This window comes from Mustela nivalis, assembly GCF_964662115.1.
Source record: "Mustela nivalis genome assembly, chromosome: X".
Classification (NCBI taxonomy): Eukaryota; Metazoa; Chordata; class Mammalia; order Carnivora; family Mustelidae; genus Mustela; species Mustela nivalis.
In genome coordinates, this window is record NC_139040.1 from 72,634,189 (window position 1) to 72,706,277 (window position 72,089).

General features: G+C 37.5%; 1 protein-coding gene across 1 annotated transcript; it reads left to right on the top strand.

Annotated features, from left to right (window-relative positions):
* Window positions 1-9,217: 9,217 nt before the first annotated feature.
* On the top strand, window positions 9,218-46,800 carry EDA2R (ectodysplasin A2 receptor; the record flags this gene model as incomplete). Its single annotated transcript, XM_082715897.1, has 5 exons — window positions 9,218-9,304; window positions 40,431-40,609; window positions 41,166-41,251; window positions 43,311-43,475; window positions 46,418-46,800. 5 exons carry the CDS (start codon window positions 9,218-9,220, stop codon window positions 46,798-46,800), a joined length of 900 nt encoding a protein of 299 aa, XP_082572023.1.
* Window positions 46,801-72,089: the final 25,289 nt, after the last annotated feature.

Consider the following 72,089-nt stretch of genomic DNA (forward strand, 5'->3'; position numbering starts at 1 on the left):
GGGTAGGATAGTAACAACAATCAAAGGAAATCTCACATGTGTAGCACCAGCCAGAGTTTCCAGAGCACTCTCACATGCATTATTTCATTTTCCCCTTGAACATTATCCAGGGAAGTCTGTGTCTTTGCTCCCACTTGGAAAGACTGTTTCAACAATCATTAAAATGATATTTCCACCCTTATAATCAACCCAAATTTTGCTGGCTTAAATTTCATCCCACTTTTTAAATTAATTATATTGTTATATTCTTAGCTAAGCACTTCTTTTCTCCCCTCCCCTTAACAACTTTTTTTAGCAGTTGCCTAATAAAAAATCATTTATTTATTTTATAGCTTTTTCTCCTCAAATTGTCTTTTAAGTTACGCTTATCTTTTTAAGTTTCTGAATTTTCGTTGTTGTTGTTCTTGTGAATGTATGTGCTCACAGATGTTTGAAGGAGAAATAATTTAAGTCATATGGTTAACATTTGCTTTTGGCTGAGTGAACATGATGCAGTTCAGTTGGCTATTAATTCTAACTATACAATGATTATATACTTTTATTTTTTTTTTTTAAAGATTTTACTTATTTATTTGACAGAGAGAAATCACAAGTAGACGGAGAGGCAGGCAGAGAGAGAGAGGGAAGCAGGCTCCCTGCTGAGCAGAGAGCCCGATGCGGGACTCGATCCCAGGACCCTGAGATCATGACCTGAGCCGAAGGCAGCGGCTTAACCCACTGAGCCACCCAGGCGCCCGATTATATACTTTTAGAAAGATTTTTTTTTCTACCCCAGCATCTTTATTCTAACAGATGCATTGTCTGTTCTTCTGTATACTGGAATAAAAGACAAGGTAAATAGGTGAAGCTTCTTTAATTTTGCACAACTCCCTTCATTCTCCTCTTTTTTTTATTAATTATTTTTATTAACATATAATGTATTATTTGCCCCAGGGGTACAGGTCTGTGAATTGTCAAGCTTACACACTTCACAACAACCGTCTCCAATGTTCATAACCCAACATTCTCCTCTGTTGATAATCTTGACATTGCTGGACAAGTTGTTGCTATCATTAATAGTTGAAATTCTTTAGCCACTTTGGAAATGGAAAGAGAAGCCTGTTAAAAACTATAAGTACCACCTGTAGTATCTGAATCACATCTATGAATGCATTATCATCTACTCAAACATTAAAAGACAATTTACTTTTATTGCATGCCCACAAAATAAAATCAAAATAATGCATCCCCAATGTTGATGATCCTCTACTGCCCTGTACCAACAGTTGACACTGCAGTTCACCTCTTACTTCTTAAAACTTTGCCCTGTACTACCTTATCTGAGTTTTATTCTTTCTTCCCTGGCTACTGCTTCTTGGTTGCTGCTGGTTCTTCTTTCTCTTCTAGATTCATATCTGAACTGATATTTTTCTTTGTTCATCTAAGCCTCCACTATAATTTACCTACACCAGTGGTTCTCAACCTCTCTCAGACAGATGTTTTGATTTAATTAATTTAGGATATAGGTATTTTTTAAAAGTCCTCTTGATGATTTTGGTGTGTATCCATCTTTTATGCATTTGACTTATCTCTAAGCTCAACCTATGTTCTGCGTATTTTGATTGCCTGCTAGGTACCACCACTGACATTTCCTCTGTCCTCTCCATACTTAAAATGATTTGAAAACCCAACTATATTGACTTTTTTTCTAACAAGGAACTCTCCTTTCACACTCTTCATGCCCTAGAGGTTCTTCTAGGAACTTCTTCTCTTACTCATATTTTTCTTTTGACTCTCACATCCATGGAATTGTAAGGTTCTGTTTGCGCTTTTTATGAAGCCTGTTCCCCTTACTTTTTATAAAGTCTGCTCCCCCCATTACTTTCTATTATTGCTACCACCCATGCCCTGGCCCTTATCTCTTAAGGCTTGTGAAGTAACCCTGTCTAACCATTTTGTAAATATAATCAGATTAGCCTTCGGGAAATACCTTCTTGCCAAACAAAGATATAACTGATGGAAAATTAAATTTCAGTGATAGCCTGGGAGGACCTCAATTCCCTATTTTAGAGTTCACTGCCTTAGAAAGCATGCCAGATTCATAGATCCTAAATTCCCTGTGGTCTGGTATTGTTTCTTACTATATAAATAAATTCAGAGGAATCATTTTTTCTTTGAGACTTTTTAAAAATTTATTAATTGGTGATGATAATCTCTGGCTTACTCCTGGGGCTATTGTAAGGATCCATTGAGCTGACTAATAGGAAACCATTTAGAAATTGTGAAACTTTTCACTGAGGCAGAAGATTGTGGTCATTATTTCATAGTCCTTAACCACTTATTAATTCAACAAATATTAATTTAGTGTCTATTATGTGCCAGACACTGTTCTAAGTATATGAGATAAAGCAGTGTGATCTCATGGTACTTACATTCTGAATGGAGGAAGAACAGGCCATAACGGTGTACATAAGATATATAGGATGTTAGATGGTCATAAGTAATATTGAGAAGAATGAAATAATAAAGGGATATAGGAGATATGGAGGAAGGTATAGTTTTAAAGGAATGGCCAGAGAAGCCTCACTAGGAAGATAGTATAATAAGGAACTGAAGAAGATAAGGGTGGGGAGTCATATGGATGTTTAGAGGAAAACCTGCCTGGCTGAAGGAGCAGCAGATGTGAAGAACTTAAGTTGGGAATAGTTCTGTTAGTTTGAGCAATAGCAAAGAGGCCAGCATGGCTGGAGCTAAGAGAATAGGAGGAAGAGTAGTAGATCATAAAGTCAAAAAGGTAATGGTATAAGGGGAAATATGCACATCATCTAAGGCCTCACTGACATTCTAAGGACTTTAATAGTATTGTGTGAGGTGCAGAGCCATCAATAGGTTTTGAGATTGGAAATGACATGATCTAACATGTTTTAAAAACTAACTCTCCACTCTAAACTCCTTGTCTTCATCACCCATTTTTTTTTCTAAAAACAAAACAAACAAACAAACAAAAAGAAAACAATAGGTAGACTCCAGTTCACTTCCTCACCATGTTTCCTCTGAATGTGGGGGAGACAAAAAACAAACAAACAAAAAACCCCAACTTTTTCTGACTACACCTTATAGTCAGGCAAAACAGACAAGAACAAGAACAACAACAACAAAAAAACAACAAAAGCCCTTAAAACAGTGATTTTCAAAGTGGGCTCCACACAAAAATCATCTGATAAACTTTAAAAGTTCCAAATTGAGGCCACACCCCTGACTGGTTACATTAGAATCTCAGGAATGGGATTATCAGTACTTTTTGAAGCTCCCAAGGTACAACCTATACAAAGAACCACTAGTCGAGATCAGCCAAATTCAGTATGAATGGGGACCTTGAGTCTAGCACTGGGGAGGAACATGCTTCTGATGGGAGAGCTGGGCCTGGGATCATTCACTATACTGAGGAAAGTAAAATTAACAGATAGTGGTGCAGGAGGAAGGTAAGATACGTGGTAGTCTGGAAGCAGGTTATAAGAAAGAGAAAGCTGGGATAGGAGTGGTAAGGCCAGGAAATGAAGGGTTGAGAGCCAGCATCAAATGATAAAGCAACAATTGGATTATAGGCCAAATGTCTGGAAATAATGAAGGCACTCATTATTATAATGAGATTAGAAGTTTAATTTTCAAAAAATCAGAGTTCTCAAGGCTAGACTGAGCAACTGCTTTTATTTTTGCCAGTCTTATGCATGTGCGCCACTGAGTAGGCCCACAAGAAGGGAATGTACAGTGCGTGGACCAGCGGCTGTCTTCCTCAATCTCTTTAATACCACAACTCCTGCACTGCTCAGGCAAAGTAAATATGTTCCCTGAAGTTCTGAGTTCTTAATTTAGACCTGTCATCCTGTTCTGCCCACCCATCCTAGATACAAAGAGCATATTTCACCCCGCAAGCATGTGCAAATTGAGAAGAGCAGCAGCTGAAAGCTGCGGCCAAAGGCAGCTGCACCAGCAGCAGCCTGAGTACCTTACATCTACCAGAAACTTGGCCAACATTAATTATTAAGGGAAAAATGAGCTAATATCAGGATTATTATTAATGTCAGTCTCACTACTTCTCCTCTTCCCTGTCTACTTGCATTCTTACTCTCCTAGGTTATTGTCATTATTTATTATTTGTTATTATTATTTTGGAATCAGGACAGAGGGATGGTCAGGGAGAGTAGCCACATGACAAAGAAACAAAATAGACTAGTTATTTTGCAACTTGTCAGCAAGTGATATATTGATTGGTTAAACCCAGTCAATATACCCAAACAACACTTTGTTTGCATAAATGTGGGTGAAAAGTTGAGTGAAAAAAAAAATCACAGTTAGAGGCACATATAAGCATAATCATAGTAGCTATTTAAAATTTTAATTTTGAGGCTAACTCAGGTAGGTAAAAACTCCTGGATAATACAGGGTAGTTCATAGTATTAAAGAAAAAGCTGAAGAACCAGCTTTAAAAAAAATAAAAAATTGAGGTATAATTTGCATACCATAAAACTCACCTTTGTAAAATGTTCAATTCACTATTTCTTTAACATACTCACAAATTTGTGCAAACATCATGACTGTCTAGATCTAGACCAGTTCATCACCCCAAAGTGAAGCTCACCCATTAAACAGTCATTTCTCATTCTCTCTTTCCCCTAGTCCGTGGCAACTACTAGTCTACTTTCTGTCTCTATGAATTATCTATTCTGGAATTTCAAGTAAATGTAATCATACAATATTTGTCTTTTTTTGTTTAGCTTAGCATAGTGTTTTCACAATTAATCCATGTTGCAACACGTATCAAGTACTGCATTCATTTTTGTGGCTGAATAATGTTTCATTGTATGGTTAGAGATGGACATTAAGATTGTTTCTACATTTTGGCTACTGTGAGTAATGATACTAGGAACATTTGTGTACAAATTTTTATGTAGATATATACTTTCAATTATTTGGGGTATATACCTAAGGGTGGAATTGCTGGGTCACATGGTGACTATGCATAACATTTTGAGGAAATGCAAAAACATTTCTCAGAAGGACTGCACCATTTCGTGTTCTTTTTTACATTATATTTGCATTATATTTAAGTTTCAAATTTTTTAGAAAAAAATTATTCAGTGTTTAAGATTAAAAACTGTAAGATTTTCCTTGCAGCTGATGAGTAAAAAGAAAAAAAAAGTTAAACATGAATTACCAACTGATTAGCTAGTTAAAAATGTTTTGACTCAATGTAAAATTATAATAGATATACCAGTTACTTTATATAGGTCTAAGAGTTCTGGAGCAAAATAGGTCTAAACAAAATATATCATCTGAGAACATAGAGCTAATGGGTATTTGAAATACTAAATAAGAGAACTGATAAAGAGAGGTTGTGTCAGACCTTTGATTCTTTAAGGCTTCTAGCACTTGGTTACGACAAGCAAGAATCCAACATCCAGTTATTTCACCTTTTTATTTGTCTGAGTTAAAAAAAACTCTAACCCACTAAGCAGGAATAAAGAGACACCTTATAGATCAGCTGGAAAACAAAGCAGTTCCAATTCTCGAGCAATATATGAGAGTTCTAATTTCTGCACATCCTTGCCAACACTCCCTTATCTTCCCTGTTTTTTATTACAGTCACCCTAGTGGATGTGAAGTGGGATTTCATTGTAATTTTTATTTGCATTCCCCTAATAGCTAATGATGTTGAGCATTTTTTCATATGCTTATTGGCCATTTGTATATCTTCTTTGGGGTAATGTATATTCAGATACTTTGCCTATTTTTTAAGAAGATCTTATTTATTTATTTGAGAGATAAATAGAGAGAGATTGAGAGTTTGAGCAAGGGAAAGGAGTAGAAGGATTCTCAAGCAGATTCCATACTGAGCATAGAGCTCCACTCAGGGCTCAATTCCAAGACCCTGAGATCATGTCCTGAGCCAAAACCAAGAGCTGGATGCTCAGCTGACTGAACCACCTGGGCACCCCCACTTTGCCCATTTTTAATTGGGTTGTCTTTTTATTTCTGAGTTGTAAGACATAACTATATATTCGTGTATTTTATCAGATCTCTAGAATTTTCAGGGTTTTTCTCCCATTATATAGATTGTCTTTTTATTTTTAAGTGTCCTTTGAAGCACAAAAATTTTACATTTTGATTAAATATAATCTATTTTTTCTTTTGTTGCTTGTGCTTTTAGTGTTATATCAAAAATTTTGCCTAATCTGAGGTCACCAATATTTAAATCTATATTTTTATAAGAAACAAATGAGAAATTATTTAAAAATTTTTCTTAAAAAGAAAATTCTTACAAATAAGAGTTTTATAGTTTTGTCCCTTACATTTGGGGCTTTGGTCCATTTTGAGTTAATTTTGCATATAGTGTGAAGGGTTTAATTTGATCAATTTTCATATGACTATCCAATTGTTACAACATCTTTAAAAAACTGTTCTTTTCCCATTAAATAGCCTTAGCACTCTTTTTGATAATTAGTTGACCATAGCATAACAACTTTATTTATAATAGCCACAAACCAAAAAAAGCCCAATGTCTACCAACCCCCCCAAAAAAGTATAAATAAATTATGGCAAAGCCATATAATGAGATGCTAAACAACAATGGTAAGAAAGAAATGTTGCTGAGCACATGATGGATGAATCTCACAGAAATAACATTGAGCTAAGAAAGCCAGAAATAAGAGTATTTTTGTATTAATTCAATTTATATGAAGTTCAAGGACAGATAAAACTAATAACAGTGTTAGAAGCCAAAATATAAATTACTGGGGAGAAGGGGATGGTATTGACTAAGAATGGCCATGAGACAGCTAGTTGAAGCAATGAAAAGATTCTGTATTTTATCTGGATAGTGTTTATATGATTATATACTAATGTAAAAAAAAATTATAGACCTGTCTATTTGATTTTGGATGACTCAGCCTCATCCTCTGTGACATTTTAAAAGTATGTCAAGGTGTAGTTACGAGACACCTCAGAGTAGTCCTAATTTTCTCAAAACCTAATTGTTATCTCTCACCTTCTCTTACAATAAAAAGGCAATTACATCTGCCAGAGGACAATTGATGACCACAGAGAAGAATTTGTCATAACTTCTGAGTTTGTCTTGGATAATAATATTTAACCATTATTAAAGTTTTCTATATACCCTGACTTCAAAGCACTCCAGAGTCTATGTAATTTTGTTCTCTGTAATAAAGACAGTTTCTTAAGTTTATAATGAAAGACAATTTATTTTATATGCTTTAGATAAGCAGTTTGACCAAAAAAAAGGGGGGGGGAGACTGTTCATTCCCTGGATTCTGCTATGTGGATTTAGTAATAAGCCTAAACATAGGTCTTAAAGCCCATGTTAGAGGGATGTGTTAAGATTCATGACAAATGACATTTATTAGAGACATGAGGCTATGGAATTCAAAAAATTAGAGTGTTTTAGACACCCAGAGGCTAGCAGTAGCTGCTGTGGAGATTTCACATGCCTACGTCAGGAGCTTATCTCAAGGCCAGGGCTGCTCTTTGGCTTCTGCCAATGTTTCTGCTTTTGTGGGTAGGGGAATGATACAGGGTAGTTGTCTGGGCCAGTATACTGGCTCTGTGCCCATGACACTTAATTCCCTTTTTATAAGGCCCATGAGATCAGTGATGGTTTTGTTCCTTACTAAGAAGTGTAGGTATGGAGGGGACTATGTTTATTGAGGCTGACAACTACAGGCCTGTAATTAAAACAACACAAGTGGGAACATTTTTTAATTTGTGCAAAAATGAATTTTGTAGCCCACTCTCTTTTGAATAAAGGAATGAAGAAGAATGGTCCAATTGATGGTGGGGAAAGACACATTCAAGCAAGAATGCCAGCCAGTATGACTAAACCCAATACCACTGGGGAATTTTAAGGGGAAGAGTGGTGGCCTCTCAGAGTTCACATTCAGTCTCCTCTCTTCCAACACACATACTTGGGATTTTCAGCACTTTGAATAGCCACCTGAAGTTCACCTTGGTATGAGGTTAAGGGACAAGCAAAAGAATCTCCCTCCACCTCTGTCTTTGAACATTTCAAATTGTCTATATCGATTACTTGAGTTTACCTCATTAAAATTCATCTCTGTAGAAACCTCTCTCTCTGTGTGCTTAATTCTGTTTTGTTTCGTCTATCTTTTTAAAGACTTCACAATGGTCTAATGGGCCTTAGCTCATTTAATCCTCCCAAGATCTATATAAGGTAGGCAAGAAACATATTGTCCATTTTTTTTCAGATTAAGTAATTGTGGCCAGAAAACACAAAGTGACTCATCCAAGGGCATAGGTTGAAAGAAAAAGAATTAGGTGAGTTGAACGACCATCCCAGTTTGCCTGAAACTGTCCCAGTTTTAGCACTCAAAACCCCATATGCTGGGGAAGCCTCTTGGTTCTAAGCAAACCTGAATGATTGGTTACCCTATAGACAGGATTAAAATCTGTATCTCCCAGGTCTCAGGCCAATACTAGTAATGCTGTCTTATGCCATCTGTATTCTGAGAACTGTTATCTGAGTAGTGTTTCTCCTTCTCTACACCTTAGTGTACCAGGATATTTCTTCATGATGGGTCACCTCCCATCCCACTCTCCCTAGGACAGAAACAATGACAACTAGTAGTGGCCCTCAAAGGTATTCAAGACAGTTTTGCCAAAAGAAACCCATATTTCAGTTTTCTTATCCACAAAACAATGACAATAATCCCTATATTGCTTACCTCACATGGTTGTTGTGTGGGTCAAATAATAATGGATGTGAAAATGCTTTCTAATTTGTTAATAGCTGGTCACATGTAAGAAATTGTGGTTATTCTCTACCCACCGAGGTAGATGTTAGCTCCCTGCCTTACTCTCCTTCCGGTCAGCAAGCTGTACAGCAACTAATAGTGTGAACTTTGGGAAATATCTTGGCCTCTGTGCCTCAGTTTCCTCATACAGAGATAATAATAATCTCTCATATGGTGAGGTAAAGTATTCAATTAATTATTATTAAATGTAAAGCATTTAAAAGAATTCCTGGCACATGGTCAGAGCTATGTAAGTGTTAGCAGTTTTGGATTGGCTTTCTCACCCCCTGTAACTCAGAGCAAGAGACTATATAAAGTGGACCCATAAACCAAGTGACACATAAAGCAAGCCACCACCTTCCCTTTTCACTAGCTCCCTATTTTTTGTGTTATGTATCCACAGCCTTCCCACCATGGATTGCCAAGAAAATGAGTACTGGGACCAATGGGGACAGTGTGTCACCTGCCAACTGTGTGGACCTGGACAAGAACTCTCTAAGGTAAGTACCTCTGATCAGGACACTTACTTCTGTCATATTCTAGGACTCAGCCTCACAACTGAGTGGTTCCACTATTAAGAGAGTCATTAACCTGTGGCTAATCCAGTTTATCAGACAAGATGTGGTATATATACACAATGGAATACTATGCAGCCATCAAAAGAAATGAAATCTTGCCATTTGCGACAACATGGATGGAACTAGAGCGTATCATGCTTAGCGAAATAAGTCAAGCAGAGAAAGACAACTATCATATGATCTCCCTGATATGAGGAAGTGGTGATGCAACATGGGGGCTTAAGTGGGTACGAGAAGAATAAATGAAAGAAGATGGGATTGGGAGGGAGACAAACCATAAGTGACTCTTAATCTCACAAAACAAAATGAGGGTTGCTTGGGGGAGGGGGTTTGGGAGAAGGGGGTGGGATTATGGACATTGGGGAGGGTATGTGTTTTGGTGAGTGCTGTGAAGTGTGTAAACCTGGTGATTCACAGACCTGTACCCCCCTGGGGATAAAAATATATGTTTATAAAAAATAAAAAATTGAAAAAAAAAAAAACATGGAATCCAAAGATTATGATAATAGCAGTGACAGTGCCAACAAAAAGTCCACTTGACAGGATCAGGGTCAGGGGAGGATTCCATGAGATAATGGCATATATCAAGAGCAAATATGGAATGCAGAGGCCTAAGAAGACTGTTTAGCATTAGGGAAATCTGTCAACTAAATTAGGGCCCACCCTCTTGGGATTCAGGAGCAAGATTCAGGTCTGATCTGATACAGAGGTACCTCAGATCAGGTAGCAGAGGAAAGCCTCTCTAAGGAGGTGTATTCCAGGGACAGAATATAGCTAGTACAGAATCCCAAGGTGGGAATGAACTAGTTATATACAAGGAAAAAGAAGAAGGTTAGTGCAGCTGATGTAAAGTGAAATAGAGTGTGGTACACAATGAGGTTGTAGAAGAAGGTCTGGGCCAAACCATGTGGAGTCTTAAAATCTATGATGAGAAATTTTCATTTTTTCCCTAGCTACACCAGGTACCCTTTGAAGGGTTTTGATTAGAAAAGTGACATGATCCTATAAGTAAAATAAAATACAGTTATTTAGCCCACCTTCTTATCTCTTTATTTCTCATCTTCTTCAAGGTAGAAAAATTAGTCTATCTATCAAACTGCTGTTACCAAACTTTTAAACATGACCCATGATGAAATGTACATTTGTGTATTATAACACCACTAGAAAGCTCAGAGAAAACAAATGAGATGCAATGTTGTGTTCCTGCAAAAGCTTTATACATAAACAGATTGTACTTGTATAGCAGTCTGTACCTTGTAAAGGACTTTCATGTGCATTGTCAGTTTGGCTCTAAGTCCCACCAAGGAGGTATTAAGAACCCCATTTTATATTAGGAAACTAAGACTCAGAGGATGCATGACTTTCCCAAAGTCAAAATGGCTCAGTAAAAATAAACATGAGCCAGATAAACAAGGGTTTGAGTCTAAGCTTTGCTATGAGGGAATTAGTTTATCTCTGACTCAATTAGGATGTGCTAAGTTAAAAGTAACATAAAGCAACAGTAACTTGAATGCTAAACACATTTATTTATGTAATAAAGTCTAGAGGTCAGGAGACTGTGTTTGGTTGAGCAGATCAACAATGCTTTCAGGGACCCAGGCTCTCTTTATTCTTCATCTTCGGTATCTTGTTTTGTCTTCATGCTTGTGTCCTCTTTTGCCATAACTCAAAGCATCACATCTTCACAGCATAGTCAAATTCAGGAAGAAGGGGCAGGGACAAACTAGCTTGACTTTATTAGGGAAGAGTAGATTTCTCCTTTTATATTATAGGTGCAAATTCGATGTTGTATCTCTAAACTCCAAGAAAGGCTAGGAAATGAATACCTGGCAAGTGGTAATGGGATTACCAAGATTAACTAAGGCCAACCAAGAATCAGTTCTTGAGACTGGTTACCTTGCAAGTGAGAATGAAATCAATGTGCTATTAATAAATAAGAAAATGGGCAATAACGTTTAGATAAGCAGTTAACATCATCTGACACAGGCTTGTTTTTACAGTTACGTATATTTAGCTTTAAAATTTACTCATATGGATTGTAAACATTATTATAAATAAATCTTTACAGAAAATCAACAATATTACCTCAGGACATATTTCTAAAAGTGTTATTACTATGCAAAGTTATGTACACTGTTTAGAAATTCTTGAAATATATTAGCAGATAACACTTCTGAATTTTTTTAATTATGTCCATTACAATTATAATTATTTTCAATAGTGCATGGATTTCTTATATTCCAAAAGCCAAATCACACATGAACAATGCATGTTTCTATCATCTATTAATTTTATACATTCCTTTGTAATTTAAAATTACTAATTTATGAGAACTTTATATTATCTTACCTTTTTTTTCTATTTGATGGGGAAATTTTTTTGAGTTTATTATCTATTTGCATTTTCAATTCTGTGAACAATTTCAGATTGTTTCACTCTTCATTGTTTATTGTTTCTTCTTTTTTTATTGTGTTATATTAGGCACCATATGATACACCATTAGTTTTTTGTTATATGTAAACAAGATTCATTGTTTACATATAACACCCAGTGCTCCATGTAATATGTACCCTCCTTAATGCTCACCACCAGACTCACCCAACCCCCCATCCCTCTCCTCTCTAAAATCCTTAGTTTGTTTCTCAGAGTCCATAGTATCGTGATTCATCTCCCCCTCCAATTTCCACCCCCTTCCCTTTTCCTTTCCTTCTCCAAATGTCCTCCATGTTATTCCTTAAGTTCCACAAGTGAAACCATATGTTAATTGACTTTATCTGTTTATTACTTACGAGTTTAAGGCACATCAGTAGGCAGACAAGATGGCAGCATATGGAGTGTTTTTTAAATCTTTCATATAATATATAAGATTTTTAAAAATCAGAAATGATTACAAATATTGTCACATTTTATTAACATTTGTTGACAATCTCATCAATTCTCCCCTTAACATGTTAATTCGATTGTATATATCAATAAATTCTAAATATTGAAATATCTTATATTTTTAGGATAAGCCCATTAGGATTGTGATTTTTGGTTGCATGTCATTTTATGTTTTATTTAATAAGTTATCTATAATAAATAAATACATTTATAACACTATCAGCATCAGAATTTATGTAAGAATTATGCTAGCTGGATTCGCACATCAGATAAATTAGATTTGAAACTAACGACTGTAGTCAGAGATACAGAAGGACACTACATAATTCTTTTTTTTTTTAAGATTTTACTTATTTACTTGACACAGAGAGAGAGAGATGACAGGTAGGCAGAGAGGCACACAGAGGGAGAGGGGGAAGTAGGCTCCTCACTGTGCAGAGAGCCCAGTGCAGGGCCTGATCTCAGGACACTGAGATCATGATCTGGGCCGAAGGCAAAGACTTAACCCATTGAGTCACCCAGGCACCCCGACAATACATAATTCTTAAAGGGATTATCCACCAAGAAAATCTAACAATTTGTAAATTTGTATGCCCCCAATATGGGAGCAGCCAATTACATAGGAAAACTTTTAATGACGATAGTCATATTGATATGAATACATTAATAGTAGGAGATCTCAACACCCCACTCTCAGTAATAGATCATCCAAGCAGAAAATCAATGAAGAAACAAGAGCATTGAGAGACACATGGGACCAGATGGACCTCATAGATATATACAGAACATTCCACACTAAAACAATAGAATACTCATTCTGCTTGAGAGTGCAAGGAACCTTCTCCAGAATAGACCACATACTGGGTCACCAGTCAGGGATCAACCAATACCAAAGACAGAAATTATTTCCTGCATATTCTCAGATCACAATGCTTTGAAACTGGAGCTCAACCACAAAGAAAAGTATGGAAGTAATTCAAATACCTGGAAGCTAAAGACCACCTTGCTTAACAATGCTTGCATCAACCAGGAAATCAAAGAAGAACTGAAACAATTCATGGAAACCAATGAGAATGAAGACACTTTAGTTCAAAACCTATGGGATACAGAAAAGGTGGTCTTAAGGGGGAAATACATAACCATCCAAGCCTCCCTCAAAAAAATGAAAAAATCCAGAATACACCAGCTGTCTTTACACCTTAAAGAACTAGAGAATCAAAAACAAATTAATCCAACCCCACACACAAGAAGGGAAATAATCAAGATTAGAGCAGAGATTGATGAGATAGAAATAAGAGATACAGTAGAATGCATCAATGAAACTAGAAGCTGTTTTTTTGAAAGAATCAATAAGATCAATAAACCATTGGCCACACTAATCCAAAAGAAAAGATAGAAAGCCCAAATTCATAAAATTATGAATGAAAAGGGAGAGATCACAGCTAACACCAAGGAAATAGAAGCAATCATCAGAAATTATTATCAACAGTAACATGCCAATAAGTTAAGCAACCTAGATGAAATGGATGCATTCCTGGAAACCTATAAACTTCCAAAATTGAACCAGGAAGAAATTGACAACCTAAATAGACCAATATCTAGTAATGAGATTGAAGCAGTGATCAAAACCTCCCAAAAAACAAGAGCCCAGGACCTGAAGGACTCCCTGGGGAATTCTATCAAACTTTCAAAGAAGAAATAACACCTATTCTCCTGAAGCTGTTTCAAAAAATCGAAGGAGGAGGAAAATTTCCAGACTCTTTTTATGAAGTCAGTATTACCCTGATCTCCAAACTGGGCAAAGACCCCCCCAAAAAGGAGAATTTCAGATGAATATTCATGATGAATATGGATGCTAAATGCTCAACAGGCTCGTAGCTAATAGGATCCAACAGCACATTAAAAAGATTATCCACCATGACCAGGTAGGATTCATCCCTGGGCTGCAAGGATGGTTCAACATTGGCAAATCAAACAATGTGATAGCACAAGTCAATAAGAGAAGAGAGAAGAACCACATGGTCCTCTCAATTGATGCAGAAAAAGCATTTAACAAAATCCATCATCCATTTCTGATTAAAATGCTGCAAAGTTTATGGATAGAGGGATATCATCCTCATCCTCATTATCATCCTCAATGGAAAAAAGCTGACAGCCTTCCCTTTGAGATCAGGAACACAACAAGGATGCCCACTCTCACCACTCTTGTTCACCATAATATTAAAAGTCCTAGCAACAGCAATCAGACAACAAAGAGAAATAAAAGGTATCCAAATTGGAAATGAAGAAGTCTAACTCTCCTTCTTCGCAGATGACATGATACTTTATATGGAAAACATAAAAGACTCCACCCCCAAACCACTAGAACTCATACAGCATTTCAGTAATGTGGCAGGATACAAAGTCAATGTATAGAAATCAGTTGCCTTCTTATACACCAACAATGCAAATACAGAAAGGGAATTTAGAGAATTGATTCCATTTACATAGCACCAAGAACCATAAGATACCTGGGAATAAACCTAACCAAAGAGGAACTACAGAACACTCAGAAATTGAAGAAGACACAAAAAGATGGAAGATCATTCTATGCTCTTGGATTGGAAGAATAGACATTGTTAAAATGTCTATACTGCTTAGAACAATCTATACTTTTAATGCCATTCCAATAAAAATTCCACCAGTATTTTTCAAAGAGCTGTTGCAAACAATCCTAAAATTTGTATGGAATCAGAAGAGACCTCGAATTGCTAAGGAAATGTTGGAAAACAAAAATAAAACTGAGAGCATCATGTTACCTGATTTCAAGCTTTACTCCAAAGCTGTGATCACCAAGACAGCATGGTACTGGCATAAAAACAGACACATAGACCATTGGAACAGAGTAGAGAGCCCGGATAAGGACCCTCAGCTCTATGGACAAATAATCTTCAACAAAACAGGAAAAAATATACAGTGGAAAAAAAGACAGTCTCTTCAATAAATGGTGATGGGAAAATTGGACAGTTATATGGAGAAGAATGAAACTTTACTTCTCTTACACCATACACAAACATAAACTTTAAATGGATAAAAGACCTAAATGTGAGGCAGGAATCCATCACAATCACAGAGGAAAACATAGGCAGTAATGTCTTTGATATCGGCCACAGCAACTTCTTCAAGATAGGTCTCCAAAGGCACAGGAAACAAAAGCAAAAATGAATTTTTGGAACTTCATCAAGATCAAAAGCTTCTGCACAGTATAGGAAACAGTTAACAAAACAAAGAGGTAACCCATGGAATGGGAGAAGATACTGGCAAATGACAGTACAGACAAAAGGTTGATATCCAGGATCTATAAAGAATTTCTCAAATGCAACACACACAAAACAGATAATCATGTCAAAAAATGGGCAGAAGACATGAACAGACACTTCTCCAATGAAAACATACATATGGCTAACAGACACATGAAAAAATGTTCATCATCACTAGCCATCAAGGAGATTCAAATTAAAACCACATTGAGATACCACCTTACACCAGTGAAAATGGCCAAAATTAACAAGACAGTAAACAACGTGTGTTGGAGAGGATGTGAAGAAATGGGAACCCTCTTACACTGTTCATGGGAATGCAAGTTGGTATAACCTCTTTGGAAAACAGTGTGGAGATTCCTTAAGAAATTAAAAATAGAGCTTCCCTATGACCCTGCAATTGCACTACTGGGTATTTACCCACATGATACAGAGGTAATGAGAGAAGGTCCATCTGAAACCCAATGTTCATAGCAGCAATCGCCATAGTCACCAAACTGTGGAAAGAACCAAGATGTCCTTCAACTGACGAATGGATAAGGAAGATGTGGTCCATATACACTATGGAGTATTATGCCTCCATTAGAAATGATGAATACCCATTCATCTGTTGATGGACATCTAGGTTCTTTCCATAGTTTGGCTATTGTGGACATTGCTGCTATAAACATTCGGGTGCACGTGCCCCTTTGGATCACTACATTTGTATCTTTAGGGTAAATACCCAATAGTGCAATTGCTGGGTCATAGGGCAGTTCTATTTTCAACATTTTGAGGAACCTCCATGCTGTTTTCCAGAGTGGCTGCACCAGCTTGCATTCCCACCAACAGTGTAGGAGGGTTCCCCTTTCTCCGCATCCTTGCCAGCATCTGTCATTTCCTGACTTGTCGATTTTAGCCATTCTGACTGGTGTGAGGTGATATCTCATTGTGGTTTTGATTTATATTTCCCTGATGCCGAGTGATTTGGAGCACTTTTTCATGTGTCTGTTCGCCATCTGGATGTCTTCTTTGCAGAAATGTCTGTTCATGTCCTCTGCCCATTTCTTGATTGGATTATTTGTTCTTTGGGTGTTGAGTTTGCTAGTCCTTTATCTGATATGTCGTTTGCATATATCTTCTCCCATTCTGTCAGTTGTCTTTTGATTTTGTTAACTGTTTCCTTTGCTGTGCAAAAGCTTTTGATCTTGATGAAATCCCAATAGTTCATTTTTTCCCTTGCTTCCCTTGCCTTTTGCGTTGTTCCTAGGAAGATGTTGCTGCGGCAGAGGTCAAAGAGGTTGCTGCCTGTGTTCTCCTCAAGGATTTTGATGGATTCCTTTCGCACATTGAGGTCCTTCATCCATTTTGAGTCTATTTTTGTGTGTGGTGTAAGGAAATGGTCCAATTTCATTTTTCTGCATGTGGCTGTCCAATTTTCCCAGCACCATTTATTGAAGAGGCTGTCTTTTTTCCATTGGACATTCTTTCCAGCTTTGTCGAAGATTAGTTGACCATAGATTTGAGGGTCTATTTCTGGGCTCTCTATTCTGTTCCATTGATCTATGTGTCTGTTTTTGTGCCAGTACCATGCTGTCTTGATGATGACAGCTTTGTAATAGAGCTTGAAGTCCGGAATTGTGATGCCACCAACGTTGGCTTTCTTTTTCAATATCCCTTTTGCTATTCGAGGTCTTTTCTGGTTCCATATAAATTTTAGCATTATTTGTTCCATTTCTTTGAAAAAGATGGATGGTACTTTGATAGGAATTGCATTAAATGTTTAGATTGCTTTAGGTAGCATAGACATTTTCACAATATTTATTCTTCCAATCCAGGAGCATGGAACATTTTTCCATTTCTTTGTGTCTTCCTCAATTTCTTTCATGAGTACTTTATAGTTTTCTGAGTATAGATTCTGTGTCTCTTTGGTTAGGTTTATTCCTAGGTATCTTATGGTTTTGGATGCAATTGTAAATGGGATTGACTCCTTAATATCTCTTTCTTCTGTCTTGCTGTTGGTGTAGAGAAATGCAACTGATTTCTGTGCATTGATTTTATATCCTGACACTTTACTGAATTCCTGTATAAGTTCTAGCAGTTTTGGAGTGGAGTCTTTTGGGTTTTCCACATATAGTATCATATCTTCTGCGAAGAGTGATAATTTGACTTCTTCTTTGCCGATTTGGATGCCTTTAATTTCCTTTTGTTGTCTGATTGCTGAGGCTAGGACCTCTAATACTATGTTGAATAGCAGTGGTGATAATGGACATCCCTGCCGTGTTCCTGACCTTAGCGGAAAAGCTTTCATTTTTTCTCCATTGAGAATGATATTTGCGGTGGGTTTTTCATAGATGGCTTTGATGATATTGAGGTATGTGCCCTCTATCCCTACACTTTGAAGACTTTTGATCAGGAAGGGATGCTGTACTTTGTCAAACGATTTTTTCTTATAGTGAGTTTGCAATCCACAATACATCTTAGTTCCTCTCCTATTTTTTTTAATGTTCAGTTAACCAACATCTATCACCTGTTTCCCTATAGCTTTAGCAACAGTGCTGTGAAACATTTTAAATTTTTGTTAATCTAATAGGTTAGAAAAAACGTACTGCAAAATGCTTTTATTTTTTTAATTTTTAAAATTTCATTGAATTTTTTGTATGCTATCATTTATCCTATTAGTTTCAGCTGTAAACCATATTGATTGCATAAATCTATGTATTATGAATTGATCCCCACGAAGTACATTTACCATCTGTCACCGTAAAAAGTAATTTCAATATTATTGACTACATTTTCTATTATGTACAATACATCTCCATGACTTGTTCATTTTATAACTGGAAGTTTGTACTATTTAATCTGCTTCACCTCTTTCCCCCACCCCTAATCCTCCCCCCTCTAGTAACCAACAGTTTGTTTCCTGTATTTATGAATCTGTTTCCATTTTGTTTTGCTTACTTGTTTTGTTTTGTCTTAAATTCCACATAAAAATGAAATTATGTGGTATTTGGCTTTCTCTGTCTGATTTACTTGAGTTAGCATAAGACCCTCTAGGTCCATCCACATTGTTGCAAATGTTAAGATTTCATTACTTTTTGTGGCTAATATTCCATACCCACTGCATCTTCTTGTATCCTTCCACCTATAGATGGACACATAGTTTGCTTCCATAAGCCACATAGCTTGGCAAATGTGAATGATGTTACAACAAACATGGGGGGGTGCATATATCTCTTTATATTGAGGTATTTGTTTTCTTCAGATAACCACACAAAGGTGGAATTGCTGGACTGTATGATCTTTCTATCTATTTTTTTTTTTTTGAGGAAATGCCATACTGTTTTGTATAGTAGTTGTGCATATATATATATATATATATATATACTCAGAAACAGTGTATGAGGGTTCCCTTTTCTCCACATTCTTGTCAACATTTTTTTTTTTTTTTTGCCTTTTTGATGACAGCAAATCCAATGGCAATGACATGGTACTTCATTCTGCTTTTGATTTCCATTTCTCTGATGATTATTGATGTCAAGCATCTTTTTATATGCCTTGTTGTACATCTTCTTTGGAAAAATGTTTCTTCAAGTCTTGTGCCAAATATTGAATCAGACTACTTTCTCGTATGGATTTGTGTAAGTTCTTTATATATTTTGGATATTAACTCCTTATCAGATGTATGATTTGCAAATATCTTCTCCCTTTCAGTAGAATACATTTTTGTTTTGTGGATAATTTCCTTTGCTGTGCAAAAGTTTTTTTGTTTGTTTGTTTGGTTTTTTTTTGTTTTTAGTTTGATGTAATTCTATCTGTTTATTTTAGATTTGTTGCTCTTGCCTGAGAAAACTGGTCCAAAGAACATTGCAAAGAAAATGTCAAATTGCTTATTGTGTTTTCTTTTAGGAGTTTTATGGATTTAGGTCTTACCTTCAAATCTGCAATTCCTTTTTCTGTGGCTTAAGATGGTGGTCCAGATCCATTGTTTTCCATGTAACTCTCTATTTGTTTGTTTTTTTAAATCATTTATTTAAGAGACTCTCTTTTCACCATTGTATTATACAGTTATTTCTTTCATCATAAATTAATTACATATATATATATATATATATATATTTCATGCCAGTGCCATATTATTTTGATTACTATAGTTCATAGTATAGTTTGAAATCAGGGAGTGTAATGCTTCCAGCTTTGTCATTTCTCAAGAATGCTTTTACTATTTGGTGTCTTTTGTGGTTCCATCCAAACTGTAGGATTCTTCTACTTCTTATAGAATGCCACTGTTATTTTGACAAGGATTGCATTAGCTCTGTAAATTGCTTGGTTAGTATACATGTTTTAACAATATTAATTCTTCCAATCCATGAGAACAGAGTATATTTCCAATTACCTGTGTCTTCTTCAAATTTTCTGGTCAGTGTCTCATAGGTTTCATTGTATAGGTCTTTCATCTCTTTGCTTAAATTTATTCCTAAGTATTTTATTCTTTTTCAAGCAATTGTAAATAAGATTATAAGATTATTTTTTCTCAATTTCTCTTTCTGATAGCTCATTATTAGTGTATAGAAGCAAAACTGATACCAATACTAATTTTGTATTTTGTGATTTTATGGAATTCATTTATTAGTGCTAATAGTTGTGTAGTGGAGTCTAGGTTTTCCTATACTTGTATTTTTGTATATCATGTCAACTGCAAATAGTGATACTTTCACTTCATCCTTTCCAATTTGGATGGTTTTTATTTCTTTGTCTTCCCTACTTGGGCTGATTAGGACTTCCAATAGTATGTTGAATAAAAATTAGAGTAGACATGTTTGCCTTGTTCTTGACCTTATAGGAAAAGTTTTTTCACCATTCAATAAAAGGTGAGATGTTGGTTTGTCCTATATGTCCTATTATACTGAAGTACTGTCCTTATGTACACATTTTATTAAGAATTTTTATAATAAATGTTTGCTGAGTTTTTTTCCAAAATTTTTTCTGTCTTTATTGAGACAACCATATGATTTTTATCCATCGTTTTGTTAATGTGGTATATCATGTTTATTGGTTGGTATGTAGATGTTGTACCATCCTTGCATTCCTGTAATAAATCCCACCTGGTTGTAGTGTATGATACTTTTATTTATTTTTTTATTTTAAGAAAGGAAGAGGAACTCTTTTTTGTTATTTTGCTTGTTTTTTATTTTCAGGGTTTTTTTTTTTCCTTTCTTTCTTTATTATTTTTTTTAAATAGAAGGAAACAGAGAGAGAGCACAAGCAGTGGGTAGGGGCAGAAGGAGACAAGTAGGGAGATTCCTAAGGAGGCTCCACACCCTAACATGGGGCTCGACCTAACAACCCTGAGATCATGACCTGAGCCAAAATTAAGAGTCAGATGCTTAGGGGAGCCTGGATGGCTCAGTGGGTTAAGCCTCTGACTTTGGCTCAGGTCATGATCCCAGGGTCCTAGGATCAAGCCCCACATTGGGCTCTCTGCTCACCGAGGGACCTGCAACCTCCTCTCTCTCTGGCTGCCTCTCTGCCTACTTGTGATCTCTGTCTGTCAAATAAATAAATAAATAACCTAAAAAAAAAAAAGAGTCAGATGCTTAACCAACCAAGCCACCCAGGTGCCCCCTGATCCTTTTAATGTATTATAGGATGGGTTTTTTAATATTTTTTGAGGATTTTTCATCTATGTTCTTCAGGAATATTAGCCCTTAATTTTTTTTTTTTATGGTGTCTTTGTCTGGTTTTGGTAGCCTTTTAATTCTGGCTTTGTAAAATGACCTTAGAAGTATTCCTTTGTATTCAGTTTTTTGGTATAATTTAAGAAAGTTAAGTATTAACTCTTTTTTTTAAATATGTAGTAGAATTCACCTGTGAAGCCATCTGGTCACTGGATTTGTCTTGGGGGAGTTTTTATATTAATGATTCAGTTTTATTGTGTGTAGTCAGTCTATTCACATTTTCTTTCTTTATGATTCAGTCTTAGAAGGTTGTATGTTTAAAGAAGTTTATCCATTTCTTCTAGGTTTTCAAGTTTGTTGCTATATAATTATTCATAGTAATCTACTATGACCATTTGTATCTTTATGGTGTCTATTGTAACTTTCCCTTTTACATTATTGATTATTTATTGGGGCACTTTGTACTTAATGAATTGGGCTACAGATTTAGCCATTCTGACAGGTGCAAGGTGGTATCTCATTGCAATTTTGATTTGTATTTCCTTGATGAGTGATGTTGAGCATCTTTTCATGTGTATCTTAGCCATTTGTATGTTTATGGGAAAAAAATGTAAATTTATGTCTTCTGCCCATTTTTATTTATTTATTTTTTTTTACTTTTTTAAAAATTTTTTTTAAATTTTTTTATTTTTTATAAACATATATTTTTATCCCAGGGGTACAGGTCTGTGAATCACCAGGTTTACACACTTCACAGCACTCACCAAAGCACATACCCTCCCCAATGTCCATAATCCCACCCCCTTCTCCCAAACCCCCTCCCCCCAGCAACCCTCAGTTTGTTTTGTGAGATTAAGAGTCACTTATGGTTTGTCTCCCTCCCAATCCATTCTTGTTTCATTTATTCTTCTCCTACCCCCTTAACCCCCCCTGTTGCATCTCTACTTCCTCATATCAGTGAGATCATATGATAGTTGTCTTTCTCTGATTGACTTATTTCGCTAAGCATGATACCCTCTAGTTCCATCCACGTCATCGCAAATGGCAAGATTTCATTTCTTTTGATGGCTGCATAGTATATCACATCTTCTTGATCCATTCATCTGTTGATGGACATCTAGGTTCTTTCCATAGTTTGGCTATTGTGGACATATATTTTAATATATTATTTATTTATTTAACAGACAGAGATCACAAGTAGGCAGAGAGGCAGGCAGAGAGATAGAGGTAGTGAAGCAGGGTGCCTGCTGAGCAGAGACCCTGATGCAGGGCTCGATCCCAGAGCCCTGGGACCATGACCTGAGCCAAAGGCAGAGGCTTTAACCAACGGAGCCACTCAGGTACCCCACAAATAGCAAGATTTCATTCTACCAATGACTGAGTAATATTCCATTATATTTATACATATATGTATATTATATAAATAAATATAAATATATCATACATAATTTTCATGCATTTAATATTTATTAATGTACACTTATAGAATACATATTAATAATTTAACTTATCAATTAATAATTATTAATAATTAATAATAGGTATAATGATACCTATTATATATTAATATATTATATAATATATCATATAATTATATACATAAACATATATAATATATAAATATATTATTTATATTTTTATATTTATTTTTATATTTTATATTTTTATATATATACATATTTTTATATACATTCTTATATATATTTTTATATTTTTATATATAAAATATATTTATATAAACTTTATATTTATATTTATATGTATATAAATATAAATATATATAATCTCATAATACAGTACCTCTTCTTTATCCATTTATCAATGGATGGACATCTAAGCTCTTTCCATATTTTGGCTATTGTGGATAATGGCTATAAACACTGGATGCATATATCCCTTTGAATCACTCTCTTTTTATCCTTTGGGTAAATACCTATTAGTACAATTCCTGGGTTGTAGGGTAGCTCTATTTTTAACTTTTGAAGGAACCTCCATACTGTTTTCCAGAGTGACTGTACCAATTTGCTTTCCCAGTAACACCATAAGATGTTTCACCTTTCTTTGCACCCTCACCAATATTTGTTGTTTCCTGAGGTATTAGTTTTAGCCATTTTGGCTGGTGTGAGGTCGTATCTCATTGTGGTTTTGATTTGTATTTCCCTCATGATGAGTGACATTGACCTTTTTTTCATGTGTCTGTTAGCCATTTTTGTGTCTTCTTTGGAGAAATGCCTGGTCACGGCCCCTGCCCATTTCTTTTTTTTTTTTTTAAAGATTTTATTTTTATTTATTTGACAGAGAGAGATCACAGTAGACAGAGAGGCAGGCAGAGAGAGAGAGAGGGAAGCAGGCTCCCCGCTGAGCAGAGAGCCCGATTCGGGACTCGATCCCAGGACCCTGAGATCATGACCTGAGCCGAAGGCAGTGGCTTAACCCACTGAGCCACCCAGGCGCCCCCCTGCCCATTTCTTAACTAGATTTTTTGGGAGGTGGAGTGTTGAGTTTGGTATGTTTTTTATCTATTTGGGCACTAGCCCTTTATCTGATTTTTTTTTTCATTTGAAAATATCTTCTCCCATTCCACTTGTTGCCTTTTAATTCTATTGACTGTTTCCCTTGCTGTGTATAAGATTTTTATCTTGATGAAGTCCCAACAGTTCATTTTCACTTCTATTTCCTTTGCCTCCAGAGATGTGTCTAGTAAGAAGTTGCTGCAGCTGAGGTCAAAGATATTGCCACCTGTATTCTCTGGGATATCGATGGCTAATTGTCTCAGATTTAAGTCATTCATCAATTTTGGTTTTATTTTTGTGTATGGTATAGGAGAGTGGTACAGTTTCATTCTTCTGCATGTTGCTGTCCAATTTTCCCAACACCATTTGTTGAAGAGACTGTCTTTTTTTCCATTGGATATTCTTTCCTGCTTTGTCAAAAATTAGTTGAGAATAGAGTTTTAGGTCCATTTCTGGATTCTCTATTCTGTTCCATTGATCCATGTGTCTGTTTCTGTGCTAGTAACATACTCTCTTGGTTGTTTGTTTTCCATTTCTGGTGATGTTAGCATTGATCATTTTTTTCTTCTTTTTTTAAAAAATTGTATTTATTTTTTTTTAATTTCTCTTAAGTATTCCAGAATTTGTTTATGTACCATACCCAGTGCTCCATGCAATATGTGCCCTCCATAGTACCCACCACCAGCCTCACCCAGCCTCCCACCACCCGCCCCTTATTGAGACTATTCCCTGAATATTCTCAGATCACAATGCTTTGAAACTGGAACTCAACCAAAGAAAGATTCAGAAGGAATTCAAACACCTGGAAGCTAAAGACCACTTCGCTTAAGAATGTTTGGATCAACCAAAAAATCAAAGAAGAACTTAAACAATTCATGGAAAACAAAGAGAATGAAGACACTTCCGTCCAAAACCTATGGGATACAGCAAAGGCGGTCCTAAGGGTGAAATACATAGCCATCCAAGCCTCCCTCAAAAAAAAAAAATGGAAAAATCCAGAATACACCAGCTGTCTTTACACCTTAAACAACTGGAGAATAAACAATAAATTAAGCCAACTCCACACACAAGAAGGGAAATAATCAAGATTAGAGCAGAGATTGATGAGATAGAAACAAGAGATACAGTAGAATGCATCAATGAAACTAAAAGCTGGTTTTTTTGAAAGAATCAATAAGATCGATAAACAATTGACCAAACTAATCCAAAAGAAAAGAAAGAAGATCCAAATTAATAAAATTATGAATGAAAAGGGGGATATCACAACTAACACTCAGGAAACAGAACCAATCATCAGAAATTATTATCAACAGCTACATGCCAATAAGTTAAGCAATTGAGAAGAAATGGATACATTCTTGGAAAACTATAAACTTCCAAAACTGAACCAGGAAGAAATTGACAACCTCAATAGATCAATATCTAGTAACTAGATTGAAGCAGTGATCAAAAAACCTCCCAAAAAACGGAAGCCTGAGACCTGACAGATTCCCTGGGGAATTCTACCAAACTTTAAAAGAAGAAATAATACCTATTCTCCTGAAACTCTTTCAAAAAATTGAAGCAGAAGGAAATCTTCCAGACTCTTTTTATGAAGACAGCATTACTCTGATCCCCAAACCAGATAAAGACCCCACCAGAAAAGGAGAATTTCAGACCAATATCCCTGATGAATATGGATGGTAAGATTCTCAACAAGATCGTAACTTATAGGATCCAACAGTACATTAAAACGATTATCCACCATGACCAGGTGGGATTTATCCATGGATTGCAAGTGTGGTTCAACATTTGCATAACAATCAATGTGATAGAACAAATCAATAAGAAAAGAGAGAAGAATCACATGGTCCTCTTAATTGATGTAAAAAAAGCATTTGACAAAATCCAGCATCCGTTCCTGATTAAAATGCTTCAAAGTATAGGGATAGAGGGAGCATTCTTCAATTTCATGAGATCTTTCTATGAAAAATCTACAGCAAATATCATCCTCAATGGGAAAAAAAGCTTGCAGCCTTCCCGTTGAGATCAGGAACATGACAATGATGCCCACTCTCACCACCCTTGTTCAACATAGTATTAGAAGTCCTAGCAACAGCAATCAGACAACAAATGGAAATAAAAGGTATCCAAATTGGCAATGAAGAAGTCAAAGTCTCTCTCTTCGCAGATGACATGATTCTTTATATGGAAAACCCAAAAGTCTTTACCCCCAAACTACTAGAACTCACATAGCAATTCAGTAACGTGGCAGGATACAAAGTCAATGTATAGAAATCAGTGGCTTTCTTATACACTAACAATGAAAATACAGAAAGGGAAATTAGAGAATTGATTCCATTTACTATAGCATTAAGAACCATAAGATGACTGGGAATAAAACTAACCAAAGAGGTAAAGGATCTGTACTCAAGGAACTACAGGACACTCATGAAAGAAATTGAAGACACAAAAAGTTGGGAGACCATTCCATGCTCTTGGATTGGAAGAATAAGCATTGTTAAAATGTCTATACTGCCTAGAGCAATCTATACTTTTAATGCCATTCCAATCAAAATTCCACCAGTATTTTTCAAAGAGCTGGAGCAAACAATCTTAAAATTTGAATGGAATCAGAAGAGACCCTGAATTGCTAAGGAAATGTTGAAAAATAAAAACAAAACTGGGGGCATCACATTACCTGATTTCAAGCTTTAATCCAAAGCTGTGATCACTAAGACAGAATGGTACTGGCATAAAAACAGACACATAGACCAGTGAACAGAGCAGACAGCCCAGATATAGACCTTCAACTCTATAGTCAAATAATCTTTGATAAAGCAAGAAAAAAAATAGTGGAAAAAAGTCTCTTCAATTAATGGTGCTGGGAAAATTGGACAACTATGTGTAGAGAATGAAACTCGACCATTCTCTTACACCATACACAAAGATAAACTCAAAATGGATAGAAGACCTCAACGTGAGGCAGGAATCCATCAGAATCCTAGAGGAGGCCACAACAACGTCTTTCAAGATATGTCTCCAAAGACAAAGGAAACATACTCTCTTATTAATTATAGTTTTGTAATACAGCTTGAAGTCAAGAATTGTAATGTCTCCCACATTGGTTTTCTTTTTTTAAAAGATTATTTTGACTATTCAGGATCCTTTCGGGTTCTATACAAATTTTAGGATTCATTATTTTAGCTCTGTGAAAAATGCTAATGTTATTTTTGTTAATTTTTTTTAATTTTTGATTTTTTATAAACATATATTTTTATCCCCAGGGGTACAGGTCTGTGAATCGCCAGGGGTACAGGTCTGTGAATCACCAGGTTTACACACTTCACAGAACTCACCAAAGCACATACCCTCCCCAATGTCCATAATCCCACCTCCCTTCTCCCAACACCCCTCCGCCCAGCAACCCTCAGTTTATTTTGTGGGATTAAGAGTCACTTATGGTTTGTCTCCCTCCCAATCCCATCTTGTTGCTAATGTTATTCTTATAGGTATTGCATAGAATTTGTAGATTGCTTTGGGGAGTATGGACATTTTAAGAATATTTATTCTTCCAATCCATGGTCATAGAATGCTTTCCATTTCTTTGTTTCTACCTCATTTTTTTCATATGTGTTCTATAGTTTTAAGACTACAGTCTTTTACCTCTTTGGCTAGGTTTATCCCTAGGTATCCTATGGTTTTTGATACAAATGTAAATGGGATCAATTCCTTGATTTCTCTTCCTGTTGCTTCATTATTGGTATATAGAAATGCAACACACCTCTGTGCATTGATTTTATATCTGGCAACTCTGCTAACTTCCTGTATCAGTTCTAGCAACATTTTGGTGGAGTCTTTTGGGTTTTCCACATAGAATATCTTGTCATCTTTGAAGAGTGCAATTTTGGCTTCTTTGATGATTTAGATGCATTTTATTCATTTTAGTTGCTGATTGCAGAGGTTAGGACTTCCAGTACTATGTCAAACAGCAGTGGTGGGAGAGGATGTCCCTGTATTGTTCCTGACCTTATGGGAAAAGCTCTCAGTTTTTCCTTTTGTGTATGGCTTTTATGATGTTGAGCTATGTGTCATCCACCCCTACTTTATGGAGGGTTTTTATCAAGAAAGGATGCTGTATTTTGTCAAATACATGTTCTACATCTATTGAGAGGATCATTTGGTTGCTATTCTTTCTTATATTGATGTTGTTTATCACTTTGATTTTTAGGGGATATTGAATAACCCTGCCATTCTGGAATATAGACCATCTATCCTTTTTATTATCTTTATGTTATGTTAGTCACCATACAGTTTGTCATTAGTTTCTGATGTAGTGTTCCAAGATTCATTGTTTATGTATAACACCCAGTGCTCCATGCAATAGGTGCCCTCCTTAATACCCATCACTGGGCCAACATACCCCCACCCCACCCTCTCCTCTGAAACCCTGTTTGTTCCATGGAAACCACAGTCTCTCATGGTTTGTCTCCCCCTCCGATTCTAGCCCCCCTTCATTTTTCCCTTCCTTCTCATAATGTCTTCCATACTATTCTTTATGCTCCTTAAGTAAGGAAAGCTTATAATAATTGACTTTCTCTGCTTGGCTTATTTCACTTAGCATAATCTCCTCCAGTCCCATCCATGTTGATGCAAAAATTGGGTATTCATCATTTCTGATCACTGAGTAATGTTCCACTGTATATATAGACCACATCTTCTTTATCCATTCATCTGTTGAAGGGCATCTTGGAGCTTTCCACAGTTTGGCTATTATGGATATTGCTGCTATAAGTATCTGGGTACATGTGGCCCTTCTTTTCACTAGACCTGTATCTGTGGGGTAAATACCCAGTAGTTCAATTGCTGCATCATAGGGTAGCTCTATTTGCAATTTTTGAGGAATCTCCACACTGTTTCCCAAAGTGGCTGCACCAAGTTTCATTCCCACCAGTAGTGTAAAAGAGGGTTCCCCTTTCTCCACAGCCTCTCCAATATTTGTTATTTCCTGCCTTGTTAATCTTTGCCAGTCTAACTAGCATAAGGTGTTATTGCAATGTAGTTTTGACTTGAATTTCCTTGGTGGCCAATGATGAAGAACATTTCTTCATGTGTCTGTTATCCATTAGTATGTCTTCATTGGAGAAGTGTCTGCTCATGTCTTCCGCCCATATTTTGACTTACTTGTTTTATGGGTGTTGAGTTTAAGAAGCTCTTTATAGATCTTGGATATCGGACCTTTGTGTGTAGTTTCATTTGCAAATATCTTCTCCCATTCCATAAGGTGCTTCTTTGTTTTGATAACTGTTTCCTTTGCTGTGTAGAAGCTTTTGATCTTGATGAAGTCCCAGAAGTTCATTTTCACTTTTTTTTTTCTTTTGTCTTTGGAGATGTGTCTTGAAAGAAGTTGCTGTGGCTGATGTCGAAGAGATTACTGCCTATGTTCTCCTCTAGAATTTTGATGGATTCCTGTCTCACACTGAGGTCTTTCATCCATTTTGAGTTTATCTTTGTGTATGGTGTAAGAGAATGGTCAAGTTTCATTCTTCTGTACATAGCCGTCCAATTTACCAGCACCATTTATTGAAGAGACTGTCTTTTTTTCCACTGGATTTTTTTTCTGCTTTGTTGAATATTATTTGACCATAGAGTTGAGGGTCCATTTATGTGCTCTATACTCTGTTCCATTAGTTTATGTGTCTGTTTTTGTGCCAGTACCATGCTACCTTGGTGATCACAACATTGTAATTAAGCTTGAAAACAGGCAATATGATGCCACCAGCTTTGTTTTTCTTTCTCAACATTTCCTTGGTGATTCAGGGTCATTTCTGGTTCCATAGAAATTTTGGATTTTTTTTTCCAGCACTTTGAAAAATGTCATTTGCTATTTTGATTGGGATGATGTTGAAAGTATATATTGCTCTGGGCAGCATAGACATTTTAACAATGTTTTTTTCTTCTGATATATGATCATGGAATGTTTCCCCATCTTTTTGTGTCTTCTTCAATTTCTTTCATGAGTGTTCTATACTTCCTCGAGTATAGATCATTTACCTCTTCGTTTGGGTTTATTCTAAGCTGTCTTATGGCTTTTGGTGCTGTTGTCAATGGAATCAATTTTCTAATTTCCCTTTCTACCGTTTCATTGTTAGTGTATAAGAAAGCAAATGATTTCTGTGCATTGATTTTGTATCCTGCCACATTACTGAATGACTATATGAGGTCTAGTAATTTGGGGATGGAGTGTTTTGGGTTTTCCAGATAAAGTATCATGTCACCTGTGAAGAGAGAGAGTTTGAATTCTTTTTTACCAATTTGAATACCTTTTATTTCTTTCTGTTGTCTGAATGTTGCTAGGACTTCTTGTACTATGTTGAACAATAGGGACAAGGGTAAATACCTTTTGTCTTTGTGAATATTCCTTTTAATATACTCTTGGATTCCATTAGCTAGTATCTCATTGAGAATTTTTGCATCAAGTTTTATCAGGGATATTGGTCTATAATTCTTCTTTTCAGTGGAACCTTTGGTTTGGGGATCAAGGTAATATAGGCTTCATAGAATAAGTTTGGAAGTTTTCCTTCCATTTTGATTTTTTTGGGACAAGTTGAGAATAATAGATATTAACTCTTCTTTAAGGGTTTGTTAGGGTTCCCCCTTGAAAGTCATCAGGCTCTGGACTCTCCTTTGTTGGAAGATTTTTTTTTTATTCAATTTCTTTTATGTGTTTGTTCAGATTTTCTATTTCTTCCTGATTCAGTTTTTGTAGTTTATATGTTTCTAGGAATTTATTGATTTCTTCCAGATTGTGTAATTTGTTCACAAACAACTGCTAATAATATTCTCCTATAATTATATTTTTGTGGCATTGTTTGTGATGTCTCCTCTTATCGTTCATGCTTTTATTTATTTCAATACTTTGTCTTTTCATTTTGATAAGCCTAGCTAGAGGTTTATCAGTCTTGTTAATTCTTTCAAAGAACCAGCTCCTAGTTTTCTTGATATGCTCTACTGTTTTATTGATTTGTGTATCATTGATTTCTGTTCTAATCTTTATTATTTCCCTTCTCCTGCTGGCATTAGGCTTTATTTGCTATTCTTTTTCCAACTCCTTTAGGTGTAATGTTACATTGCATATTTGAGACTTTTCTTGCTTTTTGAGAAGGGCCTGTATTGCCATATACTCCCCAATTAAGAGTGCCTTTGCTGTATCCCTGAGGTTCTGAAATGTCGTGTTTTCATTTTCAGTTTCTTCCATTTTTTTTTTAATTCTTCCTTAATTTCCTTGTTAACCCACTTGTTCTTTAGCAGGGTGATCTTTAACCTCCATGTATTTGTGGTTGTTCCAAACATTTTCTTGTGGTTGACTTCAAATTTCATAGCACTCTGGTCTGAAAATATGCATAGTATGATCTCAGTCTTTTTGTAGAGGTTGAAGCCTAATTTGTGACCTTGTAGTTGATCTATTCTGGAGAATATTCCTTGCGCACTCGAAAAGAGTGTATATCCTGCTGCTTTTGGATGAAATGCTCTGAATCTGTTAAGTCCATCTGGTTCAGTGTATCATTCAAGCTTGTTTCCTTGTTGATCTTCTGCATAGATGATCTGTCCATTGATGTGAGTAGGGTGCTAAAGTCCCTTACTATTACTGTATCATTATCAATCAGTTTCTTCAAGTTATTTTTTTATTAATTGATTTATATATTTGGCTGCTCCCAAGTAAGCAGCATAAATATTTAAAACTGTTGGATATTCTTGCTGAGTGGACCCCTTTACTATTATATAGTGCCCTTTTTCATCTCTCATTATTGTGTTTGTTTGAAAATCTAGTTTGTCTGGTATAAGTATGGCTACTCCAGCTTTCTTTTGATGTTCATTAGCATGATAAATGATTCTCCACCCCCTCACTTTCAAACTGGAGGTGTCTTTGTGTCTAAAATGAGTCTCTGGTAAGTGGCATATCAATGGGTCTTGAAGATTTTGTTTTTGTTTTTGTTTTAATTCATTCTGATACCTTATGCCCTTTGGAGCATTTATTCCACTTGCATTCAGAATAATTATTGACATATATGAGCTTAGTGCCAGTATATTACCTGTAAAGTCTCTGTTTCTGTCTAGACTGTGTTGCTTTTGGTCTCTCTTTCTCAGTCAAATGGTCCCCTTTAATATTATTGCAGAACTGGTTTAGTGTTCATGAACTTATTTAGTATTTACTTATCTGAGAAACTATATCTCTTCTTCTATATTGAATGACAGACTTGCTGGATAAATAATTCTTTGCTGCATATTTTTCCTTGTAGCATGTTGAATATTTCCTTCCACTCCCTTCTGGACTGCCAAGTTTCAAGGGACAGGTCTGCTGCTACCTTATGTGTCTACACTTGTAGGTTAAGGACTTTTTTTTTCTCTCATGACATCAAATAACAAAGATGTAATATATGTTAGCTAACACAACAAATAATTTTAAAAAAATCCTTTCCCTAGCTGCTTTCAGAATTTTATTTTATCCTCGTATTTTACAAGTTTCACTGTGTTATGTCTTGGTGTTGACTTGTTTTTAATGATTTTGAGGTAAGTTCTCTATGCTTCTTGGATTTGAATGCATATTTCCTTCCCCAGATTTGGGAAGTTCTCAGTTATAATTTGTGTCAAATAAACCTTATGCCCATTTTTCTCCTCTCTTCTTCTTCTGGGGCTCCTATGATATGGATATTATGTTCCTTTATGGACTCACTGAGTTCCCTAAGACCACATGCATGATCTAGTAATTTTCTTTCCCTCTTATTTTCAGCTTCATTATTTTTCATAATTTCATCTAGCTATTTATTTATCTATGTATATCACCAAATATCTCTTCTGTTTCTTCAGTTCTTGTTGTGATTGTATCCAGTTTTTCATCTCAGTTGTAGCAATTTTTATGGCAAACTGACTAATTTTAATTCTTTTATATCTGTAGCAAGGGTTTCTCTGGTGTCTTCTGTGCTTTTTCAAGTCCAGCTAGTAGTCTTATGACTGCTGCTTTAAATTATTTTTCAGATATATTGCTTTTATCTGCTTTGAGAAAGTCCTTAGCTGTGATTTCTTCCCAACCTTTCTTTTAGGGAGAATTTCCTCCATCTTTTCATTTTGGGTAAGCTTCTGTCTTTTGCATGTTTTATAAGTGTGTTATCTTTCCTACACCTGAGAGTAATGCCATATTAAAAAAGGGTCATACACTGTCCAGGGCCTGACACTTTAGGAAGTGTTTTTCATGTCTGCTATATGTACTTTGTTGTTGAGTTTTGTCTGCTCTTTCCCACTGGTCCAACCCTGTAGAGTTCCTCCTTACTTGTCGTGGGGAGTGTTTGGACCTTTAACTAGGAAAAAGGGGGGGATCTGATTTAAAAAAGAAAAAAATAATAACAGAAATAAGAACAAATAAAAACAATCAGAAACCTATAAGCCTGATTCTTAAGGAAGGAAAGAAAGAAAGAAGAGAAAAGCAATTCTGATCCCATGCCCCCCCCCAAAGAGAAAAGGAAGGAAAACGAAACAAACAAAAACCAAAAAACAAAAAGCAAAACAAAACAACAGCAAAAAAAAAAAAAAAAAAAAAAAAAAAACTATTAGCCTGATTCTAAAGAATAGAAAAAACCTAAGAAGTAAACCCTGGTCCTATGATCACCAGAACTGCTGCTGACACTTTGAAGCACCCTATGATCAGTAGACCTTGTGCATGTGGGGTGCTGCCTATGCTGGTCTTCTAGAGGAAAGGCTCCATGCACTGGCTCAGAATCAAACATGTCCCAGTTCATATGCAGTCGCTAGGCACAGGGGGGCAGGTTTTGGTATAAGCAGGTCTCACCTCCTCTTGGGGCCACTGTGTTGCACTCTGAAGTCTGACTCTGTTTTTTGTTTGTTTGTTTGTTTTTGTTTTTTAAGATTTTATTTATTTATTTGACAGAGAGAGATCGCAGGTAGGCAGAGAGAGAGAGAAGAGGAAGCAGGCACCCTGTAGAGCAGAGAGCCAGATGCAGGGCTTGATCCCAGGACCCTGGGATCATGACCTGAGCTGAAGGCAGAGGCTTTAACCCACTGAGCCACCCAGGTACCCCTGAATCTATTGTTTTTGAGAGGAAAAATGGCTCCACCCCACTCTTTTGTCCCTGTCAGGAAGACCTTACAAAGTAGCAGGGACCCTCAGCCCACCCAACATCACAGTTCTTTATTTTATCTTTGCTGTTTGATGAATTCAAAATTTCAAATCTTAGAGAACCTGGCACTGCTTGGGCCTATCCCCATCCTTTAGCATGGAGCCTCACCCTGCTGTATCTGGTGTCCTTTATCCCAGAAAAACAGTCCCTTGCCTGTGCAGTGCATGGAATCTATGCTGTAGCAGAATGAAATGCAGCAACCAGGTTAGCCACCCTCTGAATGTGTCTTCCCCTATTGATGAAAGGCCCTTTGCTGGCACCTGAAGTATCTTTTGTCCTTAGAGAGGCAAAATACCCTCTTTCAAATGTACTCCAAGAAGGGGAACATTCTCTCCCAGTGTGACCCAGGATATTCCTACACCACATTATATGCTCCTAGGCTAGCTCCCTTCTCCCCAGGAGTGCATGTCATAGTTGCACTCTGGCGAAAGTCATGTTTTTCCAAAACCTCAGAGTTTGAGTTCCATACACTATTTGCAAAAATCCTGCAACACTCACTACCCCTCACTCTCCAGTCCTTGGTCCAAAGAGGTTTTCTTCTTGTGTGAACCTGATGCTACATTCTTTCAACCCTCTCTCTTTCTCTCTTTTTTCTCTCTACATGGAAATTATTCCCTCCTTTCTACAGCACCACAGTTTTTCTCTCCTCAAATTTACTTCCATGCACTTGGCACTTGCCAGGTTATCTCTCTCCAAACATGGGTATCCTCTCCCATTCATCAGGTTAATTTCATGGATGTTCTAAGTGATATGACCTCAGTACAGCTGTCTTCAAGGAATGAGGAAAAGCCCACTGTCCCCTTACTTCTCTGCCATGTTAACTGCTCTCCCCTCTTCTTTGTTTCTTATAGATTTCTTGCTGTTGTTGTTGTTGTTCATGGTCTATTTTATATGGCATCAATACAGACACCCCAGGGCTCTTTTTGTTACTATTTGCAAGGAATATGTTTTTCATCCTTTTACTTTCAATCATTTGTGTCTTTGAATCTTGTATGCAGCATATGGGTGGGTCATGCATGTATATTTTTGTTGTTATTTATCCAGTCTACCAATCTCTACCTTTGGAGCCTTTAGAACATTGACATTAAGAGAAATACTTAAAAGAGAGAGAGACAGAGACAGAGAAAGAGAGAGAGATTGTTAAGGGAGTACTTCTTACATCTTGTTATTTGTCTTATGTATGGTTTATACCATTTTTGTCCCTCATTTCCTACATTATTACCATTTTTGCTAGTTGATTTTCTTTGCAGTGAGTTTTATTAATTTCCTTTTCATTCCTTTTATATATATTTTAGTTGTTTTCTTTGTGTTACCATGCAGATTCCCTTTAATATCCTAAATTTTAACAATGTAGTTTGAATTGAGATCAAGCTAACTTTAATAGCATACAAAACCTCTAATTTATACAGCTTTGTCTCATTTCTCTTTATGTTATTATTTTCACTTTTTTATATTTTATTTATTTATTTGGCAGAGAGAGAAGTAGATCACAAGTGGGCAGAGAGGCAAGCAGGGGATGGGGAGCAGGCTCCCCACTGAGCAGAGAGCCCAATGCCAGCCTTGATCCCAGGACCCTGAGATCATGACCTGAGCCAAAGGCAGAGGCTTAACCCATTGAGCTACCCAGGTGCCCTTCACTTTTGTCTTAACTATGTGCCAATATCATATATTTATAACTATTGAATTTTCTTTTAAATAGTATGGGAAATAAAAGGTGGAGTGGAAAACTTAAAATGCAGTAATTATGCCTTTTATATTTGTTCATGTATTTACGTTTACCAAAGATATTTATCACTCTGTATGGCTTTACGTGACTATCCAACATCCTTTCATTGTTTTTCTTAAAGATTTTATTTATTTATTTGACAGAGAGAAAGAGAGATCTCAAGTAGGCAGAGAGGCAGGCAGAGAGAGAGAGGGAAGCAGGCTCCCCACTGAGCAGAGAGCCCAATGCGGGGCTTGATCCCAGGACCCTGAGATCCTAAGTGGAAGACAGAGGCTTAATCCACTGAGTCACCCAGGAGCCCCCAGCACCCTTTAATTCTAACCTAAAGAATTACCTTTAGCATTTCTTGCAGTACAGGTCTGTTAATATTAAACTGCCTCAGCTTTTGCTTATCTAGATATGTTTTAATTTATCCTTCATTTTTGAAGAATTTTTTTTCCTGGATAAAGAATAATATGTTAGCAGTCTTTTTCTTTCGATACTTAAATATGTCATTTTATTGCCTTCCAGGCTCCATATTTTTTTTTTTAGGAAAAATATGATCTCTTGTACTTGGCAAGTTGTTTCTCTATTGTTATGTCAAGGTTTATTCTTTGTCTTTGGCTCTGTATATCTTATTTTTAATATGCCTTATTATGGGTCTCTGAATTTTCCTATTAAAGTTCATTGAGAATTATGGATGTGTTTATTAATGTCTTTATTAATGTCTTTCATCACATTTTGTAAAATTTTAGCCATTATTTCTTCAAATATGGTTTCTGCTTGTTTATTTCTCTCCTTTCCTTCTGGCAATCCCCATTGTTTGTTACTCCCCTTTTTGGTGTCTCTTAGTTTTTGTTTACTCTTTTCACTCATTTTTTTTTCTGTTCCTCAGACTTCATAATTTCAACTGTCCTCAAGTTTGCTTATTCATTTTTCTACCTGCTGAGAGATGCTGTTGAACACTTATAATGAATCTTTATTCCAATTGGTTTATTTTCAGATCCAGTATTTCTGTTTGGTTTCTTTTTTTATAATTTTTATGTTACCATTTTGTTTAAACACTTATTTCTAATTTCCTTATTTCATGGTTTTTTAATATATTTAAGATATTAGTCTTCTAGTCTTTGTCTAATAAGTCCAATGTCTGGACTTCCTCAGAAACACTTTCTATCAATTTTATTTGTTTCTTTAAATGAGCCATACATCCCTATTTCTTTATATGCTTTGTCACCTTTTTGTTCAAAACTAACCATTTTTTTAATTATAATGTGGTGTTAATCAGTTTTTTTTCCTTCTTCACATTTAGTTTATTTTTTTAATGAATTTATTGAAAGTTTATTGGGTCACTTATTTAGGTGTTTTTCCAAACTTTTTTCAGACACTATATTCGTTGCCATATGTTGTCATGTAATCTGTGTTCATTTAGATCATGGTTAGTCAATATTTGTATTTTATTTATTTATTTATTTATTTATTTATTTGTTATTTATTTATTTAAGAAGGAGTGCATACAGGGAGGAGGGGCAGGGGGAGAGGGAGAAGCAGACTCCCTGCTGAGCATGGATTCCTATGTTGGGCTGGATCCCAGGAGTCCAAGATCATGACCTGAGCTGAAGGAAGAAACTTAGCTGACTTAGCCACCCAGATGTCCCAATAATATTATGATAGTGATTTCCTTGAGCATTAGAAGTTAAGCAAAATAAACAACAAAAAAAAAAAAAAAAAAAACACACTTTTCCCAGTCTTTGCAGATTGGGTTTGTGCTGAAGCATTCCTTAGCCAAAATTGCACTTAGCCTGTGGATCAGCCCGATGTGGAAGCTTTGGGTCTTCTCCTTTTATAAGCATTTCTCATGCCCTAGGAATGCATGTGCCTTTCTAAATTCCCCCATATATATGGGTGCTTCTAAATGTTTTCTTTTTTTTTTTTTTGGAGTTTACAGAATAACTTTATTTATTTTTTTTTATTTTCAGCATAACGGTATTCATTATTTTTACACCACACCCAGTGCTCCATGCAATCCATGCCCTCTCTAATACCCATCACCTGGTTCCCCCAATCTCCCACCCCCTGCCACTTCAAACCCCTCAGATTGTTTTTCAGAGTCCATAGTCTCTCATGGTTGACCTCCCCTTCCAATTTCCCCCAACTCCCTTCTCCTCTCTAACTCCCCTTGTCCTCCATGCTACTTGTTTTATCCACAAATAAGTGAATGTTTTCATTCACTTATTAATTTGTCCCACATTTCTTTCATCTTTCTAAGCCTTCCAAGGTTAGGATGTCTATTGTGTTTATTTGCTTATAATTTCTTGCCCCAGGTATCTGTTGTTCGTTAGTTTGCTTTGCAAACTTTTTCTTTAAAAAATGCCTACCCCTTTCCCAGTTTGAATTCTAAATTGAATGAAACAGAGGTGAACACTTTGTACCAGTCTTTCAGGTAGCCAACAGACAGGTTAGAACAGTCATACACAATAATTTTGAATAAGTTTTGCTCAATTCACTCTGGAACTAGGGATGAAGTCCTCCCACTAAGAACACAGGCTGTTGCCACTTTAAGATTGCCTCCACTTTAGGACTGGTGCTGCTCAGGAGAGGGGTAACAAAAAAAGGCAAACAAAAATGGCATAAAATTTTCCTTTCATTTTCAAGTCGTCTTTTTCTTGGTTCAGCATTTGCTTAATTGCTGTAAGCCTTTGTTTCCCAGAGTCCTGAAATATGATTGTGACAATTTCTGCATACTTTTTGTAAAGAATTATTCATTTATTTGAGAGAGAAAGAGGGAGAGAGAGAGAGAACACGGGCCAGGGGAGGGGCAGAGGGAGAGGGAGAGGAACCCTCAGGCAGACACTCTGCTGAGCATGGAGCCAGATGTGGGGCTCAGTTCTGGGACCTTGAGATCATGACCTGAACTGAAATAAGGAGCTGAATTCTCAACTGACTGAGCCACCCAAGTGTCCCTCTGCCTGTTTTTCTGTGTTACTATGAGGAAATGAAAGCTTGGAGCTGCCACCTTCTCCATTTTCCTGATGTCCTGCCATTTTTAATATATTGAATTCAGCATTTCTCTGGGCGTTCCTGTGTTCCAGAAAATCACAGTATAAATAAAATTAAAGCATTTTTAAATACAAAATAAGTATAAAGAAAAAAATCAGGAAGTTTTCTTGGAGGCAGGCCTAAGGGAGGCAAACCTCACTTTATCCATATTCCATTAGCTAGAAATTAGGTAGGTACATGAATCCACCTAACTACAGTGGGGTTAGAGCATGTTGGCTAGTGGTATTCTGAGGAAGAATGGAGACTTAGTTTGGCAATCACCCTACTTCTGCCATAATTAGCAAATAGTTAATATCCCTTAATAATTAGAGTTGTATTTTTGAAAGAGCTATGATATATCAGGCAGGTGCCTTACACCTAAGTTAGAATGTCAGAGCTGGATGAGTATTTATAGACTATCTACTTCAGCCTCTTCAAATGTTGGGGCTTCTGATCTTTAGAAATAGAGAGGGACTGGCTAGAGTCACACTGAGTCAATATTAGACCCAAGGCAAGAACCAGCTAGATCACTCATCTCTCCTCTATATCATTGGCATTCCAACATTTTTTTAACCATTACCAAGAGTAAGGAATACATTTTTTGTCACATTCTAACACATACTTGCATATATTTTATCTAAAAGTTTTGTAAGATGATATTGAGGTATTGGTAGTGATTATAGCTGTTTGTCAAATATTTCCACCTCCTTACCCTCTAGAACATTGTGGAATTGCACTTTCTTTTACTTGTGTAGTTACTAATGGTCAGATGGTATGTGTGGTCAAAGACATGCAAGCAAAGTGAAATGGATCATTTCTGGAAGAAAATAAGAGCCAGTGGCAATTCACAATGTTCTCTTTTCCCTGATGTTCTAATCATGGCAACACAAAGATAAGCCTCTGTTACCTTGTGTAGCCCAATAAGAATAATGTAAAGCATAGCTCCTACTACACCTCTGGTAGGCTAATAGGGTGATTGAGAAATAAACTTTGGTTCTTTCAAGGCATTGAGATTTGGAATTTGCTTTTTGCCAATGTCAGGTTTGTCCATCAAACCCAGAGAATGGCGAATGAAAAGATTTCTCCAGACACCTTAGTAGGAGAAAGAAGAGGCCTGAGGATAAGACTCTCTAGTGGCAAAAGACCTTGTGCCAAGCTTTGTCCTCACTTTTATTGGGATCTTAGCAATATATGAGGTGCAAGTGCAAAGTGAGGAAGAAAGTGTAACTTTAATGGACAGGATATTAATATATGGGGCAGTGTGTGATAAGCGCAAGAAGGCAAGGAGTCTGTGAAGTATGTGACAACAACAGGTGCCTTTTTTTTTTTTTTTCTTCAGAACTTAAACATTTACTCCCTAGATTAGAACCTTGAGCCTCAGTAAGAATTTGGCCATTTTCAGCCAAGAAACTTCAAAGGATGCCGGTGTTCTGTGCACTCCTCCTTTGCTTTTCAATTAGTCTCATCCAGGGAGGCATATACAAGTCAGATTTTATCTATACAGGCACTGTAAATTCCCACATGCCATATTATAACCTAGCCTATGTTGACTGATATTTAGAATTAGCATATGTACACTGATATTTTTATCATTATTTTGTTTTGTTTTTCAATTTTAATGCTGATCTCAAACTAGTAAACTGATTTTGTGATTCATAAACGTATTTCAACTTGCAGTCTGTAAAGCACTACTGTATACGATGTCCAATGTCCATTTGTCCCATAGCTGATCCTCTCTCTAAGTTTCTATAGAGCTGTGTTAGTGATTCCCATCTCTCTGCAGGATTGTGGCTATGGAGGCGGTGGAGATGCATACTGCACAGCTTGCCCTTCCCGCAGATTCAAAAACAGCTGGGGCCACCATAGATGTCAGACTTGCATCACCTGTGCTGTCATTAATCGCATCCAGAAGGCCAACTGCACAGCTACCTCTAATGCTGTCTGTGGAGACTGTCTGCCTAGGTGAGCCTGCTCTGGAGACCAAAATTTTTCTGGACCTTTTATATTCCTTGGAGGTCTTTTTAATCCTTACCTTTCAAAGTCTAGTTAAAATATTCTAACTGTCCATATTATGATGAGCTCAAAGTCCCATGAGAGAGAAGCAGTGTCTTCCCATGACACCCTTACAATGTGCCTAGCACATGGTCAGCCACAGATGAATACTTAACAATTTTTTCATCATGCTGGCATGCTTACGCCAAGGCCCAAGATTCAAGGTAAATCTCACTGTAGACCTAAAAGAGATCACAAAGCAGTTGATTCCAAAGCAGTGTTACCCTCTCTTATAAGATTAATTCTGCTTCTTAGCTATTGGTTCTGGTGAATGAGGGAGGAGGTAGAACATGTGGGACTCTGATTCAGAATCAGATATTGAGGCAGAGCATTCATAAGGGTTGGAGGTGGGTACCAGCTTCCAGGAGGGCAAGACTTTTAGAAGTTGCTTATGGTCTCAGTAAGGACCAGCCTACATGCATTGTTTATTTTATTACTTTGCCATTCCTTATTGCTCTGACCATAAGTTCTACCGAAAGACATGCATTGGAGGACTGCAGGACCAAGAGTGCATTCCATGCACAAAGCAGACACCCACCTCTGAGGTTCAGTGTGTGTATCCAGTTCTCTTCTCCTGTTTTCCTCCAAACCATTAGGGTGGTAGTAACATAGGGTAGTAAAGACTTCCCTACCCCTTTGTACTCCTTCCTGTAGAGCAGATTGGCAAGGGAAGCAGTTAGATTTGAATTCTTATTTTATAATGCAGTGTCTGCATAACCCTCTTTACATCATCTGAAAAGAATGTAAGTCATGATAATCACCATTCTTCATACCTTATGGGATGGCTGTCTAGGTCTAATGAATTAATAAATTTAGAAAGCACTTTATAAATTATACTATTTGTACACTTATAGATGATAATGATGATGTAATATGAGGTTTAAAAGAGTCTCTATTGCTTAGGAATAGAGAAGCCTGAATGAAGTACTACGCCCATACCACCATCCATTTTTCTATCTATCATTTTTCTCTATTTATCATATATATATAGATAGATAAATAGATAGATAGATAGATATACTCACTCCTTACAATTATTGATATGTTTATATTATGAAATATTTCAAATATGTAGATGCTGCCCAGAGCAATCTATACTTTCAATGCTATCCTGATCAAAATACCACTGGCATTTTTCAAAATGCTGGAACAAACAATTCTAAAATTTGTATATAGAAATATTTAAAACGAAAAAATATATATAAAATATATATATATATAATATATATATATATAAATCATTAGTTGCAGGTTGCCTGGGTGGCTCAGTTGGTTAAACAGGTCACGATCCCGGAGTCCTGGGATAGAGTCCCATGTCAGGCTCCCTGCTCAGCAGGGAGTCTGCTTCTCCCTCTGCAACTACCTTCTGCTCATGCTTTCTCTCTCTCTCTCTCCCAAAAATAAGTAAATAAAATATTTAAAAAGGTTAATTGCACAATATCAAAAATTAATAACTTTTAACATTTTGTGTATTTATTTTAGGTTTTCTTAAAAAGAACAAAGATTCCACAGATTTAATAGAAATTTTTTTTCTAAAGATTTTATTTTTTTATCTGAGAGAGAGAGAGAGAGAGCATTAAGGAGGGGCAGAGGGAGAGGGAGAAGCAGACTCCCCTCTGAGAAGGGAGCCTGATGCAGGGCTCAATCCCAAGACCTTGGGATCGTGACCTGAGCTGAAGGCAGATACTTAACTGACTGAGCCACCCAGGCATCCCTATAGAATTTCCTTTTAGATCCTCTCTGAATTTCATTCTCTCCCTATTCCCCCAGAGGCAACCTCTGTCATAAAATTGTATGCATCCTTTTGGTAGGCTATGCAACAGTAACAAACCCCTAACTTAACACAAAAGTTTATTTTTCACTATATAAAGACATTCCTCCATCTTGTGACTATACCATCTAGACCCTGTGACTCCTAAGTTGATGGAACAGGGAAGATATGGAAGAAACATAGTGGTTCTTAATTACTTCAATCTGCAAGGGACACACATTACTTTCCCTCATGGTCTATTGGCCAGAAGTACTCTGATGGCCTAACTACAAAGTCTCTAGGAAATACAGGGAAGCATGTGGATAATTGGTGAGCACTATGATTCTGCCAAACCCTCCATCCATGTTTTAATACTTGTATTTTTGTTACATAATTTCATATTTGATATTTTATATAAATTATTTCAAGTTATATCCTCACTTTCCCAAATTTTCTTTTTCCCTTCTGGATTATTTATATTGATCCATACAGGTCTTTTATTTTAAATTATATAATAATATTATGTCATTACATGATTTATTTATCCTGTACTCTACTGATGAACATTTTAATTTGTTTCTAGTTTCTAGGTTATATAACTAGATATGACATGGAAAGACCATAAATATGTTTGTGTTTAAATAATTGTATTAACTTATACTTTACCAACAGTATGTGCAAGTTCTTCTATTTCATTCTTTATATTTTTGCCTTCTCTATGAATAATTAAAACCAGCTTAGCAGCCCTAACTGGGGGAGGTCCTAGGAAGAGGACAATAGCTTACAGAAGTTCAGGCCCAATGTCAGGGTGACTATTAACTGCCCATAGTGACTGACTTCCCCCATTTTCTTATCTCACAGGTGCCTTCCAGTTGAGCTTAGTGAAGGCAGATATACCCACAGTGCCCCCTCAGGAGGCCACACTTGTTGCATTGATGAGCAGTCTGCTTGTGGTGTTTTCCCTGGCCTTCCTGGGGCTCTTCTTCTTCTACTGCAAGCAGTTCTTCAACAGACATTGCCAGCATGGTAAGGGTAGCTACTTCACATATCACATGAATCAGGAGCAAGGCTCTGATTAGCAGAAGAAAGGAATTTTCTGGGGTTGAGAGTTAATGGGCCTTCTCTACAGTGCTGAAAACCTCAGGGGTGGACTATCTGTGGGTGGCAATAGAAAGCATGGGACTTCAGAAACTACTGAGACCAACCCTGCAAGTTTATGGAACTTGATTCATTAAGGTAAAGGGATTCATAAAGGAACACAGCATCATGAGAAAACCCTTGGGGGAGTATTGTGGATATCTAGGTTCTAAATCAACCTATGCATTACTATGCAACTTTGGGCACATTGTCTAGCTTCTTTGGGCCTTTTCATCCCTAATTTTTAAAATGAGAGTTGGTGTTGGATTAGTTGGTTTCTAAGTTCTTTTCCAATTCTTCATTCCTACTTATAGGTATAGATTCTGGAGCTTATCAGGAATAGAGGATGAATGGCTGGTTTTGAGACATGACTGTAATAAAAGTGGGTGAGGTCTTGGGCAACTGTTAACAGAATAGTTATATCTCAAATGTGGTAACTGAAAATCCAGTTTCCAGAGGAGCTGGTGCACACAGACATTTACTCCCAGACAATACTGACACCCAAAGAGGTCTGGCCCAGTCCATAGGAGATTGCCATGGAAATTGCCAATGGAAGTTCATAAAGTCAGGAGTACCATTGTGATCTGCTTTAAGCACAGCTCTAGCCATTATCCAAAAATGTAGGACAGAAAGTCCAGGTCAATGAAGGCAAAGATAGGAAGAGATGGGATGATGGGCTGGCCAGGAATAGGCAAAGGGTTAGAACAAGAGCCCAGAGTATTAAGGTTCTGTGCAGCTTTTGTGTCATTGAGAGAACTGAGAGCTAGGCAGAGACACCTAAACAGGAATCCAGGCTAATGAATAGTTTGTTTAGTAAGAAATGGGGAGAATAAACTTTCTTAGTTATACTGGTGCTTAGATTCCTCCTCAGCCCACTAGATACTGGGCCCAAAACAGTATCACTTTTTTAACTTCTCTCTATGTGGGAAGATCTCTTTATATAGATCTCCTTGGGTAAGTTTGGTTTTAGGACATGCCAGATAATCTATAGAAGGCCTAGCATATAGGTTTGGCTTAAGCAATGGTGAATCTAGCATTTCTTGGACTGCAAGGATGCAAAGGGAACACTCAAACTCTGTTTCTTTCTCCTCTACTATTTGGTGGATCTTGGAACATTGTGGTTCAGGGTGGACCTTTCTGACTTTGGAGACAGTTTCCCAAATAAGAGATCTGTTGCCCAGTCCCTGGGCATGGGCCTGAAACATAGTCAGTGAAGAGTTTGGGCTCCACACCCCAGAAAGATGAAGATGAGGCAACATCTGAGAGTTGCTTTTGTCCCTCCTTTTGCCTCAGGAAAGGAGAAGTGTGTAACCCTTTTCTGTTCCTCCCCTGTCTTCAGGATAATAATTAAATAGCCTTCTCTGAGGATATGAGGGCAGGTATTTCCCTCAGAGACTCCACAGGAGAAAGAGGATAAAACTTTATTTATTTATTTATTTATTTATTTATTTATTTATTTTCATTTGGAGAGGGTGTTTATCAGGAGTCACTGACTAATATGCATACTGGAGTCATATAGGAGAAATCATTGTGTGAATTAGATTCTATGTATTACATAACAGAGAGGAGTAGGGACTATGGCAAACTTAAGAGTTAGTTCATTTTTTTGCCTAAAGGCAAATCCGCTACTCAACTCCAAGTGGTTCCTTCGTTCTTTCTTTCTTTCTTTCTTTGTCTCTTTCTTCCTTTCTTCCTTTCTTCTTTCTCTTTGTTTTACCATGGAGGAATGTTCAATGTTTTAATATTTTCTGCATTTTCAGAGGAATACATAAATCCAAATTTCTGTATGTTAGTTTTAAGCTCTGATGATGAATTCCAGTAATAAAATACATGTGTACATACTGAATGACTAAATGAATGAATAAATAGATAAACAAACAAACAAACAAATACAACAACCACAATGCAGAGAGTCAAACAAATACACACCCCATGGGCTCTCAGTTCATAACCTAATGCTGTATTAGACTTATACGTGAAGCATGTACTCCTTTTCTGTCGCTGCCATAACAAATTAACATAAATTTAATGGCTTAAAACACTTATTTATTATCTCACCATTTCCATGGATCAGAAGTTTTGTGGACTTAGCTGGATCTCTACTTAGAGTCTTACAAGGCCAAAATAAATCTGTTCACAGGACTGTGTTCCTTTCAGGAAACTGGAGGAGAGAATCCATTTCCTTGTTCATTCAGAAAAATGGAGTAATTCAGTTACATGCATTTATATGAATGAGGTCCCATTTCCATGCTGTCTGTCCATTGAGGGCCATTTCTAGTTTCTAGAGACCACCTGCATTCTTTGGCTTATGACCCTTATTCATTTTCAAAACTAGTAATGATGGGTCAAGTCCTTTTCATGTCTCATCTCTCTGATGCTCTCTCTGATTCTCCTGCTTTTAAGAGCACATAAAATGACATTGGGGCCACCTGTGTAATACAAGACAATATCACTATTTTAAGATCCATAATCTTAGTTACATCTGAAGTATGACTCTTGACATATGACACAACATAACACATAGGCATAACACTAAAGCATGAAGGTCATGGGAAAAGAGGGTCAAAGTCCTGCTTCCCACAAAGGGTTTCTCATTCTCTGGAGAAATTGACTCTTTTTCCTGATCCACCACTAGGTAGCCTCAATTTGATACCCCAGTGTAAATGTTTTTTCCAAATTGTATTACCTCAGCCTAGTGCTAGGTACTTTGATCTCCAGGGAGGGGAAGGGGAGCACTACTTCCCAGGCCCTGCCCATCTTGTACTCCGGACAAGGTCCTCCACTGAAAGGATCTCGTACCTTTGTGTGATGCAGTGGCTTTCTGCTTCAAGTTGCAGGAGGTTTGCTGCAGTTTGAGGCTGTTGAGGCAGCAGAAGAGGAATCTCTCTTCACCATGCCACCTGGCCAGGAGACCAGTCCTGAGTCTCCCCTGAGTGAAAGCATCTGTGAGACCCAGCCACTTAACCCTATCCTGGATGATGACTGCAGCTCAACTTGTGGCTTCCCCACACAGGAGTCTTTTACCATGGCCTCCTGTGCCTCAGAGAGCCACTCCCACTGGGTCCACACCCCGATCAAATGCACAGAGCTTGATCTACAAAAGTTTTCTAGTTCATCCTCCTATACTGGAGCTGAGACCTTGTGGGGGAACAGAGCTGAAAACTCTGAAGACAGACTGAAGTTCAAGATGCCATTTGAAGTCTCTAGCCCTTAGCTCTAGTGAGGTGAGCTGGAAAAGTGGGACAGAAAGACCAGAAACTGGGGACCACCCCCAAGGAATTTTTCTCCGGAATATTGTTGTTTGGTAGGGCTAGGGGTAGAGGAAAAACAAGCTAGAAACACTGGAGGGGCAAAAGTGTCTACACTAATCTTTGGAGTCTGTCAGCTAAACATCACATTTCTGGGCCTACAATGGTCAAGGAAGTAGCCAGGTTGACATGGTGCTGGTCTTTCTATCCTGGTTTTTCACAAGCCCTCTTGACCTCACTGTCTAATATTCATATTCAGTTATCTCCATTCATGTGTAAAAGCACCATGACACAATGGAAAAATAAGCAAGCCTTGCCATCTGGCATCCCTATATTTGAAATCTATCTCTATTCCTTAATAGCTCTGTGAGCCATGTGTATATCTCTTTACCTCTCTGTAAACTATAAAAAGTAGAGAGCACTACTTACTCCATAAGATCATGTGGGAGGTTGAGTAAGAAATGTATGTGCAAGCATCTTTTATAGTGTCTAAGGCATTCAAAATGTTTAAATCTTGTTAATTTTCATTCCTTCTCCAACCCTAGTTCAATTTGTATACCCTTCCAGATTGGCTACACTTATCTGATCTAACACAATTTTGTGGTAAGCAGGTCAGAGTTTGTTAGCCTCATTTTATAGAGATAGAAACTGAGACAGAGAGGGAAAGTGATTTGCTCAATGTCACGGAGCAAATCAGTGCTTGAATTAAGCTAGAGCCCAGCTGGGGACTCCATTCCGGAGTTTGTCTAACCGTATCAATGTGAATATTCCATAGCCAGTGTTACTTTCTCAGAGGCTTAAGTAATATGAGGTAATATGAAGCAGGAGAGCAGGTAGATTCCTACTTTTCAACTAACCAACTACATTTTAAAACACTTTTCCATATTTCTGCAGGTAAGATATTGTCTAGGCCCTCTAATGTCTCCCCCTCCCCTATATCTACTTAAGAAAATGTGAACAAAATGTAGGTGAAATCTAACACTGCTATCAAACAAGTCAGCTTATTTATCTTCAGGGTTGTCTAGTCCAACTTCCCTTCCAAGTCTTCCAATCCATGTTTGAGTTCATTTTGTAATGTCCCCAACAAATGTTTGTATCCCATTTGCTCACATACTTACAGTGTCAGAGAGCTTACTACTGCCCCATGTGTACTGCAACTATAACTGGTAGATTGGAGCTCAATGTAAAGAAAAATCTTCTGTATCTCTATAATATCTACTCATGGGTCCTGGATCTGTTCCTTGGGCCACACAGACCTCATCTGTTTTCTTTGCCTTGTGAAATCCCTGAAGAGGTCTAAAGATAGCCTTTCCTTTCTGGGAGGTACCACTTTGTTTTTCTATGGAGAATGTGGAGCTTAAAACTGAACCCAGTTTCATGAGGAATGGTATCACCTAGATAGAACAGGGTAGAACTATCATCAACCTAGCTAAGTGATATATTTCTACTGTTGAATCTTCAACCATTGGCCTAAACTATAAGTGATTTTTGTTTTTTGTTTTGTTTTGTTCTGTTTTGTTTTGTTGGAGACATAAGGAGAGCAGGAGAATAATGAGATTGCTCCACAGATTTTTAAGTTGCTCTGCTCCCTCCCTAGGTCTCTTGGGCTTCAGCAACCTTGCCCAGTCATTCTTTCTGGAATCTCCTGCTTTTTTTTTCCTATATACAACAGTATCAGGGGCCTGGGATGTGGTATCCACAACAGCCGTTACTCTATGAATGGGGATATCCTATCCCATTCCACAAAAGGATTGATTCTTTACCATTTTCGCAAGATTGACCTGCAGCATTTCTTGCTTCCTTATTATAGCTAGCCCAAAGAGCAATATTCTTTGCCATAGAACTACCAGATATGTTCCTAGCTTAGCTTAATTATAGAGAAAAAAAGGAGGGGATGCCAATGAATGAGGTAGAGTTTTAATGTTTGGATGTTTGTCAGGTAGACCTTGAGGAGAGACCTCTCAGGATAATACAGATACTGATATTTCTACCTAGCACTTCAGGGACAAAATCAAACCCTTCCCTCCTTTAACTCCTTCACACTGCCCCCTCTATAACACACACACACACACACACACACACACACACACACACACCTTTACACACATCTTGGGGGAGGCCTGACACCTTGATTCCCCACTCATCTCCTAGACTTCTGTGGTTGGGACAGGTCTGGAGCTAGCCCATTTGCCAGGGTCTTCCTCCCCACACGTAGGTCATTTACCCCTCTTTAGTGAAGACTGAACTCAATATTTTTTGATCTTTTAAATGATATTTCCTAAAGTTCCTTTTATTTGTTTTTATCTTCCTACTTTTGCCTCTGTAGTCCCTTCCTGGTACCTGGTCTAAAATAAGGCCCAAGGCTAAATCTCTAGATCCCAATGACCAAACTCACTTCAGAGCTTTGATCTTTGAAGTGACAGTGAAGCTACTGAGGTCTACAGTGGGGGCACTGTGGACAGAAGGTTCTCACTGAGGCCTGATTTTAGGGGAGCTCAAAGGCTATTGGTGCTTTCTTGGTTTAGAGTAGAACAAAATCGGCTTCTGACCCCTCACCACCAGCTTCACATGCTTCTCATAATAAAGTGGAACTTCAGTCTCCAAGGCTGATGACACAGGACATTTGAGAAACTCAGTGTAGAGATCTGAGCGTTGCAGAATGCTTTTAAGTCCCTCTTAGGTCTATAATGGGTCACTTGAGCTGATGCCCACTCCCTCACAGTGGATCAGATTTAAAGAAAAACAGTTCTCAGATGAGTGGAGCAATTATCTTCTTTCTCTGGGAACAGTATATATAGTCCAGAATGTTGGGTGTAACTTAATTTATAAAAACTCAGGTTAGAGATAGGGCAGAGTTATCCTAGGGTGGAAGTGTTGCAATTTACTGCATATACAGGTGCTGCACTTTACAGTTTGCGGTATGTGTTACAACCATTATGTCACAGGATCTCAGATTTTATTTATTGTTTTGACAGAGAGAGCACAAGCAGGGGGAGCAGCAGACTTCCCGCTGAGCAGGGAGGCTGATGCAGGGCTTGATCACAGGGCCCTGGTATCTTGACCTGAGCTGAAGGCAGCCACTTAACTGACAGCAACACAGCCACCCCTCATTGGACCTTTATAGAAACCCTGAGATGGGCGATGCAAGGATTACTATCCCCAGTTTGCAGATAAGAAAACTGAGGCCCATAGATGGAAAATGACTAACCTTAAGTTACTTGGTGATGTAGGGGTAAATAGCAAGTCCTCTCCAATATCTTAAAATTTTAATTTTCTGAAAGACAGTGTTATGGAATAAGGAGATACTGATTTTCTGGCATACTGTTCCAGAAAACAACGATCTTTGGTAGGAAAAAGGGTAGAGATACAAATAGGGCTTTTATGTGAATGAGGTAATGTTTTTGCCCATATGCCAAACCTATTCTCACCCCTTCCCTACAACTCCACTATACCTACCCTGCAGCCACCCTTGATGTACATTTTCTGCCAGGTCTGATCCTAGTGTAAATCTAAGAGATTTCCCTTTTAGTACTGTCCCTCAAGAGGTCAAAAAGTGAGAAGGGCTGCAAGGTCAGACAAGACACTTTTTACCTGTATTATTTTATTTTGCCTCTGGAATATGAAAAGATTGGCTAAAGGCTGGAGGTAGTAAGAACATCCATTCTATTGCCCCCTCCCCACATTCCACTGTCCAGTTTAAGAGTCTCTGATCTTAGCTTGGACAAATATTTGAGACTTTTCTTTATTCAGAGGTGGGAGGAGTACAATTATTTCATCTTTAAAAGCCTCTTCCAGGTAGATTGCAGATATTGGAGTAAATATGTCAACTATAACTTGATTACTTTATAGTCTATAAAAGTTTATTTTTAAAAAGGTTTATTCACACATTATGCCCATTTTAAAGGAGGAAATCGAGGCCTAGAAAGACTTATATATTATCCAAAGCAATGCATATTTGGGAAATACAACCTTCCCACATACCCACTCCCACTCCCAGACCCAAATGTTGATCCCAAGGCTTAGTGTTTAGTCCAGGGAAGAACAAGTACAGCAGAAACTGTTTTTGGCTATGAAAGGACAGGGAAGGGCACTAGTTCTTTCTCTCCATTAGATACTGCCTAAATAACCCCAAAGGATCACTAAGGAACTTAGGGAAGAAACTTAGGAGATGGATTAAAGCAGCTCATCCCTACTACCAGGAAAAACATCTGACCTATTATTCAGTAAATTGTTGTTGAGTTAACAGTGATATTCCATCAAAAAACAGCACATGACTTCATCTGCATCCAAGATATAGAGGTCTTTTCTTTCTTTTTTTTTTCCTTTCCTTTCCTTTCCTTTCTTTTTTTTTTTTTTCTCTGTAGTTCTTACCTCCTATGGCCTATAAAGTCTCTTCTGCTTTCCTCTTCTGTCAGGTTTCTCCAGACTCATTGCACTCCCTGGGTCAGCTGGAAGCTCTTAAGACATGTTTGAAGAGCAATGTTTCTGCATTGCAGCAGAGAGCAAAGAAAGTGATTTCCCAGGGGATCGATTATCTGGGTCTCACTCTTTATTTGAGGTGGTATAACTCTCCAACTCCAGGAGTGAACAAAGCTAGGTCTTATTGTCTTTGAAACTTACAGAAAATTTCTAAGCCATGTTGACCTTCCTTCTGGGGCCTGACTTTCCTTTTTTTTTTTTTTTTTTTTTTTTAGTTATCAAGTTTTTAAAGATTTTATTTTTATTTATATGAGAGAAAGAGAGGGTGCACAAGCAGAGGGAATATCAGGCAGAGGGAGAGGGAGAAGCAGACTCCCTGCTGAGCAAGGAGCCCCATGTGGGGGGTCGCAATCCCAGGACACAGTGATTTTGACCTGAACGGAAGTCAGATGCTTAACTTACTGAGCCACTGAGGCATCCCTGGGGTCTGATTTTTCCAAACTATCCCCCAGAAAGATACTCTAATTAACCTGGGGGCAGCTGAGTGGGAGAGGAAAAGCAACCCCATTGTGTTTTTGCTTTAGGTCCTACTTATAAATCCCATGACCAGAGAGGAATAAGCTCCTTGGAGACCGTATTCTTCTTTATTGTCTGGTTATTTTTCTGAATCCTGTAAAGCCAGTTCCCATCCCATAAGTACTTGGTGGTTAATGAAATGAGTTAAGCACCATGAGCACCTCATCACCAGGTTTTAACCCTGGAAAAGGACTGTTCTCTACATCAAGACCTCTGCTTTCAGGATTTTATTAAAAGCATCTTTGGGGATATTCTATCTATAATCACTGATTAAAGGCTCCTGGGTCAACCCATTGATGAGAGTGCTAAAAGCACCTGAGAAAAAGTAAAATGGCCCATTCTACTGGACTGGGAACTAGAAGCAATTGATTTACAAGGCTGCAAGGCTGCACCACACAGTCTGACATTGCACAGGTATTAGCAAATATGTATGAGCCAAGGTTTTCAGCCATGGCATTTAGATTCTCTGTTCTTTTATTTCTGGGATGGTTTATTTTTCTCACTGGCTTTAATTAGTCTTGTCTACACCTTCTGGTAGTGTAAGAACTAGTACCCAAACAGAAGATGATTCAGCTTGAGCAGGCCTTAGGTGTGTTCAAAGGTCACCATGCACCTGACAGTGGCTCAAGTCCAACACTACTGTTCTATGGGAAAGGTGGTGATTGTAACACAGCAATAATAGCAACAATACAATCATGAAAATGACACAGCCTTTTTCACTATGCCTTCTCTAGACTTTAGAATTTATGAAGCACATTTACACCCATTTCATCCTCTTAAGACCCTGGATTGGGTGTTATTTTATCCCTTTTTAAAGAAGAGGACGTAATCTCAGATTAGATATATGGTTTGTTAGGCCAGAGGTCAGTCGCCCAAGTCTTCTAATCCCCAGAGCAAGGCTTTCTCCTCTGCTTCAAGGCTTCCCCCTAACAACTGATTTAGGACAGTACATAGTACAAGTACCATAGTGGAAACAGGCCAAAATTGCAGAAAACAAGACAAAACAAACAACATGCAGGTATCAACATCTTCCATTGGTGTGTCTATAAACACAGTAACTACAAAGCTCAATGTGAGCCCCACCCCAGACAACAAACTTCCTGAATGGAATACCTAGCCTAGAATAACTTCTTAGCACTGAGTTTTTTCTGTAGCAATGCAGATACTAGCCTTGGTTGCCAAGGCTACCTCAGTGCACAGACACGTGTGCCAGCCAAGAGCAAAGTCCTCATGAAATGAACATTGTGTGACCATCCCAAGCCATACCAAGAATCACCTTGGTTTTAATTTCCTTTTCCAAAGTTCAAAAATTGGAGTTGGCAATGAAAATAGGTAAATGAAGTTTTACTTTGCTTTTTAAGGTATCTTATGTAGAGGTGAGATGAAACATACTTTTTTCCTTTGTAATTGCTCTTTGGCCATGACAAATATCACACTCAGCTGTTTTGCTTTTGGAGAGTGCTTTTAAAGATTTTCTTTTCATTGCTTTTAAGTATGGACACCTTTCTTTGAACACCTTGCTTTTTTGTATTTTTGTTTTACTGGAGAGGTATTGGTCAGTGGAAGCACAAAAGGCACTTAATAAAAACATTTTCAACATGCCTCGAGCCTACATAATAGCTGAGTTGTCTGTATTTGAACTAGTAAAGTAAGTGCTTTTTTGTTTGTAAGGGAAGGTAGTTGTTTACAAGGAATGAGTTTGCTTTTTGGTTCAATATTTTCCTCTCTGTATAACTGGATTTGGCTTTTGACAGGGAATAATCTAGGAGAGCAACTTTCTCCTCCAAGGTTCTCAGACCCAGGTTAAGTAACAGTGTCAATACTGTGGCCCTACTATACTGGGAAGATAATCTCTCATGCCTCTAACCCCCTGCCCACCTTACTATCAAGGTCTTAGGTGTTTTTCACTGAATGTAGGTTAATTATAATTACTTTTTCATCATAAATTGGTTATTTATAGATATTTTGTTAAATCTTGAGCCATATACATTTATGGCTACTGGCAGATGACAGAGTTCTGTTTTGTTTTTGATGCTATGGAAATATTTCTTATTAACCAGTAAGCAGAAATACTTCCAAACACATTTTTCCCCCTCTACTTAAAAAAAAAAAAAATCCTTCCTTTGGCTGGTGTATCTTTGCTCAGTGAGTAGAGCAGGGAAATAAGAAAATGTGGTTCTTGGGGTGCCTGGGTGGCTCAGTGGGTTAAAGCCTCTGCCTTTGGCTCAGGTCATGATCTCAGGGTCCTGGGATCTAGCCCCTCATCGGGCTCTCTGCTCAGCAGGGAGCCTGCTTCCCTTCCTCTCTCTGCCTGCCTCTCTGCCTGTTTGTAATGTCTGTCACATAAATAAATAAAATCTTAAAAAAAAAAAGAAAATGTGGTTCTTTTTTTTTTACTGTGGATATACCCTCAGGGGTAGTGGAATCCACTGGCCTGTCTCCCAGGAGATCTGGTTTATAGTCCAAGGTCTCCTTCTAACTTTTTAAACTGTTTATAACATTTATCTTCTCATCTGTGCTACAAATCTATTAGAAATTTTTGTGTTCTGGGGCACCTGGGTGTCTCAGTGGGTTAAAGCCTCTGCCCTTCAGCTCAGGTCATGATCCCAGGGTCGTGGGATCGAGCCCCGCATCGGGCTTTCTACTCAGCAGGGAGCCTGCTTCCTCCTCTCTCTCTCTGCCTGCCTCTGCCTACTTGTAATCTCTCTCTGTCAAATAAATAAATAAAATCTTAAAAAAAAATTTGTGTTCTAAACTAATACTTCTTAAACAGGGTTCCATGACCCTAGGAGACATGGGCGCATGTCTTCTGAGGTCTGAAAAATTTCTAGGAGTGTGTGCTTGTGTGTGCTTTAATTTTGATAATAAAATTTTAAAAATGGAAGCATATTCTAACTAGACTTTCTGAAAATATTTACACAAATATTTATAGAATCATTAATTATAACACCTATAAAGTAGAAACAACCCAAAGTCTATCAATTGGTGTATGGATAAACAAATTGTCACATATACATATTGTGGAATACTATTCAGTCATAAAAAGGATTGAACAGACACACAGTATGTCATAGATGAACCTCAAAGTATGCTAAGTAAAAAAGCCAGATAAATAGAACACATATTGTATGATTCAATTTCTGTAAAATATCCATAAAAGCAGATAATATAAAAAGAAAGTACTTTAGTGGTTGCCTGGGGCTGAGTGAAAAAAAAAATGTTGAATATAAATTGGGAAAAGGGATCTTGTTTGGAGATGAAAGTGTTCTAAAATCAAGTTATGATGATATGGCTGCAACACTCAGTAAATTTCATAGAAATCAGTGAAATGTACACTCAAAGTGAATGAATTTTATAATATGTAAAATATAACTCAATAAAGTTGTTTTTTTTTAATTTTTTATTTTTTATAAACATATTTTTTGTCCCCAGGGGTACAGGTTTGTGAATCACCAGGTTTACACACTTCCAGAAGATCAACTTGAATAAAGTTGTTTTTTAAAATATCCTATGATCACTGATTTATGAGTAGGCTGGTGTTTGCCAGTGTGATTACTTTCTAAACACCTGCATTGCCAGAAATCATCTCAATCTCAATCTTTGTCTCTCTCTTCTTCCCCCCTTCCCCACCCCAGCACACACACACACTCACACACACACAGGCATACACACCACCCAGTTACTCAATTCAGAACAAAAGAAAAAGAGAGAACCTGAGCCCTATTCAGTTCTTTTAATTTTGAACTCTTACACATTACCTCTCATATGCTTACTCACTTTCATATGTTGTCTCATTCAATCCTTATGATGTTCCTGGGTGGTTGGTGTTCTTTAAAACCTTATTTTACAAAAGAAACTCAAACAAATTTCATGCTTTTTCTATGGCTGTATCAGTAAGTGCCATGCTGGAATTCTATCCCAAATCTGTCTGACTCTGAGGCACAAGCATTTCCCACTATCCACAGCTGACTCCCTAAGACAGACCCCAGAAAAGAGACTTGCCTTTACCCACAATGAATTTCTCACAGTTTCCAGCTTAGAAAGCTACATCAAGTGGGGGAGGGGGTGGGAATCTGGGAAGGAGATGGACCATGAAAGACTATGGACTCTGAGAAACAAACTGAAGGTTTTAGAGGGGAAGGAGATGGGAGGATGGATTGGGCCAGTGACAGATATTAAGGAGGGCATGTATTGCATGGAGTACTGGGTGTTATATGCAAACAATGAATCTTGGAACACTACATCAAAAACTAATGATATACTGTATGGCGACTAACAAAACATAATAAAAATATAAATAAATGAATAAGAAAAAACCTAAAAAGAAAAAAGATTCTTCCTAGGAATTTCTAAGTATAACACAATAGTGTCAAAATGCTATCAGCGTTGAAAGAATTAATAAAATTGATAAACCCCTGGCCCGACTTATCAAAAAGAAAACAGAAAGGACCCAAATAAATAAAATCATGAATGAAAGAGGAGAGATCACAACTAACACCAAAGAAATACAAACTATTATAAGAACATACTATGAGCAACTCTACGCCAATAAATTTGACAATCTGGAAGAAATGGATGCATTCCTAGAAACATATAAACTACCACAACTGAACCAGGAAGAAATAGAAAGCCTGAACAGACCCATAACCAGTAAGGAGATTGAAACAGTCATTAAAAATATCCAAACAAACAAAAGCCCAGGGCCAGACGGCTTCCCGGGGGGAATTCTACCAAACATTTAAAGAAGAACTAATTCCTATTCTCCTGAAACTGTTCCAAAAAATAGAAATGGAAGGAAAACTTCCAAACTCATTTTATGAGGCCAGCATCACCTTGATTCCAAAACCAGACAAGGACCCCACCAAAAAAGAGAGCTATAGACCAATATCCTTGATGAATACAGATGCGAAAATACTCACCAAAATACTAGCCAATAGGATTCAACAGTACATTAAAAGGATTATTCACCACGACCAAGTGGGATTTATTCCAGGGCTGCAAGGTTGGTTCAACATCCGCAAATCAGTCAATGTGATACAACACATCAATAAAAGAAAGAACAATGGGCGCCTGGGTGGCTCAGTGGGTTAAGCCGCTGCCTTCGGCTCGGGTCATGATCTCAGGGTCCTGGGATCGAGTCCCGCATCGGGCTCTCTGCTCAGCAGGGAGCCTGCTTCCTTCTCTCTCTCTCTCTCTGCCTGCATCTCAGTGTACTTGTAATTTCTCTCTGGCAAATAAATAAATAAAAAATTAAAAAAAAATAAATAAAAGAAAGAACAAGAACCATATGATACTCTCAATAGATGCTGAAAAAGCATTTGACAGAGTACAGCATCCCTTCCTAATCAAAACTCTTCAAAGTGTAGGGACAGAGGGCACATACCTCAATATCATCAAAGCCATCTATGAAAAACCCACTGCAAATATTATTCTCAATGGAGAAAAAATGAAAGCTTTTCCACTAAGGTCAGGAACATGGCAGGGATGTCCATTATCACCACTGCTATTCAACATAGTACTAGAGGTCCTAGCCTCAGCAATCAGACAACAAAAGGAAATTAAAGGCATCCAAATCGGCAAAGAAGAAGTCAAATTATCACTCTTCGCAGAAGATATGATACTATATGTGGAAAACCCAAAAGACTCCACTCCAAAACTGCTAGAACTTATACAGGAATTCAGTAAAGTGTCAGGATATAAAATCAATGCACAGAAATCAGTTGCATTTCTCTACACCAACAGCAAGACAGAAGAAAGGGAAATTAAGGAGTCAATCCCATTTACAATTGCACCCAAAACCATAAGATACCTAGGAATAGACCTAACCAAAGAGGCACAGAATCTATACTCAGAAAACTATAAACTACTCATGAAAGAAATTGAGGAAGACACAAAGAAATGGAAAAATGTTCCATGCTCCTGGATTGGAATAATAAATATTGTGAAAATGTCTATGCTACCTAAAGCAATCTACACATTTAATGCAATTCCTATCAAAGTACCATCCATCTTTTTCAAAGAAATGGAACAAATAATTCTAAAATTTATATGGAACCAGAAAAGACCTCGAATAGCCAAAGGGATATTGAAAAAGAAAGCCAACGTTGGTGGCATCACAATTCGGGACTTCAAGCTCTATTACAAAGCTGTCATCATCAAGACAGCATGGTACTGGCACAAAAACAGACACATAGATCAATGGAACAGAATAGAGAGCCCAGAAATAGACCCTCAACTCTACAGTCAACTAATCTTCGACAAAGCAGGAATGAATGTCCAATGGAAAAAAGACAGCCTCTTCAATAAATGGTGCTGGGAAAATTGGACAGCCACATGCAGAAAAATGAAATTGGACCATTTCCTTACACCACACACAAAAATAGACTCAAAATGGATGAACGACCTCAATGTGCGAAAGGAATCCATCAAAATCCTTGAGGAGAACACAGGCAGCAACCTCTTTGACCTCTGCCGCAGCAACATCTTCCTAGGAACAACGCAAAAGGCAAGGGAAGCAAAGGCAAAAATGAACTATTGGGATTTCATCAAGATCAAAAGCTTTTGCACAGCAAAGGAAACAGTTAACAAAATCAAAAGACAACTGACAGAATGGGAGAAGATATTTGCAAACGACATATCAGATAAAGGACTAGTGTCCAGAATCTATAAAGAACTTAGCAAACTCAACACCCAGAGAACAAATAATCCAATCAAGAAATGGGCAGTGGACATGAGCAGACATTTCTGCACAGAAGACATCCAGATGGCCAACAGACACATGAAAAAGTGCTCCATATCACTCGGCATCAGGGAAATACAAATCAAAAGCACAATGCGATATCACCTCACACCAGTCAGAATGGCTAAAATCAACAAGTCAGGAAATGACAGATGCTGGCGAGAATGCGGAGAAAGGGGAACCCTCCTACACTGTTGGTCGGAATGCAAGCTGGTGCAACCACTCTGGAAAACAGCATGGAGGTTCCTCAAAATGTTGAAAATAGAACTGCCCTATGACCCAGCAATTGCACTACTGGGTATTTACCCGAAAGATACAAACGTAGTGATCCAAAGGGGCACGTGCACCCGAATGTTTATAGCAGCAATGTCCACAATAGCCAAACTATGGAAAGAACCTAGATGTCCATCAACAGATGAATGGATCAAGAAGATGTGGTATATATACACAATGGAATACTATGCAGCCAGCAAAAGAAATGAAATCTTGCCATTTGCGACAACAGGGATGGAACTAGAGCGTATCATGCTTAGCGAAATAAGTCAAGCAGAGAAAGACAACTATCATATGATCTCCCTGATATGAGGAAGTGGTGATGCAACATGGGGGCTTAAGTGGGTAGGAGAAGAATCAATGAAACCAGATGGGATTGGGAGGGAGACAAACCATAAGTGACTCTTAATCTCACAAAACAAACTGAGGGTTGCTGGGGGGAGGGGGTTTGGGAGAAGGGGGTGGGATTATGGACATTGGGAGGGTATGTGCTTTGGTGAGTGCTGTGAAGTGTGTAAACCTGGTGATTCACAGACCTGTACCCCTGGGGATAAAAATATATGTTTATAAAAAATAAAAAATTAATAAAAAAAATATTATCAGCTTATGATAATTGTTTCCTTATTATCAGAATGACCACATTAATTACCTTGTCTTATTGGGCACAATGCTGTAATTGACAGAGCATCCTGGAAATCTGAGTTCTTATTTCACCTCCATCATTCCCTAGATGGATTAAGATCCTTCCACCTTTCCTTGGCCTCAGTTTTGGTGCACAAAGGAGATTAGACTCAATGATCTCTAATATCCTTCCAACACTGACAATTTACAATGAACATGCAAGACCTAGCTTTGCTGTAGACTCACTCTTGGTGGCAGGAGTTCTCAAAGGAGAGGAAGGATAAAGAATATCACAGGAAATGGTTACTAGAAAACAATTGAGTGAATGACAGGGCTTGATTTTTTTTTTTTCAACTTTCAACTTTTTTTTCAACCTTATTGATGCTTTCCACTCTCTTTTTAATCCCCCTATATTTTAACCACATTTTTATTAAAATGCACCTCTACAGATTATCTTCAGATCTTCCAGCTGCTTCTGAGAAGGAAAGTTTGTCATAAGTAGGAAGAACAAAGAGACATAGATCATGGTGCATTTTCCTACTCATTCATGTGTTATCTCTAAAACCATATATCTCTTTCTTTTAGTTTTTATTTAAATTCTGGTCAGTTAACATACACTGTAAGATTAGTTTCAGTTGTACAATTTAGTTATTCAACACTTATATACAACACCTGGTGCTCATCACAACAAAATGTACTACTTAATCCCCAACAACTATTCAACCCATCCTCCCATCCACTTTCTTTCTGGTAACCATCAGTTTGTTCTCCAGAATAAGGAATCTATTTCTTAGTTTGCTTCTCTCTCTTTTTACCCTATGATCATTTTTTTGTTTCTTCATTTCCATGTATGTGTGAAATCATATAGTATTTCTTTCTCTGACTGACTTATTTTGCTTACCCTCTAGTTCCATCCATGTCACTGCAAATGGCAAGAATTCATTCTTTTTTATGGCTGAGTAATATCTCATTGTGTGTATGTGTGTGTTTGTGTATGTGCATCACATCTTACTTACCCATTCATCAGTCAGTAGACATTTGGGGGAGAAGTTAAGATGGTGGAGGACTAGGGAAACCCTAAGTTTGCTCATCCTTCAAATATAGCTAGTTATCAAGTCATTCTGAATACCTGAGAAATCAATCAGAGGTCTGAAAGAACAAAAACTACAAGTCTACAAGTAGGAAAATGACCAGCTTTTGGAAGGTAGGAGGTGTGGAAACGTGTGAATGCAGTTGTGAATACAATGACAGGGAGGGAGTATGCTTACAGAGGTTATCAAAGGAGAGAGTACAAAACCGGAACTTGTAAATAGTGGAGTACAAAACCAGAACTTTTGGAAAAAGTTTAGAAAAATTTTGAAAAAGTGGAATATGCCTGGCATAAAAGCAGTGCAGTGGTCAGGTGGGCCGAATCCCTGGTGAAACACCATGGTCTGAGGATCCCCTGGGTTTCAAGAAGAACAGGTGGTGCCTAAATGCTGCACTGCTTCCAAACATAGGAGCCTGGAAGCCAGCTGAGAACTGCAAGTCTAGTTACAAGCTTTCTGCTCTATATTGTCATAAGCTGTGAATCACTGGTTGTTTGACCACTTTCCTAGAATGGCTCTGGCGAACAGCATAAATATGGAGAGACACCGCCCCACCCGCCGCCCGAGAGGAACAGCATGAGTCCCTGACATGGGAATCCCTAAAATTTGGACTTACAAAACTTAGTTGCATGCCTGAGACAAAAACCTCAGACAAAGGCAGCGTGAACACAGGGTTCTGACAGAAACCAGGTAGATTAGAATGATTTATTGTTCTTCAGCAAGGGCTCACGGAAGATTGGGGGGCATGAATTTTCAACTCCAAGGCTAGAGAGTGGGGCACCACCATATTAATCCCACCCATCATTGCTGAGAGCCTTCAGGGAACAAAAAAGTGCCATTTAGTGGAAGCTGGAGCCTCCACTTACACTAAGCCCTGCCTCTCTGTCCCGTGCAGGTACATTTCCACTATAGCAAGCCAACATGAGAATCAGTGCAACTGGCCCCTCCACAGAAGACCAGCATAAACAACTCACTAACAGAAAGTTTACTAGTCATAGAGGGCTGCAAAACATCAGTTCTAGGGGAAAATAGATCTAATCTCATTTGTACTTTAATTCTTCATTTTTAATTTTTTTTCATTATTTTCTTATTTTTCAACTCTTTAGTTTTTATAACTTTATTTTTATATATTGCTTTATAGCTGTGTTTTTTTTTTACTTTCACTGTATTACGAATTTCATTGTGTGTGTGTGTGTGTGTATATATATATATATATATATATATATATATATTTGTATACTTTCATTATATATATGACTAGTTTCTTTTCACAAGCAGACCAAAACACACCCATGATCTAGTTTGGTTGCTGTAATTGTTGTTGTTGTTGTTCTAGACTTTTTCTTCTTTCTTTTCTTTTCTGGACAAAATGTAGTATTTTTAACCAGAGGTTTAATTAATACAGGTATAAGTAAGATGTCTGAACTAGGCTTTAAAACAATGATTATGGGTGCCTGGGTGGCTCAGTGGGTTAAGCCTCTGCCTTCGGCTCAGGTCATGATCTCAGGGTCCTGGGATCAAGTCTCGCATCGGGCTCTCTGCTCAGCAGGGAGCCTGCTTCCCTCTCTCCCTGCCTGCCTCTCTGTCTACTTGTGACCTCTCTCTGTCAAATAAATAAATAAAATATTTTTAAAAATAAATAAATAAAACAATGATTATAAAGATAATATGTGGGCATGAAAAAGTCATAGAAGTTACTAGATTTTAAAGCATTTTAAACTAGATTTTTTTTCCCGATTCAAGGATTTTTATTTATTCATTTAAGTTTTATTTGAATTCTAGATAGTTGACTTACAGTATAATATTAGTTCCTGGCATATAATATAGTGATTCAAAGCTTCCATACAACATCCCGGTCTCATCACCTGTGCCCTCCTTATGAGCAGTTCAACGAATTAAAGGTACTAGATTCCTTCTAAGAAAGTCACAACAATTAGGGATAGGCATAAATCCCCTGCTTCTCAAATGTGAACATACAGGAAAATCTCCTAGGAATCTTGGTGAAATGCAGATTCTGAATTAGTGGAGCTGGGGCCTGAGATTCTGCATTTCTTCCTTTTTTTTTTAATTTCTTTTCAGCATAACAGAATTCATTGTTTTTTGCACCACACCCAGTGCTCTATGCAATACGTGCCCTCCATAATACCCGCCACCTAGCTCCCCCAACCTCCCACCCCCTGCCCCTTCAAAACCCTCAGATTGGGAGGAGTCAAGATGGCAGAGAAGTAGCAGGCTGAGACTACTTCAGCTAGCAGGAGATCAGCTAAATAGCTTATCTAAAGATTGCAAACACCTGCAAATCCATCGGCAGATCAAAGAGAAGAACAGCAATTCTGGAAACAGAAAAACAACCACTTTCTGAAAGGTAGCACTGGCGGAGAAGTGAATCCAAAGCGACAGGAAGATAGACCCCGGGGGGAGGGGCCGGCTAACAGCAAGCAGCAGAGGAATGGAGCACAAAATCAGGACTTTTAAAAGTCTGTTCCACTGAGGGACATCGCTCCAGAGGCTAAACCGGGATGAAGCCCACGCAGGGTCAGCATGGACTCAGGTCCCTCAGGGTCACAGAAGGATCGGGGGTGTCTGAGTGTCACAGAGCTTGTGGGTATTGGAACAGGAAAGCCGGCTACAGAGACAGAGCCGACAGTAAGATCACAGCTCGGGGTAACCTTGAACTGGCCACAGGCTCGGTGAGCTAGGAGCGCGGCCAGAGGTCGGGCAGACGGGAGTAACTGGGCGCTGTTCTCTGAGGACACACTGAGGAGTGGGGCCCAGGCTCTCGGCTCCTCGGGGCCAGAGACCAGAAGGCCGCCATTTGTATTCCCGTCCTCCAGAACTCTACGGAAAGCACTCAGGGAACAAAAGCTCCTGAAAGCAAACCCGAGCTGATTACTCAGCCTGGCCCCTGGTAAGGGCGGTGCAATTCCGCCTGAGGCAAAGACACTTGAGAATCACTACACCAGGCCCCTCCCCCAGAAGATCAACAAGAAATCCAGCCAAAACCAAGTTCACCTACCAAGGAGTGCGGTTTTAATAACAAGGAGAGCAGCAGAATTCCAGAGGAGGAGAAAGCAAAGCACGGAACTCATGGCTTTCTCCCTGTGATATTTTTAGTCTTGCAGTTAATTTTTTTCTTTTTCATTTTTTTTCTCTTCTTCTGCTAAATTTTTTTTTTACTTTTACCCTTTTCTTTTTTAACGTTTTTTAACTAGTTTATCTAATATATATATTTTTTATTTTTTATATTTTTCTTTATTCATTTTGTTTTTTTTAAATTATTTTCTTTTTTTTAATATTTTTTTCTTTCTTTCTTTTTGAACTCTTTTTATCCCCTTTCTCCCCCCTCACGATTTGAGATCTCTTCTGATTTGGTTAAAGCATATTTTCCTGGGGTTGTTGCCACCTTTTTAGTATTTTACTTGCTCCTTCATATACTCTTAACTGGACAAAATAACAAGGCGAAAAACTTCACCAAAAAAAAAAAAAAAAGAGGCAGTACCGAAGGCTAGGGACCTAATCAATACAGACATTGGTAATATGTCAGATCTAGAGATCAGAATGACAATTCTCAAGGTTCTAGCCGGGCTCGAAAAAGGCATGGAAGTTATTAGAGAAACCCTCTCGGGAGATATAAAAGCCCTTTCTGGAGAAATAAAAGAACTAAAATCTAACCAAGTCGAAATCAAAAAAGCTATTAATGAGGTGCAAGCAATCAAAATAGGAGGCTCTCACTGCTAGGATAAATGAGGCATAAGAAAGAATTAGGGATATAGAAGACCAAATGACAGAGAATAAAGAAGCTGAGAAAAAGAGGGACAAAAAGCTACTGGACCACGAGGGGAGAATTCGAGAGATAAGTGACACCATGAGACGAAACAACATTAGAATAATTAGGATTCCAGAAGAAGAAGAGAGAGGGGAGCAGAAGGTATACTGGAGAGAATTATTGGGGAGAATTTCCCCAATATGGCAAAGGGAACGACCATCAAAATTCAGGAGGTTCAGAGAATGCCCCTCCAAATCAATAAGAATAGGCCCACACCCCGTCACCTAATAGTAAAATTTACAAGTCTCAGTGACAAAGAGAAAATCCTGAAAGCAGCCCGGGAAAAGAAGTCTGTAACATTCAATGGTAAAAATATTAGATTGGCAGCTGACTTATCCACAGAGACCTGGCAGGCCAGAAAGAGCTGGCATGATATTTTCAGAGCACTAAACGAGAAAAACATGCAGCCAAGAATACTATATCCAGCTAGGCTATCATTGAAAATCAAAGGAGAGAATAAAATGTTCCAGGACAAGCAAAAACTGAAAGAATTTGCAAACACCAAACCAGCTCTACAGGAAATATTGAAAGGGGTCCTCTAAGCAAAGAGAGAGCCTACAAGTGGTAGATCAGTAAGGAACAGAGACAATATACAGTAACAGTCACCTCAAAGGCACTAAATTCATATCTCTTAATATTTACACTGGATGTTAATGGGCTAAATGCCCCAATCAAAAGTCACAGGGTATCAGAATGGATAAAAAAACAAAACCCATCTATATGTTGCCTCCAAGAAACTCATTGTAAGCCCGAAGACACCTCCAGATTTAAAGTGATGGGGTGGAAAAGAATTTACCATGCTAATGGATATCAGAAGAAAGCAGGAATGGCAATCCTTATATCAGATCAATTAGATTTTAAGCCAAATACTATAATAAGAGATGAGGAAGGACACTATATCATACTCAAAGGGTCTATCCAACATGAAGATCTAACAATTTTAAATATCTATGCGCCCAACGTGGGAGCAGCCAACTATATAAACCAATTAATAACAAAATCAAAGAAACACATCAACAATAATACGATAATAGTAGGGGACTTTAACAATCCCATCACTGAAATGGACAGATCATCCAAGCAAAAGATCAACAAGGAAATAAAGGCCTTAAATGACACACTGGACCAGGTGGACATCACAAATATATTCAGAACATTTCATCCCAAAGCAACAGAATACACATTCTTCTCTAGTGCACATGGAACATTCTCCAGAATAGATCACATCCTCGGTCCTAAATCAGGATTCAACCGGTATCAAAAGATAGGGATCATTCCCTGCATATTTTTAGACCACAATGCTCTGAAGCTAGAACTCAACCACAAAAGGAAGTTTGGAAAGAACCCAAATACATGGAGACTAAACAGCATCCTTCTAAACAATGAATGGGTCAAACGGAAAATTAAAGAAGAATTGAAAAAAATCATGGAAACAAAAGATAATGAAAATACAATGGTTCAAAATCTGTGGGACACAACAAAAGCAGTCCTGAGAGGAAAATATATAGTGGTACAAGCCTTTCTCAAGAAACAAGAAAGGTGTCACGTTCACAACCTAACCCTACACCTAAAAAAGCTGGAGAAAGAACAAGAAAGAAACCCTAAGTCCAGCAGGAGAAGAGAAATCATAAAGATCAGAGCAGAAATCAATGAAATAGAAACCAAAAAAAAAACAATAGAGCAAATCAATGAAACTAGGAGCTGGTTCTTTGAAAGAATTAATAAAATTGATAAACCCCTGGCCAGACTTATCAAAAGAAAAGAAATCATGAATGAAAGACGAGAGATCACAACTAACACCAAAGAATTACAAACTATTATAAGAACATACTATGAGCAACTCTACGGCAAGAAATTTGACAATCTGGAAGAAATGGATGCATTCCTAGAAACATATAAACTACCACAACTGAACCAGGAAGAAATAGAAAGCCTGATCAAACCCATAACCAGTAAGGAGATTGAAACAGTCATTAAAAATCTCCAAAAAAACAAAAGCCCAGGGCCAGAAGGCTTACAGGGGGAATTCTACCAAACATTTAAAGAACTAATTCCTATTCCCCTAAACTGTTCCAAAAAATAGAAATGGAAAGAAAACTTCCAAACTCATTTTATGAGGCCAGTATCACTTTGGTCCCAAAACCAGACAAGGATCCCATCAAAAAAGAGAGCTATAGACCAATATCCTTGATGAACACAGATGTGAAAATTCTCACCAAAATACTAGCCAATAGGATTCAACAGTACATTAAAAGGATTATTCACCACGACCAAGTGGAATTTATTCCAGGGCTGCAAGATTGGTTCAACATCTGCACATCAGTCAATGTGATACAACACATCAATAAAAGAAAGAACAAGAACCATATGATACTCTCAATAGATGCTGAAAAAGCAGTTGACAAATTACAACATGCATTCCTGATCAAAACTCTTCAAAGTGTAGGGATAGAGGGCACATACCTCAATATCATCAAAGCCATCTATGAAAAACCCACCGCAAATATCATTCTCAATGCAGAAAACCTGAAAGCTTTTCCGCTAAGTTCAGGAACACGGCAGGGATGTCCATTATCACCACTGCTATTCAACATAGTACTAGAAGTGCTAGTCTCAGCAATCAGACAACAAAAGGAAATTAAAGGCATCCAAATCGGCAAAGAAGAAGTCAAATTATCACTCTTTGAAGATGATATGATACTATATGCGGAAAACCCAAAAGACTCCACTCCAAAACTGCTAGAACTTGTCCAGGAATTCAATAAAATGTCAGGATATAAAATCAAAGCACAGAAATCAGTTGCATTTCTCTACACCAACAATAAGACAGAAGAAAGAGAAATTAAGGAGTCAATCTCATTTTCAATTGCACCCGAAACCATAAGATACCTAGGAATAAATCTAACCAAAAAGGCATAGAATCTATACTCAGAAAACTATAAAGTACACATGAAAGAAATTGAGGAAGACACAAATGGAAAAATGTTCCATGCTCCTGGATTGGAAGAATAAATATTGTGAAAATGTCTATGCTACCTAAAGCGATCTACACATTTAATGCAATTCCTATCAAAGTACCATCCATCTTTTTCAAGGAAATGGAACAAATAGTGCTAAAATTTATATGGAAGAAGAAAAGACCTTGAATAGCCAAAGGGATATTGAAAAAGAAAGCCAAAGATGGTGACATCACAATTCCGGACTTCAAGCTCTATTACAAAGCTGTCATCATCAAGACAGCATGGTACTGGCACAAAAACAGACACATAGATCAATGGAACAGAATAGAGAGCCCAGAAATAGACCCTCACCTCTATGGTCAACTAATCTTCGACAAAGCAAGAAAGAATGTCCAATGGAATAAAGACAGCCTCTTTATTAAATGGGGCTGGGAAAATTGGACAGCCTCATGCAGAAAAATGAAATTGGACCATTTCCTTACACCACACACAAAAATAGACTCAAAATGGATGAACGACCTCAATGTGCGAAAGGAAACCATCAAAATCCTTGAGGAGAACACAGGCAGCAACCTCTTCGACCTCAGCCACAGCAACATCTTTCTAGGAACATCACCAAAGGTAAGGGAAGCAAGGGCAAAAATGAACTATTGGGATTTCATCAAGATCAAAAGCTTTTGCACAGCAAAGGAAACAGTTAACAAAATCAAAAGACAACTGACAGAATGGGAGAAGATATTTATATATGAAATATCAGATAAAGGACTAGTGTCCAAAATCTATAAAGAACTTAGCAAACTCAACACCGAAAGAACAAATAATCCAATCAAGAAATGGGCAGAGGACATGAACAGACATTTCTGCAAAGAAGACATCCAGATGGCCAACAGACACATGAAAATGTGCTCCATATCACTCGGCATCAGGAAATACAAATCAAAACCACAATGCGATATCACCTCACACCAGTCAGAATGTCTAAAATCAACAAGTCAGGAAATGACAGATGCTGGTGAGAATGCGGAGAAAGGGGAACCCTCCTACACTGTTGGTGGGAATGCAAGCTGGTGCAACCACTCTGGAAAACAGCATGGAAGTTCAGCAAAATGTTGAAAATAGAACTGCCCTATGACCCATCAATTGCACTAATGGGTATTTACACTAAAGATACAAACGTAGTGATCCGAAGGGGCATATGCACCCGAATGTTTATAGCAGCAATGTCCACAATAGCCAAACTATGGAAAGAACGTAGATGTCCATCAACAGATGAATGGATCAAGAAGATGTGGTATATATACACAATGGAATACTATGCAGCCAGCAAAAGAAATGAAATCTTGCCATTTGCGACAACAGGGATGGAACTAGAGCGTATCATGCTTAGCGAAATAAGTCAAGCAGAGAAAGACAACTATCATATGATCTCCCTGATATGAGGAAGTGGTGATGCAACATGGGGGCTTAAGTGGGTAGGAGAAGAATCAATGAAACAAGATGGGATTGGGAGGGAGACAAACCATAAGTGATTCTTAATCTCACAAAACAAACTGAGGATTGCTGGGGGAAGGGGATTGGGAGAAAAGGGGTGGGGTTATGGACATTGGGGTGGGTATGTGCTCTGGTGAGTGCTGTGAAGTGTGTAAACCTGGCGATTCACAGACCTGTACCCCTGGGGATAAAAATATATGTTTATAAAAAAATAAAAAATTTGGGGCGCCTGGGTGCCTTAGTGGGTTAAGCCTCTGCCTTCGGCTCAGGTCATGATCTCAGGGTCCTGGGATCAAGCCCCGCATTGGGCTCTCTGCTCAGCAGGAAGCCTGTTTCCCTTCCTCTCTCTCTCTGCCTGCCTCTCTGCCTACTTGTGATCTCTGTCTGTCAAATAAATAAATAAAACCTTTTAAAAAAATAATAAAAAATTTAAAAATTAAAAAAAAACCCTCAGATTGTTTTTCAGAGTCTATAGTCTCTCATGGTTCATTTTCCCCTTTCAATTTTCCTCAAGTCCCTTCTCCTCTCCATCTCCCTTTGTCCTCCATTTTATTTGTCATGCTCAACAAATAAATGAAACCATATGATAATTGACTCTCTCTGCTTGACTTATTTCACTCAGCATAATCTCTTCCAGTCCCGTCCATGTTGCTACAAAACTTGGGTATTCATCCTTTCTGATGGAGGCATAATATTCCATAGTGTATATGGACCACATCTTCCTTATCCATTCATCCATTGAAGGGCATCTTGGTTCTTTCCACAGTTTGGTGACCATGGCCATTGCTGCTTTGAACATTGGGGTATAGATGGCCCTTCTTTTTACTACATCTGTATCTTTGGAGTAAATACCCAGTAGTGCAATGGCAGGGTCATAGGGAAGCTCTATTTTTAATTTCTTGAGGAAATTAAAAAGTTATTAAAAAGTTGCTGCATCAACTTGCATTTTAAAATAAAGGGTGTAATAAGAGATGAAGAGTAATAAAGGGGATATCCATAAATATTTAACAATTGTAAATATTTATGCCTCTGACTTGGGAGTACCCAAATATATAATAAACCAATTATTAATAATCTCATTGATAATAATACAATACCAGTAGGGGATTTAACACCTCACTTACAGCAATGGACAGATAATCAAAGCAGAGAAACAACAAGGAAACAATGGCTTTGAATGAGACACTGGACTGGAAGGAATTAACAAATATATGTAGAACATTTCATCCTAAAGAGGCAAAATGCATATTCTTTTCAAGTGTGCATGGAATATTCTCAAGAAAAGATCACATACTGAGTCACAAATCAGTCCTCAACAAGTACAAAAAGACTAAACTCATACCATGCATATTTCAGAACACAAAACATGAAACTTGAAGTCAATCATTTGAAAAAATTTGGAGGAGGCTAAAGAATATCCAACTAAAGTATGAAAGTGCCAACCAGAAAATTAAGTAAGAACTTAACAACAACAAAAAAAATGGAATCAAATGAAAGTGAAAACATGACAGTCCAAAACTTTTAAAATGCAGCAAATGTGGTCTTAAGAGGGAAGTATATTGAGGCACCTGGGTGGCTCAGTGGGTTAAACTTCTTCCTTCTCCTCAAGTCATGATCCCAGGGTCCTGGGATTGAGCCCACATTGGGTTCTCAGCTCAGCAGGGAGCTTGCTTCCTCCTCTCTCTCTCTCTGCCTGCCTCTCTGCCTACTTGTGATCTGTCTGTCAAACAAACAAATAATTTTTTTTTTTTATTTAAAGAGGGAACTATATTGCAGTAGAGGCCCACCTCAATAAGCAAGAAAAGTCTCAAATACACAACCTATCCTTACACTTTAAAGGGCTAGAAAAGGAAGGACAAATAAAGCTTAAAGGCAGCAGAAAGGAAATAATAAAGATTTGATTAGAAACAAATGACACAGAAACAAACAAACAAAAAACAATATAATGGATTAAAGAAACTAAGAGCTAGTTCTACAAAAGAATTGATAAAATTGATAAACATCTAGCCAGACTTATCAAAAAGAAAAGAGAAAAGACTCAAATAGATAAAATCATGAATTAAAGAGGAGAGATCACACCAACACCAGAGGAATGCACAAAATTATAGGGAAGATAAAACTATGAACAATTACATGTTAACAAATTGGGCAACCTGGAAGAAATGGACAAGTTGCTAAAAACTACAAACCACCAAAATTAAAACAGAAAGAAATAGACAATTTGAACAGACCCATAACCAACAAAGAAATAGAATCTATAATCAAAAATCTCCCAACAAACAAAAGCCCATGGCCAAATGGATTCCCAGGGGAAATCTACCAGACATTTAAAAAAGAGCTATCACCTACTATCTTCAAACTGTTGTGAAAAAAATATATATAAAGAAGACTTATAAATCATTTTATGAAGCCAGCATTACCTTGCTTTTGAAACCAGACAATGACCCCACTAAAAAGGAGAATTACAAGCCAATATCCCTGACAGACACAAACTTAAAAATTCTCAATAAAATACTAGCAATCAAATTCCACAATACATTAAAAGAATTATTCACTATTATGAAGTGGGATTTATTTCTGGGCTGCAGGTGGGCTTCAATGTTCACAACTCAATTAATGTGATACACCACATTAATAAAAGAGCAGTTAAGAACCATATGATCCTGTCAATAGATGAAGAAAAAAAATTGACAAAATACAGCATCCTTTCTCGATAAAACCCTCAACAATGTAGGGATAGATGGAACATATCTCAACATCATAAAGACCATTTACAAAAGTCCCACAGCTAGTGTTGTCCTCCCTTACAGTCAGGAAGTGATACAAGGATACCCACCTTCACCATTACCATTACCATTTAACATAGTACTTAAAGTCTTAGTCACAACAATCAGACCAAAAAAAAAAAAAAAAAAAAGGAGGGCGGGAATAAAAGGATCTGAATAGACAAGAAAGAAGTCAAACCCAAAAGAGTCCCTAAAAAAATTATTAGAACTCATAAATGAATACAACAAAGTTGCAGGATATAAAATGGATGTGTGGAAATCTGTTACATTTCTATAAACCAATAAGAAAACAGCAGAAAAACAAATCAAATAATTGATCCCATTAACAATTGCACGAAAAGATACCTAGGAATAACCCTAACTAAAGAGGTAACGTCTGTACTTTGTAAACTATAGAACACTTAAGAAAGATATTGAAGAGGACACAAGGAAATAGAAAGGCATTCTATGCTCATGGATTAGAAGAACATTGTTAA